The 72,089-nt window shown below is 48.2% G+C and overlaps 1 long non-coding RNA gene across 1 annotated transcript; it reads left to right on the top strand.

The window, feature by feature from the left end:
• Nucleotides 1-14,179: 14,179 nt before the first annotated feature.
• Nucleotides 14,180-17,561, top strand: LOC129386046 (uncharacterized). The gene is made up of 2 exons (XR_008613532.2): nucleotides 14,180-14,346; nucleotides 17,395-17,561. It is a non-coding gene; the product is annotated as an uncharacterized lncRNA (long non-coding RNA).
• The last annotated feature ends 54,528 nt before the right edge of the window (nucleotides 17,562-72,089 follow it).

Genomic DNA, 72,089 nt, shown 5'->3' on the forward strand with positions numbered 1-72,089 from the left:
AGGCTGTGCTGTTTCTTCATGAATGAATGAATGTTTATTTTGACAGAAATAAAATACAAAGAATCTCTGTCAAAGAGGCTGACAAAAAGGCACGAATACCTGACTAAGTTTCAGTCCCCTTTCCCGACCCAGTCCCGGTGCACAAAACACTCAAGCACACAGGGCAAGCATGGTACTCAAAGTGGATACATACACAAAAAATGAAAAGTAGATGAAATACGTAACAGAAATACTGAATTTGATTTGTGTACAATAGAATGAACAGTCATACCTGAAGCGACAGCAAATACATGTTCACTTTTTGGACGGTGATTCATTTATTGTAGTGAGTAAGCCAGGGTGATGATTCAAAATATCTGCAACTATGAATGCCTGCTTTTGCATGCCGTAATTGGTACGGATCTTGCCCTTGTTGTAGGTTAACTGCCTTGTGTTGTATTTATGTTCATTCGGGAGGTATGTTTTAAAAAAGGCGCTTTCATTGAGTCTTATCTCTTTAAATATTGCAATGGCTGTTTTTTGGTTATAAGGTTTTCTAATGTTAAAATACAATTCTTCTTGAAAAGCGGAGCGGAGTGGCTTCTATAGGGCGCATTCTCAATTACCCGAGTCATGCGTTTCTGTAAGGTTAGTAAACTATGGATGTTGGTTTTCGTCGTGGTACACCACACAGATAAATATTATTGGAGGCGCGAATGCACTAGGCTATAGTATAATTGTTTTTTTTAATCTAGAAGGTAATAGACGTTTTAATTTATTAATAACACCGATGGATCTTGCAATGCTGGTTTAAATGTTGCCGACATGACTGGGCCAGTTTAAATTTTCTTCAAACGTAACACCAAGGAACCTATGGCACGTAGAACGTATAATGACTTCATCACGGAATTGTAATACTAAGCTCTCATCAATACCTTTGTTACGAGGGCGAAAAATAATGTATTTTGTCTTTTTAGTGTTCCATTCCAATTTATTTGCTCTAAGCCAGTTTGAAAGATTACCGAGCCAATTATTTGCTTCTTCCTCGAGAGTAAGCAAGTTTCCACCAGAAAAGAAGATATTAGTGTCATCAGCATACATGATTATGTCAGGTGTTAGAGGCACGTTTGTGATGTCATTAATGTATAATAAAAAAAGAAGTGGCCCTAGGATGGACCCCTGCGGAACACCGTATTTGATTTCACCCATTGCCGATTTGGAATGACAAATGTTTCTGTACTGTAGTCGGTTGGTTAAGTAATTTTTAATTAGGTTAAGAGCAGTTCCCCTAATGCCGTACTCACTTAACTTTTGTAACAAGATATCGTGTTTAATGGAATCGAATGCCTTTTTAAAGTCAAGAAATATTTCTCTTGCGTACAGCTTGTCCTCAAAGTTACTTGTTATTTTTTCTTTGATCTTTAGCAGCGCCATTTCAGTGCATTAGTGTTTTCGGAAACCGTATTGCTTTTCTGTTATAATATTATTTTGAGTACAGAAATTTAAAATTCGTTCGTTAATGACCTACTCTACTATATTGGAAAAGATTGGGAGGACTGAAATCGGTCTGTAGTGGTTCACGTCATTCCTGTCTCCCCCTTTAAAAACTACCGATACCCGTGCAATCTTTAATTCATCGGGGAATGCGCCAGTGCACAAAATGAAATTGCATATGTGTGACATCACTTTACAAATATGCAGCGCCACAGCTTTTATTGGTTCTGCCTAAATGTAATACACACCACATGCGGTGGAATTCTTTAACTTTAGAAATAAGCATCTTATTTCAGCCTCATCTGTTGGTGCAAGAAATAGCGATCTGCTCATACTACATGGAATATAAGACCTGTAACTTGGGCTATCAGCATCAAACGCGCCACATTGTAAGAAATGCTGATTAAACTTATCGGCCAGCGCAGTCCCTGCGAAAGATACGCCTTTATCCATAACTTCAAAAACAGGATTACGGTGACTGTTCGGAAGCAGACCATTCAATGTTTTCCAAACTTTTTTTGGATTATTAAGAATATGAGTGAACTTATTCTCATAGTACCTCTCTCTTGCCAGCTTTATATCACGGCCCAATTTATTCCTGATTTTTTTGTAGTTCATTAAGTACTCTGGGGCCGAATCTTATAACAGTTCGGTTGGGGAACCGTTCCTTTGGCCTCACCTGATTGGCCAAAATTTTGATTACGTCACAGGTCGTCAGAGGCAGCGGGGCGGTATCGCAATTTTTGAATACGTCACGCATCTGTCAATCATCTTCAAAGCGAACCGGTCGTAGGAACCGGCGAAGGGGTAGTCCGCTTTGGGTTCCGTTGCTGTGGCTTGGCTTTGGCTTGTGACCGTGGCCGCGCGCGCCGGTCGCGCGACCCCGGAGACACGCGGACGTCGCGCGCGCGTGCGTTGGTTGCTTCGGAGGCTATTACTTGCCTTCGTCGTCTGCTTGGCGTTCCTCTTTCGGTGTCGACCACGGCTGGAAGCGCGATACGCGTTCGAAGAAGTGACGGATAATGAGTTGCACCGCCCTTGCTGACTTTCTAAGTAAACCTTTTGCAGGCTACGCTATCAAATGGAGGGGACTCAGGTGCAAGCGTACGAGTGGCCATTCCACGCAGAGGAAGGAATATTGCGCGCTGCGGTTCATCGCCACCGGCCTGCAGCTCCCAGAGGTCGGTCGGACGTGAAGCATTCGTCGGAATGACCTAGATCTCTGCTGCCGACACTGTCCACAAAGTTGCTCTCGCAGTTACTGTGTTGGCCGGTTGAAGGGCTGGGTCAGCTTTCCCGTGACCTCAGCTTCAAAGCCAATGCCAAGGAGATATTTGCATGGTGACATCGAATTCTCAGTGCTATCGCCAGCGTGAATAGCTCGCATATCGCCGTTCAGCAGTCAGAAGGGTTCAACCTAGGCTCGTTCAGCACTTCCTTCGTTCGGCTGATAAAACTATACAGTCAGGACGGGAAGATATTGTGGAGATCTCTTATTTGGCTGCCCTTTCTTTTCTCTGGTTCGGGAGTGCCGCACTTTGTTACTAAATTTTACGGCACAGAGCGCATCGTCAGAACCACACTCTTCGATTTGACTTCGCGCAGGCAATGCAGGGCCCGTGTATCGTAATGTTCGATTTCAAGTCCCATTGCTTTTATCACGCGTCGCGCCGTGGGGCTTATCGCAGGGACAGCGGCAGCGCGGCGGCGAGCGAGTCATGTCCGAGCCGATGACGAAGGGCCAAAAAAAATGGAAAATTGATATAGTCGGCTAGTAAAGGTGTCCCTAAGAACCAGTTCACGGTTTTGTCGCACTCGCTACTTGAGAAGTGCCGGCAGTGCGTTCCTGTTGCGTGCATCGTGCGAGCTCCTGGTAGCAGACGACATAGCGCTGCGCTCTGCCAACTCATTTACGCTTGCGATACCGCCTGTCGGCTGAGAATAAAAAAGAATGACATTAATAAATTACTTCTGCATTGCGTAAACGCCCGGCACCACACGTTTATACTTCAGAACTTGGCGTATAATATTTAATTTATATTTTACATTTATTTAGCAAGCAGAAACATTCTGCAATTCCTCGATTACCTCGTCATATAATGATGTACACTTCAGAGGTGGCACCCTCTCATCTATTGGTCGCGTCCTCCCCTTCTTCCACCGCCGGCTTGGGAGTGGCACATCTAGTGACGTAAGCGGCGAAGCGAACGGTTCGTATTCCGAACCGTTATAAGATTCGGCCCCTGGTCGCTTTGTCTTTATAAAAGTAGCGAATAGTCTATCACGTTCCTTTATGCGTTTTAGAAGGGCGGTGTCAACCCACGGTTTCCTGCATTTCTTGCTTCTTGTAGCTTCTCTTAGAGGGAAAGCTTTGTGATAAAGGTCTTTGATTACGCCAAGAAAGCGAGTGAATGCCTTGACAGGATCCGTCAATGCGTATATTTCGGACCATTCCACTTTGCTGACTGACGCTTAAAAATCAGCAATCGTGTTTTTGGTTATCAATCTGTACTGTGAGCGTGTGTCATTTGTGCGCTGTCGGTACACTTTCGTCTCACGTGTAGAAAACAGGAAAATAGGCATGTTCTCGCTTACATCAGAGATGAGGACACCCGACACTAATCCAATTAATCGCGTTGTAAAACACAAGTCAAGTAGGCTTTCAGAATTGTTCGTCACCCTGGTTGGAACATTAATAACATTTTCGTAGCCAAACGAAAAAAAAAACATCCAGAAACGCTTGTTTGGATCGGTCCATTGAAAGCAGGTTAATATTAAAATCACCCGTTACAATGAGGGGAGTGCCAAGCTGTGTACAAAAATCCAGCATACGTTCAATGAAAGCTAATAACATGGATACAACACCGGATTGAGGCCTGTAAATAACCAGAAATATAGTATTCGCACGCTTGATCACGAGGGATTCATAGTGCTCGTGTATTACAGAAAACCCAGAAATTACATCAAAGCATAGATCGTGTTTTACATGAATAGCGACACCACCCCCTTTCTTATGTTTTCGGGACAGCGAAGAACACTTATAGCCTGAGAAGTGTACAGCGTCGTATTCGTCGCGGAACCAAGTCTCAGAGAACGCTAAAATATCGAATTCATGCTGTATTTCATGTAGAAGCATGCAGACAGATTCGTGTTTGCTTTTTAAACTTCGTGCGTTCAAATGAAACAAAGACATCTGATTTCTATTACGTAACTCTCTGCTCTGTCTGAAGGAAAGCTTGTCGTAGTACTTGCTTTCCTGAAAAGGGATTGCCATATTGAAGAATGCGCATAAAAAGCCATACTTCTAGATTATCTTATTCTGTCAAGGTCATCCATTGTGATAACCCTAATGACTCGATCACGAGGACCACGACGCACGAAGAATTTTCCATTCTTGTGCCAGGCGAACTTGTACTCTTTTTCAGCCGCCCGCGTCTTCATATGCCAGAAAAGCTTTTTGTTCTGTGCTGTGAGATTTTCATCAGGTAAATTTTTTATTTTGATTTTCTCAGTTGCGTTTTTTTCCCGAGCCAAGCATCTCTGGTCGCGCGAGATGTGAAGCGAACCAGGATAGGTGGGACTTTTTCTGATTTTTCTGTACCGATTGTTTCATTTTCATCGTCAATTGAGTCAGCCCTGACTTTCAACGGAATGCGGTGGACGGCTTCAATGTCCTGTTTCGAAAGTTTTGGAAGCTCGAGATCATCCGCTAAGCAGTTCAACTTTTCTAGCAAGTTTTCATTGACATGATGCGGCAGACCATGCACTTCCAAATTCAGGCGTCTGCCGTACTGATCGATGTCATTGAAGTCTTTCCTAAGTTTGTTGATTTCTTGTTCTTTTACCGTGATCTCAAGTTTTGCCACACGCTTTCGAAGGCCTGCAATGTCTGAACTTTGCTGCTTCATCTCAAGGATGACATCATATTTTGTAGCCATTTCCTGTATTGCCTGTTCAACGCTTGTCACCGTTTCTTTTATTTCTTCCAGAGCGTCTATCTTGACTTTCATTTCAAGCAGCACAGCAAGCTTGCGGTTTATTTCTGATATTTCGTCTTTTAGGTTCAATTCTGGTCCTTCGTCGGCATTTGCTGTGCTCGGACTGCTTCTGGTCCTGCCTGTTTTGCATGTAACGCACTTCCAAGATTTCAAGGTGGTTTCGGATTTTTTTCGGTACGTGCTTAATGTTACTCCCGAGCAAGTGCCCGCATGATAACTAAAATCCCATTCACAGCATGATAAGTATGGCCAGAGGACTCTGGTATGGCTCATCGTCGTGAAGCGGTTTGTGGCAAACAAGACAGTCCGACATGATTTAGTCGTCACGTCGAAAAACAGGATCACTCGGCAGCAGTGGTAGCACTAGACCGTGCGAGTACAAGTTGAAAAACAACCAACCTGTGCAGAAAGATGATGCCTGCGCAGAATCAGAGCGGCAAGACCGAGTGAAGCCACTGCTGCCGCGCGTGTGCCTGTCTTACCTGGCAGCTCGTGAAAAGGCACCATGGAAACTCAACTCAACCATCGCGCCGCGCATCACAGTCGGAGCAGAAGATACGGCAGCACACTACCCGTGTAATCACGGGCTACCTTCTTGGCTACCCTTGCGTGTGACGTCACCAAGCCCGGCTATAAAGACGGCGGCCGATCGTCACCTGGTCAGAGGGAACGGTGGCAATCGCGCAAGCATGTCAACTAGCTTCGCTTGGTTGATGGTGCAGGCTCTGCTGTTTCTTCATCGCGTGGAGGGCCTGTCTTACCTGGCAGCTCGTGAAAAGGCACCATGGAAATTCAACTCGACCATCGCGCCGCTCATCACAATCGGAGCAGAAGATGCGGCAGCACACTACCCGTGTAATCACGGGCTACCTTCTTGGCTACCCTTGCGTGTGACGTCACCAAGCCCGGCTATAAAGACGGCGGCCGATCGTCACCTGGTCACAGGGAACGGGGGCATTCGCGCAAGCATGTCAGCTAACTTCGCTTGGTTGATGGTGCAGGCTCTGCTGTTTCTTCATCGCGTGGAGGTCCTGTCTTACCTGGCAGCTCGTGAAAAGGCACCGTGGAAATTGAACTCGGCCATAGCGCCGCGCATCACAATCCGAGCAGAAGATACGGCAGCACACTACCCGTGTAATCACGGGCTATCTTCTTGGCTACCCTTGCTTGTAACGTCACCAAACCCGGCTATAAAGACGGCGGCCGATCGTCACCTGGTCACAGGGAACGGTGGCATTCGCGCAAGCATGTCAGCTAACTTCGCCCGGTTGATGGTGCGAGCTCTGCTGTTTATTCGTCCCGTGGAGGTCCTGTCTTACCTGGCAGCTCGTGAAAAGGCACCGTGGAAATTGAACTCGGCCATCGCGCCGCGCATCACAATCCGAGCAGAAGATACGGCAGCACACTACCCGTGTAATCACGGGCTATGTTCTTGGCTACCCTTGCTTGTAACGTCACCAAACCCGGCTATAAAGACGGCGGCCGATCGTCACCTGGTCACAGGGAACGGTGGCATTCGCGCAAGCATGTCAGCTAACTTCGCCCGGTTGATGGTGCGAGCTCTGCTGTTTATTCGTCCCGTGGAGGTCCTGTCTTACCTGGCAGCTCGTGAAAAGGCACCGTGGAAATTGAACTCGGCCATCGCGCCGCGCATCACAATCCGAGCAGAAGATACGGCAGCACACTACCCGTGTAATCACGGGCTATCTTCTTGGCTACCCTTGCTTGTAACGTCACCAAACCCGGCTATAAAGACGGCGGCCGATCGTCACCTGGTCACAGGGAACGGTGGCATTCGCGCAAGCATGTCAGCTAACTTCGCCCGGTTGATGGTGCGAGCTCTGCTGTTTATTCGTCCCGTGGAGGTCCTGTCTTACCTGGCAGCTCGTGAAAAGGCACCGTGGAAATTGAACTCGGCCATCGCGCCGCGCATCACAATCCGAGCAGAAGATACGGCAGCACACTACCCGTGTAATCACGGGCTATCTTCTTGGCTACCCTTGCTTGTAACGTCACCAAACCCGGCTATAAAGACGGCGGCCGATCGTCACCTGGTCACAGGGAACGGTGGCATTCGCGCAAGCATGTCAGCTAACTTCGCCCGGTTGATGGTGCGAGCTCTGCTGTTTATTCGTCCCGTGGAGGTCCTGTCTTACCTGGCAGCTCGTGAAAAGGCACCGTGGAAATTGAACTCGGCCATCGCGCCGCGCATCACAATCCGAGCAGAAGATACGGCAGCACACTACCCGTGTAATCACGGGCTATCTTCTTGGCTACCCTTGCTTGTAACGTCACCAAACCCGGCTATAAAGACGGCGGCCGATCGTCACCTGGTCACAGGGAACGGTGGCATTCGCGCAAGCATGTCAGCTAACTTCGCTTGGTTGATGGTGCAGGCTCTGCTGTTTCTTCATCGCGTGGAGGTCCTGTCTTACCTGGCAGCTCGTGAAAAGGCACCGTGGAAATTGAACTCGGCCATAGCGCCGCGCATCACAATCCGAGCAGAAGATACGGCAGCACACTACCCGTGTAATCACGGGCTATCTTCTTGGCTACCCTTGCTTGTAACGTCACCAAACCCGGCTATAAAGACGGCGGCCGATCGTCACCTGGTCACAGGGAACGGTGGCATTCGCGCAAGCATGTCAGCTAACTTCGCCCGGTTGATGGTGCGAGCTCTGCTGTTTATTCGTCCCGTGGAGGTCCTGTCTTACCTGGCAGCTCGTGAAAAGGCACCGTGGAAATTGAACTCGGCCATCGCGCCGCGCATCACAATCCGAGCAGAAGATACGGCAGCACACTACCCGTGTAATCACGGGCTATCTTCTTGGCTACCCTTGCTTGTAACGTCACCAAACCCGGCTATAAAGACGGCGGCCGATCGTCACCTGGTCACAGGGAACGGTGGCATTCGCGCAAGCATGTCAGCTAACTTCGCCCGGTTGATGGTGCGAGCTCTGCTGTTTATTCGTCCCGTGGAGGGCCTGTCTTACCTGGCAGCTCGTGAAAAGGCACCGTGGAAATTCAACTCGACCATCGCGCCGCGTATCGCGATCGGAGCAGGAGATAAGGCAGTGCACAACTCTGTGCTGACGGAGGAGCAGCGAAAGCTTGGGCACTACAAATTTTTTATTTGTAACTACTACAGTTACAGCCAAACTTACTTCACGTCTTTTGCGTCTAGGAAAAGATCTTTTCACAGAACAATTAAAGGCTCAGGTTTACGGGCTCGTAAAAAATCACTTATTCGTCTATGCACTATAACAGAGAGTTTTAGAATAGGGGCCTGAAACGTTTTCGGGCCCCAAAGAAATAGCGTTGAAGCCAGTTCGCATGCGCGAGACGCAAACTGCGTTTGGGTTTTGCGCTGGGAACGCTATTTCACGGATGTTTTGGGAGCCCAAATAGCGGCCCCAAAAGCTTTGCGTCAACAAGCATGGCGGCACCCATCGAAGCGACCGCTCAAAGCTAGCACCAAACTGGGTTTGATCCGTGGTAACGCGTGAAGTTCGCAATCTAGGAGAAGTGACTGCGGTTATCACTTTCTCTCAACTAGCGTGTGTTATGAAGATTGATTCATTAGACGCCGCTGATTCCGAATTCGATTGTGGATTTTGTGGCTCGTAGGCCTAACACGGCTAAGCTTGGCTGGTGAAGGCACGTAAAGTTGGTTTTGTTGCTCAAAACTAGGTGCAACTAATTGTTTGCTGCTCACGGAATAACCTCTGAATTGTAATTAAACGCGAATGCACGCAAGTCAAGATTACTATTCCTATTATAAAATGGTATGTTTTATTCAATAATTTCTAATAGTTTTTCTTTGACGCCGTAGTGGCACTGTCAGCGCAAGACGCTATCCGCAAATGTAAAGCCCTATTCTAAACCTCTTCACTCCTGCGTGCCCCAACGCTAACACCCACAAAGCTCTTTGGGGCCCTAAAGTATTCCGGCCCCTATTCTAAATCTAATAGTTGCAAAAATAGTCAATTATCGTACATACCGCTTTTGGGTGCGAAGTTCCTGGATGTTGCGCAGGTACTGTCGCCGCCGCAAGATGATGTCATTTATCTCGAGGACAACAGAGCTTCTCTTCCGTTTGCGAAAACTTAATGTCATTGAATAGCCTCTGCATTGTACGTACACAAATTTTAAGCCTGTCTATGTCCCAATCACTGGTCACATCTCGAGCGGGTTTTGCGGCGGTCGGAATTTCATTTCGCTGGAAATACTGGTGCACTTTCTTCGTGGAGCTGCGAGGGAGAAACTGTCGTGAATTTGCAGCCTCGTTCTCCCGATTCTGGCATTGATGTGTGCAGCTGGGAGACACGGCCGTTTGCACTTCGGTGACTTCAAGGTGCCACACTGTACGTTGCGCTTAATCCAACACACACTGCGTTCGCTAACCCCAGTCAGCTCGCTCACCTTCCGACATGCGTCTGTGATTGCCCGGTGTGGGTCCCGTTTGCATACTTGGGCGTAAAAGCTGTACACGACTTTCTTGGCCTGGCGCAGACAGCTTTTCCTTCGACAAATCTTGCACAGATGCACGGTGGCTGGGTCACGGAACGCTGTAGACGCGCGTCGGCAGCCGACGTTGACATGCTGCATCCGGGGGGTGCCATATTCGTTTAAAGGTGATGGACGCCAGAAAAATGCGAAAGATGGAATGGCGTGAAACGAAATTCCTTCGACGCGGCAACGTTTTTCTTGATTATCAAAATTATTATCTTGGATTAAAAAAATGGCTGTGGCTTAGCCACGGAGCAAGAAATATTTAGGAGTGGAAACTCCGCTGCTTGCGGCGACCAGAAAAGGTCACAAGCCCGCGGATATATTTTCATGCTGGCGGCACCTGGCGGCATGGGAAGAAATTACCGCCGTTTCGGTTGCCAGGGCAACCGGTCGAGCGTGTTGCTCCCGTCGGCCGCGCGCGCCTGACTTCTGCTGAGGGCACTCTCGCGCGCTTCCTTACCGCTTGTAGCCCGAAGAGCAACTGCTGCTACGCTTCAGACATTTGAGCACAGTAAACAAACGCGTTTTCCATGACAGCTATAAGATGACACGTAGCTTCTGGTTGTAGCCAGGGCTATCTTGCTCCGTGGCGGGCGGTTTTCGGCTTTTTGCGCTTGCGAAACTGATGGCTATCTCGTTCCTAATCGCTCAAAGGGCGACCGCTTGTTTCTCGCTCTAGTGCTCACAGGGGTGCGCGTAGGAAGGATGCCGCCGTGCATGTGTTTCCGTTCCTTTTCTTTTTTTTAAGACTCGCGAAAACTAGTTGCCCTAGCTGCTTGGGGATAAGAGGAAGATTAGCGGAAGTTTGCCACACGTGTTGCTTTTTTTGATGGGCACACAACAAAACAGTTTTCTTGAGTGCGCGCACCTACGCAGTTCGATTACGGCGTGCCCGCTGAAGCAAACACCCGTGTCGTCTGCTTGTCGTCTGCTTTGAGCGGGCGCCGCCGGAGTGAGCGCCGGAGCTGCCGGAGCCGCCTGCCGGGCGCTGCTTTTTTTTTTTTTTTTCCCGCTGCGGCTTCTACGACGCGCCGCATGGTGCCGCCACTGCATAGGGTAGCGTCGGCGCATGCAACAATTGTGACTTTATCTGGTCGCCCGCGCTCGCTCGCGCTGACGGGAGTTTCACCTCCTATATGTCTTACTCCGTGCCCTGCGGTAATCGGTACGGTGCTGTTTCGTCCCTCGGCACCCGGCGGAGCCTTCCAGGGAGCACCGCGCCTCGCGCTCGCTGCGGCCCTCTCTTAGCGGCCCGGGGTAGCAGCGGTTCGCGTCAACCACAGGTGCAACATCGTGGCCGCTGATACCACCACCCACGAGTGCCTAGAGGGGCTGCTCAAGCTTACCGAGCTGCACGCGATCCCCGTGACTGCTCGACTACCGGCTGAGCGGGGCAAGAGCACCGGTTTTCTACACGGGGTGAGCGGGCTGCCTGCAAACACGGACCTGCTGGGAGCAATCGAATCCAGCGTTCCTGTGCTGTCGGCGACGCTGGACGGGAGCACCGCCACCCTCCGTTTCGCGGGACCGGTCCCCCCTGAGCATGTACGCTTGCTCAAACTCGGCTTCAAGGTGCGGCCAGCCAGGCCCCGTCCGGTACAGTGTCGGCAGTGCGGCCGCTTCGGACACGTCCTAGAGTCCTGCCGATGGCCGTGTGACTGCATCTCATGCGGCAAAAACCACGCGGCGAGCGTCTCCTGCCAGACCATCCGATGCAGGAACTGCGGGGGCTCCCACAGAGCAGACACTCCCGCTTGCCCCAAATGGCAGGAAGAACGGAGGGTGGCCACGATCATGGCTTCCTCCACCTCGGCACTGTCAAGGCGCGCCGTCGGGGCAGCAGTTCGCGAGGAGCAGCGGTCCCCCTCACCCCTGGCGCGGTCATACGCCAGCGCACTGAAGGGCCCCAGCCCTGCACCGAGGCGCCCAGTACCAGCGCCGCGTGCTTCCCAACGCCAGCACACACAGGAAGCCGCCGCCCCACCTGCCCAGACCACTGTGGATCAGCTGGTAGCAAATCTGCTACTCACCATGCAAGCAGTCAGTACTATGCTACCAGCTGACCACCCGCTCCGGACCATCTGCCTGCAGGCAGTGGCTAGCCAACAGCCACCCAACCAGCATGGCTAGTCGCAACACCAAACGTCGGCCGCGCATCCTGCAGTGGAACGTGCGTTCGCTGCGGCGTCGTCACGCGGAATGAGCCGCGCACCTACTCCTGCACGAGTACGACGTACTCGCGTTGCAGGAAACATACACGCGCGACGGGGACTGCAGCCTACCGGGTTTCGTGGGCTACCACAGCGCGACCACCTGCGAGCTACGGACTTGCGCGAATGTGCCGTGTTGTGACCCGCTCCACCCGCCCGGTCGCTCCCGCGCGGCTGTTAACATCCGTGCGAGCCTTGCTCAAGCTGTCGTTCGCGTGGCCGACATCGTCCCTGCCTCCGTGGAGTGCGTGGCTGTGACTGTGCGCGTTGGGGGGGCCGACACTTGTGTCGCCAGCGTGTATGTGCAGCCCGTACGACGGTGGGATACAGCCTTTATCTCGAGCCTCACCGCGCGCATCGGTGGCGACTGTGTTGTGTGTGGGGATTTTAACTCTCACCACACGGTATGGGGCAGCGCCCACAGCGATCCGAGTGGCAGGGACCTGCTGAGCTGCATCAATTCAACGGGCCTGCTCATCCTAAACACCGGCAGTCCCACGTTTGTTCGTCGGAGGGTACACAGGAGTGCAATAGACCTGTCGCTCGTGAGCGAGCGCTGCCACTACGAGTGGGTCCGCAGCACTGACACGCAGGGCTCGGATCATTACCCGATCTCCCTCGACCCGCTCGGCTTCAACCGCACAAGAACGTGTACGTATCGCGTCACGGACTGGTCCAAGTTCCGATCACTCTGCGCCACACCCCCTCCGGCGAACACAGATTTCGTCACGCATATTTCGAGGTGCGTGAACGCCGCCACCAAATCGTGCGTGGTGCCTGCTGGAACGCCGGTCCCCGATATGAAGCTCCTCAACTTGCGCGCTGTCCGTCGTCGCGCCGAACGCCGTGCCATCAGAAGCGACAAGGTGGAACATTGGTCGATATATAACCGCCTTGACGCTGTATGCCGCCGTCACGCAAGGCAGCGCCGCAACCAGAGCTGGCAGAGCCTTTGTGTGTCGTTGGAGGACAGTCGCGACAAGTCGCGCCCTTGGCGCATCCTCGCTGCCCTCCTTCACCCGAAGATCCCCCGCCACCCTGCACTCTCCATCGCAGTAGCTCAGGGCTTGAGCAGCGAGCAACTGGCAGAACTATTCGCGGATTCCTTCGCCCCGCCGTTACCCGCTGCGCGCCCCGTGAGTGCAGCCTGCGCGCTCCCGCCGTACAACAAGGCTCAACTCCTCGCTCCTCTGCGCTATTTTCCAACGCGCGCAATTTTGGAGCATGTCGAGGTGCTGTGTTCGGCGGACTTTACACTCAGTGAGTTGCGGAGGGTGTTGAACACGCGTAAACGACGTTCCGCGCCTGGCGCCGACGGACTGACACATCAGGTCCCGAGGAACGTCGATGCAGCGCAGCTCCCTTCACTGCTCGAGGCATTCAACGGTGTCTGGCGCAGCGGCATCATCCCTGCTGACTGGAAGGAAGCGATCGTCGTGCCCATACTCAAGCGCGGCAAAGCGGCCACGAACACCAGCTCGTATCGTCCAGTGTCGCTTACCTCGGTAGCCGGCAAAACACTGGAGGCCATGGCTTTGCACCGCCTTGAGTGGATTGCTTCCGCCCTCGACGCTTTCGCCCCCGAACAGAGTGGATTCCGGCGACTGCGCTCAACAGCGGACTCGCTCGCGGACGTCGTGGCTACGCTCGAGGACGCGGCAAGTCGCCGTGAGGCTGGATATCTCGTGCTGCTTGACGTGCAAGGCGCATTCGATGGTCTGCCCCATACGACCATCACTCAAGCACTGCGTGAGCTACATGTCACCGGCCGCCTCTTCGACTACGTGACGGCCTTCCTCAGTGACCGCACGCTCAGAGTCCGAGTTGGCAACGCGCTGAGCTCCACCCGAAGCGTGACTTCCGGCGTTCCACAGGGTAGCGTTATCAGCCCGTTTCTTTTCAACTTGGCACTGGCAAAGCTCCCTGATTACATACCGAAGATCACAGCCCACGAAGTCCGTGTGGCGATTTACGCCGGGCCGTGTCTGCTGTGCCCGGGGCACAGCAGACGAAAGGTGCCCGAAATGTCTACGTTCACCCATGACGTCACGTCCGCTATAACCCATGATGTCACATCCGCTCATTTCCATGGCGGCCGTCTTACGGAGCCGGCTGCGCTGCGAAACGGTCCGTATTCCGTGCCCACTTAGAGCGTGAGTAATTCATCTTTCCACGCTATATGCGTGTAATAAAGGATTGGGGCTGTGAGCAGTTTGATGCGTTACCATTAGGTACCTTGTGCGCATATTTTGCCTCCTGGCCGCGTCAAATTACAGCCGGCATGTGGAATGGGCCGTGGCATCTTATATGGAGCTGCTCATGTGAGTGGTATTGCCTCCGTCAGGATCGTCAGTGCGTGCACAGAACCATTCAGTAGTCTGGTTCAGGGGAGGATGCGCGAAAGAACGAGGGCGTAAGAAAACGCGGGTATGACGAGCTGTTCCGTCAGATCGCGTTACATCGCGCTTTTTTTCTAAGACCATCTCGCTCGAGCGAGAGGATCTTAGAACAGCATTACTACTGCTTTTTTACAGCTTTGCTGCGGCTCATTTAATCATCACATGCATTCTTTTAATAATACAAATGACATCGCTGCGCGGAAGAGCGTCTCTTGAAGTTTCCAAACAAGAGCCAATGCCGCCGTGCCTGCTGCATGCACGCTTGCCTTTCCTAACGCAGTTAAGACGCGGCACTAGCTCTGCTACTGCGTGATACAGGGTCACTGTGATAAGAAAATTAAAAAGAACAAACGAAATTAAGGCAGAAAATGTCAAACGTTGCCAAACGTGATAAACGGACCTGCCTCGCTGGATGAGTTGAAGAAATCGGCGTCCTGAGGTCAGCTTCGCCGCAGTAGACTATTGTTACGCGGTGAAGCATATCAGAACTGAAGAGTGACCGCTTTCACGGACATAAATAATATGTGTTCCTTAATGATGTACGCGTGCACCAGCCGTCTCCTGTTACATTACGCGCGCCGAGGCGCCTAAGTGTACTGGCCGGCCTTCAGCGCTATTTCGGACGTGGCTGTGATGCTTTGAAACGTTGGTTTGTCGACCTCGTAATTAAGCCAATTAATGTTTACACGGCCATTTTTTTTTTCTGAGCTGTTGATTTCTTCCATAATAGCTACGTAATTTCGTAGTTTCCTGTTCAACTGCTTTGGTCATATGCGAGTCAAGGTGTTCTCTTTAGCCGAGCGCAGTTTTCGAAAGCGAAACGACGCTTTTGCATCAGCATATAGTGCCGTCGCCCATTTACAACACAGTCAATCAATGTAATTTTGTATGTCACTGGGAAACCGCCGGGCGCAGGGAACTCACACGCATGCGGGGAACTGCATAACTAGCCACGCGATTACCGTGCCTCTTGGGAAGCTGCTTTGCATCAAAGGCCAGGTACCTTTGCTATGATTCACCGCAACATATTTTGTATGTCTAACCGCATAACATATTTGTATTGCGGTGAAGCTAACCTTACGGAACCGAATTTCGCAACGCTTTTTAGACTCCTGCATCTCTGCCAGCCACTACCAAACGCTTGTCGGTACGTCTCTTGGCAAAGGTCCAGGTAAATCTCCCCTGTTGGGAGTTGGGGGGACTCACGTATATGAAAACTGCCAAGGAAAGCAGTTGCCCTGATGAAGGCACGCTCCCCTGTCGAAATATTTGCACCAGCCTGTTCGACCACCGTTATCACCGCAACATATTTCTGTGTTGCGGTGAAGCATGCCGATATTGGGAAAGATTTACGGGAATCTGGAATGTATGGTTTCTGTCAGCGACTAACCTAATGTTCTACTCTCATCAAAGCAGATTTTCGTGGCAGGATGCATGATGTCTTGAGAACTTTTGTTGGCTAAAGCCATACATGCCAGGTTAGCTCTTGTCACAATAATACGCTTTACCGCAATACACAAGAGGCCCCGCTGCAGGGCACGCCCGCCGTAGTTAGCCAAAACTTTATGTGATGGTGCACTGCAAAATACCTCCTGTATTGCGGTTAATCGTAATAAAGCGCATTTGTCAGTTTAGAATGTAAAGACCCTTGCCCTTCGCTTTTGTAATATGACTCAGTTTAATGAGAACATGTATTCACTGCTAAAAACATCCACATTGAAATGGAGATATGAACACTGATGGCAGCCTGTGTGATGTTTTATCCCTTTACTTTTTTGTGTACCTGTCACGCTGCCATTATTAAATTTTCCTGTACTTTGTTAGGTGCTGACGTACATAACATTACATCACAAAGAGCCACTGTGTAATTAGTGTTCAAGGACCAGCGTGATGGCTTTACTCAAGAAAGGTTTTGGTTATGTTGTTGTGAAGGTTTTTTTTAGAGGTAGCTTTCTGAGAAGAAATCAGATGTCAGGAAATAGATCTCAATGGCACAGTAATCTTGGCTGCCTTTTGCTCAAACGTGCCCTAGACATAACTGAGTGATTTGCACTTGCAACTGGACAGCAGCCGTAGCTTGGGAGACCAGTGATATGGCATATTTTATCAAACTAGGTGACACATAGCATTACCAGTCCGAATAGAGACCTGTTTAAATGTTTGTCACCTTTAACACCTAGATTTTCGACCATGAATTCAGAAAAATCTGTAGCACATTTAGAACCTAGATTTTAAATGCTGTATAAGTTGGCTTCTTGTTCACTGCAGCTGTGCTCGGCTTCTGTCCAAACGGGAGAGCACTTCTGCACAGCTTATTAGGGAATATTCTTATTTACATACCTTCTTTTTATTTATCTCGCCTACAATCACAATCAAATGTTTATGGCACATGAATGTGCTGTGCATGAATCTAACTTACAATGCCATGTTCAACAGCACAGTGCATGTAGCTTGTGTTGGTTCATTCAAGCTAAGCATTGCTACAGCCTTTAACTGTAGGTATCATGGTATGAGAGCAGAGAAATGGATATGCAAAGACAGTTGGGCACATTGAGACAACATCTTTGTTGTGTGTGAAAAGGTGACAGATACGCAATATGGGGAGAACGCATGCACTTTCATATTTTCTCGCGCACAAAAAAAGCCGGAGGAATAAGGTTTCTTCACTGTGCCATAGAAACTATATGTTTGCTCTCAAAGGTAATTCTGATTCATTGAATATGTTCCTGTGCTGTGTCTATTTTCTGGAGTGTGCTTTAGTTTTTGCACGTTAATGTTTCAAACTCGTTTTTATTTTCACAGACTGAACATCCCACGTCTTGGTTTGACTTCCTGGTACTGGATTTCTTGCACTTAGCATGGAGTGATGAAGCAGAGCAGTGTACTTTTATTAAATGTGCAGATTTTAGCAGTATAACAGCAGTTCACTAAAAAACATGTGTGCTGAAAATAAAGTGTTCTTACCCACATTCCTCGTTGTCTATTTATTTATTTATTAATACTGTCAACCCTCATAGAGGGTCATAACACAGAGGACAATACAATTACATAAATCAAATATGGACAATGTCGATGTACGTAAAGTTACTTAACACTTGTCAATTCACAGTTAATAAGATGTTCACTTGAATGCTGTTCAGCACACTTCTGACATTTATCAAAATACGTACAATGAATATCAAGTCGCACATATCACTTGGCACTTCAAAACAATCGAAAACTCCCATAAATATGCCTCAGCAGCATTTTCAAAGTCGGTGACATCTTTTAGGCTAACAATAGCGTTTGGCAATTGGTTTCACATTTCTATCGCATCCAGGAAAAATGAGTATCGATATGTATCACTGTTGGTATGGTCCGGCTTTATGACGTAGTCGTGGTTAGTTCGCGGGTATCTTTTGCCTGGAGCATGTAGATATTTGAGCTTATCAATCTTAAGTTGATCCTGCATTATTTGATAGAGCACCTTCAGCCTATATTTTTTCCTACGTACCTCAAGAAGATCGAAGTTGCAACGCTGTAACATAAGCGTGACCGATTCCTTCCTTTGGTATGTCGAACAAATGAAACGCGCCGCCAGACTCTGTATTCTTTCCAACTTCCTCTTAAGCGTCACTTGATGGGGACTCCAAACAACGCTGAATATTCTAGTATCATCCTAATGAAGGCGGTGTATGCAATAAGTTTTACATTACGCGATGCACGTTCCAGTTTTTTTTTCTAAGAAAATATAACTTTTGATAGGCAGTCATGCAGACGTTATCTATATGTTGGTTCCATGTCAATTTTGCTCATATTCCTGCATTCTCTTCAGCAAAACCACTTATATGGGGAACTGATCATGATACGTGCTCATGAGCATTTTAAAGAACAGCCTTGAACCCTACTCATGCACTGGTAAAATGTATAGATGCAGTGAAATTGAAACAGAAGGCAAAATAGCAAACATGATGCAGTATTTGTCAGACAATTATGTCAGCAATTTTTGCATAAAACGATTTACTTAGAGCATACTAGCACTACAAAGCACCCATCTTTCTTGTTAGGCATACATTACTACAAGGTCTTTAAAGGTGGCCACAAGAGAGATGCTGGCTTTAATGAGGAACTATAGAGGTTAAAGGCAGCCATGAAAATGTATTAAGAAATTATGCAATGCATAGCATTTACTCAGTTCAGAGAGCTTCCAAAGTTGTCATAAGGCATTGATAGCTGTGAATGAGGGAACAGTTGTAGCCCTATTTGGAGCATGAGAAATGAACATTAAGATCGAAACATAAGTAACAACTCGTAATGCAATTAAAAAATCTTTCTATACTTTTAAAAAGACAGTGAAATGAAATTAGTGACACAATTTTCTTGTCTTTTTACTTTATTGAGGTTCAATATACTTATTTTAGTAACACAAAAAAGCAGAGTGGTGAAGCACATAAGAAAAATGCTAGTCTGTTTTTATATTCTGCTTTCTCTAAATTCAAAGTTCAGTAAAGTTAACTTAGAAAGCTATGGTGAAGCCATTGCTTCAGCCTGTATGGTGCATAACAGCAGCAATCGCCAGCCTAACTGCTTGGGTTTACAGTGCCTTATTTGTATTGTACACCTTTTAAGTGCTGAGCTACTGGAAGATTGATTAAGGTGACCAACATGCTGAACCAGTAGTTTACGGAGTAAAATACATGGACAAGGGTGGAAAGATAGGACAGAGAACAGGGGATGTATTCTGTGTCCATCTAGTGGAAATGTCCATTTCATCCGCTCCTGAAGTTCTGATTGGCTGGGCTGGCGTATGTATGAGAAGGAGACATGCTCCCCCAGCTAATTTGCACTTCAGCAGAAGAGGATATGGACATGTCCACTAGATGAATACTTACAAAGCTATTTAATAAAGTACTTCTGTAACCAACATGCCTGCTATGCCATCCTTGCTTTCAATGTCTGTCTTAATAAAAGTGTGAAAGAACCAGGTTTGGTGCATGAAAAGTTTTCCTGAGGGTGTGTGCCTTGAAGCCCGTAGTGGTAATCACAGGAAACGGGGGTGGATCCACAGTAGCACCAAAGGGCAAGCCTTCATCGAAACAAATATGGAGGGAAGTGACTGCATGCTCAAACTTGTCAGCTCACAAGTTTGCCAAGACCAAGTGATATCAGAAGTTGATGAAGCCTACATGGTTAATGTATAACCGTTTAGGCCAAAATTATTTATATACTTTCTATGAGGACTACATATTTACTGGAAATCTCAAAATAATTATGTTAGTGCAGAATACCTTCCACTAGTTGTGACGTCTTTGTAAGAATGAAAATGTTTGAGTTGTACTTGTGTGGTGCATGAAGTTAACTTTAAAAAAAAAAAACTCAGCAATGGAAACAAAATGCAAAGAGTAGTATTCCAAATAAATTGCCACCTCTTTAGGGCTAGATGAATTCAAATAATAATAATAAGCAAATGAAGATCGGGCAAACAAGATAGATGTTTCGGCTCCCACTTGAAAGCCTTGTTCACAAAGATTGTGAACAAAGCTCCAGTTGAACCAGTTCTTATTTTTCATTTTTATGGTTGGCATCTAATTTTAAACTACTTACCGTGCCTCTTTTGACCAAACCAGACAGGCTGCCGTCAAACTCTTCACTACTTCAATTCAAATAATTGGAGGTTGGCAAATACATTTTTCTAATAGGAATAGTAGGTAACGAATAGTCAAACACTGATGCATACAGTTACAGCAGGCATATTTATCTTGGAATTAAGCACCATGCTTATATTGTCTAGTAAAAAAAGGACAGCTATCAAGGAAGATTAGGATTATTTTAAGCAAAAGTAATTATACCTCATATACTTGAAGCAGATGTAGTGCTTCTGAAGAATCACGTCCAAACTGCACACACTAAAACATTAAGCTGGGATATTCAAAAAGACAAGTACATGTTTTGCTCGCCAAGTGACTTTTAGTGTGCTCAATTATGTAAAGTGTGCTATTTTATGATTAATGTAATTTGCTAATGTAAAGAAAGAACAAGCCAGGATCTCTTGCTTTATATATATGCGCTGAATCAAGAAGGTAATTAAGGAAGAAGAACACCAGAAATAAACAAGAATATTTGTGTGCTTTCTGGCATAAAATAATTCTCATGTAAGCCACATAACATGCTTTCCAAAGCATCCCCTACCTTACAGCTGCATCACATGAAGGCACTTTCTAAGAACACACATGCTTCATGATCATTCACTGTGTTAGTGACTCCCACTGAAGTAGACTGAGAACATATCTGGGCATTGCATTCAATAGCTGATGTAAAGTGAAAAGACTGCTGCTTGTAGGTATGAATGAACCAAGTGAATAAGAAATATAGGTTCTCACACTTCTAGTAGTAAGTGTGGCAGCACTTAAGAAAAACATATTGCAACTAAAAATTGCAACACATGATGAAATAACTGAAATAGCTAGGGAGAGTTTAATAGACCAATAAACAGGAAACTGCAAATTCCCAACATTTCTGAATGCTTTTCTTCACATGTACTCACCTCATAAGTATGACTTCCCTTAATGCTCGAACCTCTGCCTTAATTTCATAATTCCCCATTCTCACTGCTTCGCTCATGCTGATTGACATCTAGCACAAAGGTTGGTGAAAGTAGCTGAGCATGTACATGTGTTGTGAGGCAAGCTGCCCACATCTGGTAGCCGCATGCCAATTTCTCAGAGTAGATGAAAGGGAAGCCTTGAGGGTAAACCATAGAGAAGACGGATACCTTGGTTCAATGATAAGTGAAAACACCAACATGTAAAATTTGGACAGCCCACAGAATCAGCAGAATTGACATAGTTTGGAAAAACTGAAAAGATGCATTATGATATTTATGTTACACAGGTTCCAGTCAAGTTGAAGATTTTCACTGTCTAATAAACTTATAAGACAATACATGACCAGCAATACTGTATGGAACCTAAACAAGTTTAATAAAGTCACCTAGAAGTCAGGATGGAGAAGTGACTGAATTGAGGATGCTAAAATGGATGAGGTGGAGGCAGATTGTGAAGACAGGTTTTAAAAAATTAACATTCAACACACACTTAAGTGTGCAAAGATTGGACTCAAAGTTCAAGAAGAAATTGACTAAGATAATTTATTGGTATACGTACATGAGAACGCAGCAACAATACAGCAGAGATAACTGTCATGCAAGAGGAAAGGACGTCAGTGTAAAAATTAACATTTGATCAGAAGAATGGTTATGCATGGGCTCAGGCTCATGTACAATTCTGTATGGTACGCATGATGTCAGAGCTGCATAGCATAAGGAAATGTGGCCTTACATGCCTCGATTATGAAATCATGTGGGCCAAGAGTGGAACAAGGATAGCATCAAGAGGGGGCCTCCTCCAAAAGGAGAACCGTAGGGAAATGGGGTGAGAGAGGTTTCCTACGTAACAGATACAGAGTCATATGAGTCATAGTCATAGAAACCATGACCCAAGGAGCTGCACAACAAGGTATATAAATTCAAATCTCTATACAGTTAAACCTCAGTATAACGAAATTCTCGATATAACGAAGAATTTAACTTTTCATAACCTCTTCTCCATAGAACACCATGCATTTAGAGCCTCAATATAAAGAAGTGTGTTTGTGTGCAATTTCAATATAACGAAATTTCGCTTCTGCCGCAGAGGAGTGCCAATTGAGACAATCAATGGTAACTTCCGCGGACGCAGATAGTCAAATGACTGAATTACAAGCGGCTCCTTGCAAACGCACCTCTCAAACTGCGTGCAGCGCGACAAGAACAACGGCTTGGAGCCGCATCATGTTCCGTATAAATTAAGTCCAAGTGCGATCAGATCCTATCGCGCCCCGCGCACTTGTGCTTTAGGTGCGAGTGAAAGTGTGCGAGGGTGAGACAAGAAAGATGGTGGCTTCATAAGTGCGGCCTTCCCACGCGAGCAATGGCAAAGTTGGGAAGGAAAGCGAGCTCGCGGTAACGCGATCAAGCGCGCGCGAGGGGGCGGAGTAGGGGGGGGGGGGGAGGTGACGCGGCTGAGCGCGGCTGTAAGCGCGGCTGAGCGCATATGCAGCCGCTCACCCTGCTCTAGAGGTAATCTGCTGCGTGTCGAAAAGAGCGGGCATGCCAAGACGGCGTGGCATCATGTAAGCTGTTTTCCCGCACGTTTAGTATTGAAGGTTGCGCAATCTCGAGTTTTGATGACCCGTTGGAACGAGAAGCAGACGAAGCATTCGCTCCCGGCTGCCGGCGCTTTTCATGATAGCGTCGTCGCAGTGCGACCGGGCGACGCTTTGGGGGCGGAGTGCACGCGAAAGCATGGCGTCACTCAATTCGTACCGCTGATGTAAAGATATCAACGTGGCATGAAACCGTATCATTCATCGCTGACTCCTATATTCGTCAAAATAAAATGTTTTCTCATTCAAACTTGCTTTTTTTTATTGCCCAATAATTCGGAAAATTGCATGGCCCCTTTCCGTGCAACAAAAACGATCGGCGACTGTACTCATTTGCATAACAGATCGAATTTCAATACAAGGAAATTTCTATATAACGAACCGAATTGCCGATTTTACCTACTTTGTTATATCAAGGTTTAAGTGTATAAAGAAATTTCCTGTTCTCTACACGGGGGTGGCAATGTGGGCTTGTTCGTTGATCATCATGGAACGGCATGTAGTGTAGCGCAGCAAAAACAAGAACACAAGAAGAAATGAAACACAGACACAATCGCCTAATTATGTCTGTGTTTTCCTTTTTCTTGTGTCCTTGTTTTCGTTGCATTACACTACATGACATTCAATACTTTCACTGTCACATTCATGAGCACTGAAAACCTAGAATCAACTAATATCTTGCCTGATTTGCCATAATTAAAAAGAAAAATGTGGGTATAGTAGGTCTGATTGAGTTCTAGGGATTTTAGTATCACTGACATATAGCTTTTAAGAATGTTTAATCATTTCTTCCGTTAAGGCAGAGTACATGCTCAACTGCTACAATAAGTGTGAACGTAGGCAAAAATGACATTTTTGGCTCTTGCATCAATTTTATGGCATGTTGCGTGATCTAATCAAGTGGTTTCAATTTGACGAAGTTCTCGATTTAACAAAATAAAACCTCACATCCCAATAAAATTAATAACTAGACTTACTGTACTTTATAACCAAAGTACTGTATAACTCTAAGCAGCTACATCCGCCATGAGTGGCAAGCAGAATTGAAATTGCTTTAGTCGAAACACGCCGAGCGCTGCTGCTAAAGTATGCGCCACGTGCATTGGGCGACTGCGGGAACCGCGGTACCACACACAGTTATTCAAAGCAGCACATAAAAGTGCCGTGGACTCAAATTGGTTAGTAAATGCATTCGGAACCAGTCTTTCGATTACTCAATTAATATATCAGCCACACACTCGCATAGCATGGCCACGTGGCAAACGCGGCCATGCGGACGCTTCACTATGCGCGGATCGGCTGGTTGCAATATTGGGGCACTCTATGGGTGCATGTTTAAAGCACAGCGTTTTTTGCCTATCGCATCATCGTTGCGGGTGCTCCATGGCTGAGTGTATTGCATGGTACAGAATTGGCCCCAGTACGAAAAGTACACGGGTAGGGCGGTCCGTGCAGATGAACCGTGAACGCGAGCTCAACATAACCACGTCGTCATTATTCTGTAGCGATTATTTATGCGAAAGCGTCAAATGGCCCATTGAGCAAAAAAGCCGGCGTCTGTCGTCTCAGCGAAACAGCGCCTCAAATCCCATTGGCTGCGACCACGTCACAAGCGCGCCTCGACGAAACAGAGCGGGTGAAAGGGTACACTTGCTGTCGCTATAGTGCACCAGGTGTTGCGTGAGGGGAGAGGGCATCGCCGCAATGCCATGTCATCCTTGCTCTCGCAAGCCGCCGCCCGGTCCGTATCTCCCCCCTCCACTGGGCTTAGCTGCTGCGCGTGCCTGCCGGCCTTGGTGGCCACTGCTGTTTCCTGGTCTCTGGTCACGCAGCACGTCGGTGGCATGCGGTGTTGGCACCGCAGGCTGCTGCTGCTTGCTAGCTCGGGCCCAATGTAGCTCTAGGGTGCATCACTTGCAGCGTAAAACTCGAAGGACTGCTCAGTGGCGTTCAATTGGGCATTAATGCTTTCGCAATCACAACTCAGATAAGACATGCTTAGCTGTCCTCATATGTTTTTCTTTAGTTGCCAAGTGGACGCATCATTGTTCACCATTCACAGTCTTCAATCTGTCATCATCATTGCATTGTCATTTCAAATTAGTTGTAATATCACGCCGTCGGATGCTGCCGCCTTCACGCTGTGTAGTAGATACGCAGTCATTGCCATGCATGCACTCATCATCCCAAAGTCGTTATGCCTCAATCGTGATGACTCTAGAATTGTCATCCCATTGTCGATCATGCCATCGTTGTCACCGCATCAGCATCATACTGTTGTCGGCATTCGACAGATGCATTACACAGATTAGCATTACCTTTTCAGCTTCTAGAACAGAATGCACGTGGTGATCTGCCGCAGTAATATTATGAGAGACACTTGGGCGGAACAATTGCTGGCCTCAATCACCAAGCCTACCTAACGTCATTTATTTCAATCTCTATAATAATCCTAAATTGTGTCACAAAACTTCTACAACAAATGTCAACATGGTTGCCATAAGACCTTGTCTCTCATGAAAAACATAGCTATATTGTCATGTTCACTAACTTGATCTCCTCCATTGAACTTAGTTCTTGCGTTGAATGGATGCTTCTAGCGTTTTAAATTCTGCTACTTTGTGCCACTGCCTCCTTCTCCTGAATAAGCTAACTTATTGATCCACATGCAATTACTAAAATTCACTGAATGCTTTCTCCATGACTAAACACAATTTGTATGTTAACAACTCCAATTCACAAATCTGTCTTGTCACTTCTGGCATGCCACAATGCTGAGTGTTTAGGCCCTTGATTTTTCACATTTTAGATCTCGCAAAGACCTTAACGTAGAAAACTAAACTTTCTGTTGATGACTGTGTGTTTTGTCGTGAAACAACCAAACTCTGGCAGGTCCGTTTCTGTTCAAACAGACTAAACAAATGGCCCACTGAGTAAAAAAGCCAGCGTCTGTCGTCTCAGCTAAATGGAACCTCAAATCCCATTGGTTGTGACCACATTGCGAGCGTGCCTCTACGGAGCAGAGCGGGTGAAAGGGTACATCTGCCATCACTCTAGCGCGCCAGGTGTTGCGTGAGGGGAGAGGGCGCCGCCGCAATGCCACGTCATCCTTGCTCTCGCAAGCCGGCGCCCATTCCATATCCCCCCCCCCACTGGGCTTAGCTGCTGCACGTGCCCAGTGGGGCAATGTCTCCACTAATGTCTCTTCGGAGTGCCACCACTAGTTTAAAACCTAGTATCAGTACCCTAGCAAAAAAAAACTGATAGAAATTTCTACAAGTCTCTTAGGAATATGTATAGGTTGTACGGGTCCTTCTAAGAGTGATATATATTCCTACCTGACCCATAGAACTCTTTACCAGACTGGCAGGCAGCAGATAGATCTCACTGTGCTGCCTACAAGACAAAATAGCATGATGTATCAGTCTATTAAACCCAGATAGAGATCATCATATGACATACAGGAATCTGATTGAGGCACTGATAAAGCATGTTAGAAATAGCACACATGCCGGTGCCCACACGCCTGAAGAGACGTTTTTAAAATGAACTGTATATACAACCCTGAATGCATTGCCTGCCACGTGAACAGATTAACAAACACAGTTGGGATATTAGAGTATCAAATAAAATTGAAGTCTGTAAACTGTGCAATTATCATAACTATTTACACCTTGTATGCAGATATATTATCCTAAACATGTTTCAACATACATTAAAGCACACGTTTTCAAAGCACAGCAGCATTACTTAGCCTGTGAAACTAGATTGGGGAAGTTGCATGAGAAAAGTATCAGTCCATCTTTGTAGCAGGTGTGCTTCAGTTATTTTAATACAAAATTACATTTACAAATTTTGCAAGACGGATGTGCAACATTTAATGCATATCCAAAACATGATTACTGTCATGATCATCATCATCATCATTATATTTATGTCCACTGCAGGATGAAAGCCTCTCCCTTCGATCTATAATTACCTTTGTCCTGCGCCAACCGATTCCAACTAGCACCCGCAAATTTCCTAATTTTGGCGCACCACCTAGACTTCTGCCATCCTCTACTGCACTTCCCTTCTCTTGGTACCCATTCTGTCACCCTAATGGTCCAACTGTTACCTAATCTGCGTATTACATGACCTGCCCAGCGCCATTTTTTTCTCTTAATGTCTATTAGAATATCATCTATACCTGTTTGCTCTCTTGTCCAAATTGCTCTCTTTCTGTCTCCTAAAGTTATACTTAGGATTCTTCGTTCCATCACTCTTTGCATGGTCCTTAACTTGTTCTCAAGCTTCTTTGTCAGTCTCCAAATCTCTGCACCATATGTCAGCACCCGTAAAATGCACTGATTGTATACTTTCCTTTTGAATGATAATGGTAAGCTCCCAGTCAGGAGCTCACAATGTCTGCCGTATGCGATCCAGCCCATTTTTATTCTTCTGTGAATTTCCTTCTCATGGTCAGGGTTTCCTGTGATTAGTTGACCTGGGTAGACGTACACCTTCACAGACTCTAGAGGCTGACTAGCGATCTTGAACTCTTGTTCCTTTGCCGGGTTATTTATCATTATCTTTGTCTTTTGCATATTAATCTTCAGCCCCACTCTTACACTCTCCCTGTTAAGGTCCTCAATCATTTGTTGTAACTCGTCCGCAGTGTTGCTGAATAGAACAATGTCATCGGCAAATCGAATGTTGCTGAGGTGTTCGCCGTCGATCCCTACTCCTAAACCTTCCCAGTTTAATAGCTTGAATACTTCTTCCAAGCACGCAGTGAATAGCATTGCAGAAATTGTGTCTACTTGTCTGGCTCCTTTCTTCATAGGTATCTTCCTACTGTTGTAATAAAGTTTATTTACAAAAGCAAAACAAAGCACTTTCAAGACTGTGGATACTAACTGTAGCTCTAACATGTCAGGCTGAGTTTGTGAATGCCATAAATTACACACTACCAACGTGATTTCATTAAAGCTACTTTCTGGGCTAGTTGGTGCATACTTGATTTGAAAATTATAACAACGCTAATGCATCCATACACAAAGGAACAAGGACAAGACACAAGCAACATGACTACAAACATGAGTAGGGTTTATTTTACACTCCATTATCTAAAGAATAAGCAAGCAACTTTAGCCACATTTAAACAAACACATAAGAGGAACAACACAGACTGAAGTACCATTTTCATCATGCCCATTTGTGCTCACAGATGCTGTATAGAACACCAGGTCTAATTGGCACATGCTTTTATAATATTACAACTTCATATGAAGCTATTTTCTCTAGACTATGCACTTTTGCATTCATCCCAAAAGTGTTGTGATATGTGACAGAACACAAGTGAGCTTGAGCAAAAAGAACAAACTGGCATGGCACACTGACAGGAAGCAAGGAAACAGGACAAGCATCGCTATTGGTACAAGATCTACAGCAATATATCAGAACATGACAATACAGCAATATTATTTAAGCAAAAGTGAGTACAGATCTGAGAACTTATTCAAGTAAGAACATGGATTTACCATTTTTAAAACCACACATTCATGAACAAAAACAGCTAAACATCAGTGAACATATTGCAAAATCAGAAGACACAATTCTTCACTGGGTGCTAGTTCAACCACCGCACGTTGAAATGTGTAAAAGTAGCTTATCCTGTGTAGCCTTCAGCACGCGACAGCAAAGAAGACTATCAGAACAGGCTTCATATATAGTGTTTGGAGTCTTTGATTCAAACCGTAATACACTGTTAAAATAAAATTTCAGAGTTTGCTTGTTTCATTCAGAAAAAAGATAGTGTCTTAGTCATGCCGCCACAGTTAACGGATAAACTTGCACCAGCTACATTGAGTCAAAGGAGAAAAGTGAGGAAGACAGATGCATGGTGTGAAAATGATGCTGTTGTATCAAGTAGCATAACTGCTCACTTAACATTCAGCTGCTTTCCATGGCTCTGCATACAGAGTGAGAAGCTTTACCTCTTCACCATCTGCTAGTGAAGCACTGTTTGTTCACTGTGATCACCCACTCAAGGCAGTCACGTGGTTAAGTAGGGCCCTTCGCTACATGTAAGGACACCGACCTGAAACTGTGCATAAGTCCTGTAAAATATTGTCATGTTTTGGCTACTGCAACTGTTCATCAGCAGCTGCATCACTACTGCCAACATGCAGACCATGCAATTCCCCAAGCACTTAATCAACAAGAGTACAATAATGAAGAGTGGCAAATTGGGCTAGCTGGTTCATTAGGAAAACAAGAAGCTATAGCAACAAAAAATAAACACTCTAGAATTTTGGTGGCTCTTGCTTGTTTAATATATTCAAACACCAAAAAGCTGATTCTTACAGAACGCCATAAAGCGTGGTGCACTGTTACCAACTGTTGTTTTATAAAGCTATAACCTGTTATTACCAGACATTTATGTACCATGGCTGAAGACATACTGCTCATCGTTGCCATGTCTTGAGCACGGGAATTAGTCTCTTTCATAAAGGTTTCGTATTGTCCATTCAAAAATAGTGTTGTCTATTTCTATAAACACATAAAGGCGCATAACTTCGCTGGGTGTTACGTAAACTAGTGGCTCCCCTCTCCTGACGCAGACTGAAAGGTGCTTTGCATGGAGAATTTCAACAGGAAATAGTTTCTTGCATTTCAGAATTATACAAGAATTCACTCCAGTAAGAATTCTACAAATTAGAGAAAACGCACCTGAGAAGCTGACAAATGCACTGTTTTTAGTCTATATAGTTCAAGTGTACTGGAGAGAGTGGAATGTTTGTTGGTTGACGACCATTCGGTAATATTCAGTGACACTTGTTGAGTCACAGCCACGGTTGTGGACTACAGCCTGTTTTTCACTTTCATCCAAGTTCAGGCACAGCTTTCCAGTGCCTAACAAAACTGCCTGCTGATCAGCTCCCCTCTCCAGTGCACCAAAAAAACTCACTGCTTCTGGTGAAAGATTTAAACTAGCTTTAGCTGCCTGTAACTTACAAGCAAGTACATAACATTCCAATATTTGTAAAGGAACATCATTAGCTCCACTGACCAATTTCACAAGAAGTTCATTTCCGCCTTCAAATACAAATGAAGAATGCGACCAATGAGGTCCTAGTTTAGCCGCACTTTTAGGAAGATGCAGGATTTGGGGTACATTGTATGCCATTGCACCCAATCCATACAAAGACTGTGCTCTCACAACAAACTCCGAGAGAAGATCAGATGATCTCATTATGGTCATCTGAAGTGACGGTGTCTAGTAGAAGTATATAGACACCCTCCACAAGCAAACTGGAATGTCTGACATTCTTATCCGGCAAAAAGCTATGAAGGCATGGTAATGAATAATGAAGAACCCACCACTTCCATTCACTGTTTCATTTTTTCTGATTATTCACCCTATACTAGCATTTCAGCACTAAAAGCTCGCGCTCAGCTTGACGACTTATCTCATCGCCGCAGAATTGCCCGCCTCTCACTGCTGCACAAACTTTATCATCATCCGCACCTTCACCGTATCTTCGAACCAGCGACCGCCTTCTTTCCGCGCACAGACCATATATTCAAGATAAAACGCATCAGTTGTCGCTCAGCTAACTATGCTAACTCCTTCGTTCCCCGAACAATTGTTGCATGGAATAACCTACCATCACACATTGCTACTCAAACCGATTTCGCAACCTTTCAGGAACTTTTACGAAATAGTTACGTGTAAATATCCATCATGTACCGTTTCTTCATATGTTGTTCAGTGTATATATTATTTTGATCATTTGTCTTACCATTCTGCGCGCACATTGTACAAATGGATTCATGTCTCAATAATTTGTTAACGTGGCAACTGACGCAGTTTCGAGCAACACCCCGTTTTACTTCTTTTGCATTGTACCTATTTAATTCCCTTAATTTATTTTCTCAGACAGTTTTGTATTTTCTATCCGAGTTTCACTTGCCTAATGTATTTCGTATATTGTTTTACTTGTGTATTTTGCTAAATATTGTACTTTTGTATAACTTTTGTGTTTTCTTTTGTATAACTTTTGTGTACTTCAGTTGTTTTTTCCGCAACGCGCAAAGCTCACATTTTTTTCATGTATCGGTACCCCCTATGTAATACCCCTTCGGGGGCTTTTAGGGGTATTATAAAATAAAATAAAAAACTAGCTTTCCAGATTGTGAAGTCTGATAATCTTCGTGGTGTACGTGTGAACCAATTCGGTGGCTTGATTGCCAATAACCTCCTGTTTAAAGAGGGTAAACTTTATTGTGAACCAATGTAAACATCTTTTCTCTTTTAAATGTGATCACATTTTTATTCTTTTTAAGCTGTTGTATGGTGTATATTTGTTCCAACAATCTTTCCTTTCTGAATCCTAGGCTTCATATTTGATTTATATGTATTGCCTTTTGTGATAATATAAATGCATTATTTCTGACTCATTTTTTGGGCAAATGAGGAAGCTTGCTTCTCCTTGAGGCACATTACACCTATACAACACACATAGATACTGATAGACTATAGATCTGGCAAACTAATATGAATACGCTATTACACTGATAAAAAGAATACACTAGTAGACTTGTACAAGCAGAATAGCACAGATACGTCCAGAATAGAACTAAAAGTAATTTTATCAGTGTATCAGTTGTATTGTTTCATAATGCAATAGAAAAAAACTGATATAATTTTTATTACGTTGCCCTATCAGATTTTTTGCTAGTGATCTTTCAGTGTAAATGCATATCAACTTTTTGACTAACGCTAATAACTGAACACATGGCTTTTTGTGCTGCAATTTTTCTTGGACTCCTGCTTCCCTTAAACTTATACTGTATAATATGCTTGCAAGATCAAAAAACTGGAGTATGCTTCATCAATCCGGGATATACCTACAAAAAACACAACTCTCATATTTAGTTGAAGCCATACAAAACCAACCTGTAAATTTTATTGTAGCTGCTTATTCCCATACCGCAAGCATATCAACAATTAAAGCTTGCCTTGATTGGCCAGGCTTGTCAACAAAAAAACTTACCCATTTAATTCACAAATTCTCAATTGAAACATCTGTTATTACCTCCTTGTATCTCATTGAGAATGAACTACAACCTCAAGGTACAGGTGCCAACTTGCCAAACCAATCTTTACTATTCCTGTAAAAGGCAGCCTCAGAACACACACATGCACACACATATATATCAATGAGCTACAAGGAGGTAATAAAAACATGTTTCAATTGAGAATTTGTGAAATAAACAGGTAAGCTTTCTTGTTGCCTAGCCAATCAAGGCAACCTTTAATTGTTGATATGCTTGCGGTATGGGAATAAGCAGCTACAATAAAATGTACAGGTTGGTTTTGTATGGCTTCAACTAAATATGAGAGTTGTGTTTTTTGTAGGTATATCCCGGATTGATGAAGCATACTCCAGTTTTGATCTTACAAGCATATTATACAGTATAAGTTTAAGGGAAGCAGGAGTCCAAGAAAACTTGCAGCACAAAAAGCCATGTGTTCAGTTATTAGCATTACTCAAAAAATTGATATGCATTTGCATTGAAAGATTATTAGTAATATGAATACTTATGTACAAGGTGCTTAATAAGAACAGAGTGTTTAATTTTGTAGGTAAATGTGTTAAAAAGACTAGTCATGATGTGAAAATCTTTTCATTTAATTTTACCACCCCACCTTACCACCATTCTACCTTTACACACACACACGCACACACACACACACACACACACACACACACATACACACACACATACACACACACACACACACACACACACATATATATATACTATGGCACCCATTCCATAACTCTAATGCTCCATATGATAGAAAACACGATAGAAAATTGGGCAAGTTGTTGAAGCTTCATGGCAGCTACTGCATGACAGATGCCGACAAAAGTAATAGAACGGTACAGGATACAGCACTATCAAATGAAGTTTATTGAAAGAAAACAACCAATATATAACACACATCACGTGACCAACACCCGGCCCTCTAGCATATGCAGATACATACCAAAACAACCTTCACATCACCGAATGCACATGTTTTGACAGCAACACACATGTCACGGCTGATTAATCAATGTAAAAAAAACAATTACTAAAGCACAATGCAACTCAGTGGCTTTACTTAAGATCTAACACGGCAACCTCGCTATCTTGCAGCGAGATGGATGGCTGGCTAACACTTAGTGAGCTTTTCTTTCTAATGTGATAAGCCTCCATTAATTCATGTGAGAGCTTTTCACACGTGTGTGAACAGCAGAATAGTACTTTCAAAAACTGGATGACGCCCAATGCTGCAACAATGCACAGAAAGGTGTGGATGCGCAAAAACCCTTTAAGAAACTATGGTACTTCCTTAGTCAAATGTTTAAGCACCTTCCAGTCTGACTGATATATATTTTGTAGGCTTCAAGAAAAAGGAATCGAATAAACAACATTTCGTGTGCAAGAGACAAACTGTATGCTATATTTCACTTTGCAGTCCTCCCTGCTCAGACACCCGTTGTGAAGAATGTGCTTGTTTATTGCTTCACATATTCCATTCAGCTTATATTTAAATGAAAACCCAATCCTCTCCTGGAACTTACAAGCCACCTTTTTCTGCCTGTGCAACAATTAATAGAGGGGATAATGGCAACTTTGTTCCGCTCTTGCTCCTTAAGCTTCTTCCACCCTGGTTGACCTTAAGTTCCTTAGTTAATGTGTTTCAAGATAAAAAAGCCACTGAAACTGAATAACCTGCCTCATTAAGCCTTGTCACCAGATTCCTTACACTTTCAAGGATAAGGTGAGGATAGCTCTTGGTTGGGGCATCTCTAATTGCGTGAGTGGCAATACTGTACTTAATAAGTTTTGAATGGCTAGACCTATAATCAAGAAGGGGCTTCGAAGTTCTCGACTGATATCCCCAGCATACGTGATCCCACATAAAAGTAAGCCTGATATAAGAAGTTGCAGCACATATTTTTTCTGGAACTTCTAAAGTGAAGTTGAAACCTTGCTATTGTTCTCTAAATAGCTTCAGTACTTCGATGACAGCTCTGCGAAAGTTATCATTTGCTCATGAAAAACAAATAATCATCAAATAAGCATCCACATATCTGAAAATTTTAAGAGCAAGCCCACTCAGGTTTTGATTATTTTCTGGTCAACATAACTTAAGATATTACTGAGCACTGGTGCAACACCAGAACCTATGCAGATGCCAGCATTCTGGACACATATTTTACCTTCCCACTAGACCAAAATTAACCTTAAATAGAAATCAAGAAGCTCCAGAAAGTTTGCAACAAGAATTTTGCACCTTTCAGCAAATTCCCTAACCTGTTTGATTGTGTATGCAGTCCTTAACAAACTGCAAGAGACGCACCTGCGGCAAAGAATTGTAGATCTTCTGCATCTATACTAAGGCCTGCCCATTTTCCCTGATTATGCTCCTGCAGGAAGTGTACAACAGTCTGAGAGCTGGCAGCAAGGAATTGGTCGTTGATTCCCAGCCTGTCAAGGTGTGTCTGCAGAAATTCTGAAACATGAAGCCATGATTTATATTCCGACACAATGGTTCTGAAATGGATTCCCTAAGCTTGTGTGTTTTGCACTGGAGAAGGCGCATAAAAGAAGACCTTTTTCCACCTTAACATCATTTGAGACTGTTGTCAAACTAAACTGATTCAACTTCGTGACAGCTCAACATTTTATGTCAGCTATATTGGTATAAATTTCATTAAAATTTATGTCAGTGGCTGACACACCCTCCTCCGGAAAAGTGCTTTCCAACATGACAACACAATGTCCTTTTTTGTCTCCAAGAAACCTCCAAGTTTCTGCCCCATACGTTAGCACAGGTAGAAGGCAATGATTCTATGCTTGATTGTACACAAATATATATATATATATATATATATATATATATATATATATATATATATATATATACTTTGTATTCACCATCCAGGGCCAGGGAACAAGAGAATCCAGACACCACTGACCAATTTCTGACTAAAAGAATTAATTTTTGACCTTATACATCTTGTTTTTACTGTGCATGTCCCTCACCTCCATCCAGGTTCCCAACATTTATATCTAAAAAGGGTCTGTCCTGAAAGTAATGTCAGTAAGTTTATTGTGATGTGACTGTATGTCAGAGTGGTCGAACTGGTTGAAACTAGTAGTGACGGAATTCAGCTAAGCGGCGGTCCGTCACTCAGTGTGCTCCGAACATCGGAGAGTGTTGGACGGGCCTGTCCGTGAGAGCTGTTTTTTATTCTTGTGCAAGTGAAAATGCAGCGCTCATTAGAACAAAGATTTGCGATCAAGTTTTGTGTGAAACTTGGCAATACCGCTGCGGAAACTGTTACTATGCTCGAGACTGCTTATAAAGAACATGCCCTGTCAGATTGGCAAGTGTTTCGGTGGCACAAGGCCTTTTGGAAGGCCGGGAAGAGGGCGACGACAAGGACTGCGCTGGATGGCCATCCACGACCACTACGACTCACAATGTGACACGAGCGAGGGAACTGTTGAACTCAGACCAACGATTAAGTGTTCGTTTAATGGCCGATATGTTAAACATTCCGAAAACTCAAGTTCATGAAATTGTTACAAACGATATCGGCATGCGGAAGGCGTGCACAAAAATGGTTCCAAAAGTGCTCACTGACAACGAAAAGTCACGCCGCGGGGAAGCGTGCCAAGTAAATCTCAACATGTGCAAACGTGAGCGAAAATTTTTGGACAACGTCATTACAGAAGACGAGACTTGGGTATTTGAATATGACCCGGAGACCAAAAGGCAATCATCTGAGTGGCACACACACTCGTCCCCTCCCCAGAAGAAAGCCAGGATGAGCAAATCAAAGATGGAGATCATGCTCATCGTCTTTTTTTTTACATCCACGGACTGGTTCATCATGAGTTTGAAGAACCTGGAACCACTGTGAACTCCAAATTTTATGTGGACGTCCTCGAAAGACTGAAACGCAGGGTTCAACATATCCGGCCGGACATTTCACACAACTGGAAGTTGCACCACGATAATGTGCTGCCTTCATCGTCACCGACCACCTGGTTAAAGCAGGGGTGCCAACGATCCCCCAGCCGCCGTACAGCCCAGGCTTGGCTCCCCCCCCCCCCCCCGACTTTTTTATGTTTCCATGCCTCAAAACACCCCTGAAAGGCAATCATTTTGGGACAGTGGACGTGATCAAAGCAGCTAGCACCACAGCATTAAAGGCCATTCCGGAGGAGTACTACCACAACGCATTTGAGAAGTCTCACTGGAGCCGATGTATTGACGCAAAAGGAGAGTATTTTGAAGATTTTTAAACTTTTTGTAACAACAAATTTAATAAATGATTTTTAATCGCCTTACTGACATTACTCTCAGGACAGACCCTGTACATGCACCTTGAAGGTATGTATGTGGAAACCATTTCAACCTCTGCTTGCTTTTCTGGCATGGAATAAAATGGCCTTTTGTCTCTAAACCACTTACTTTTAAACTATTCCATTTGGTTCATTTTTCTAACTTCTCCAGATTTGCATTCACAACTTTCATAGTTAACCGGCTCCGTTTTCATTCTTGCTTCCTAAATTATGCCCTCCTGTCATGCATAATTTGGAAGGCCTTCTGTTAGCAATGGGTATTGTATTTCAAGACTATCAGTGCAATGTTGCATGAAGAAACCTATTCTTGGAGTGAATTATTGTTCAGCTTGATATCATGATACTGCTGCATGGTTGTTATTTAACTCTGCAAGAGAATGGTCCTGCCATCCTACTAAGAGTGCATTTCATGGGTATAACTCTTTCTTTGACATTAGTTTATGAGGCTCACAGATATGTATCGGTGTCAACAATAACACCTGACATCTAATTTAGTGCAACATGCACTACATTTAATCAGATAAAAGTTGCATGTTTTGTCTCTTGGACCAGTCTGCTCAATGGTAGAAAGTCGAGACCACAAATGAGAATGGCTGGCCAAGATCTGTGGTGTATGTCCCGTGTTATGCATCTGACAAGATTTCATGGTGGCAAGAAGACATATCAGACATGATGTGATCTTTCTAATTATTGTGCACAGAGTTATCAGCATGATAATATCCTTAATGCTATAAAGAGTACCTCCAGCAAGCAGTCTATATGCTTATGCCTTTTTGCTGCTTATGGCAACAAAATCCAACATCCTTTGAAACATGCTCACTTGCTGTCTGATGCACAAAATGAAGAACGCTGCCTTCTCTAAATTTATTAGCAACAAGAAAGCCACTCTGGAAGCAATTATATACATACACATCAACACACACTAAAACCTACAAATGGGAGAAAAAACACAAACTAGGCTAACAATAAAAGAAACCTGACACCAAACAAGTGTTACACGTTACTCAAGTATGCACATTCAACCTGAGTTAACATGGTCGTTCAACATGGTCGACTCCCGCACTCCTGTGCATGCATGTGGATATGTTAAACCTCAGCTACTCTTTCTATATCATAACTATCCCCATGTTTGCGAATTTTGGTGTACAACCGCAAGAACAATGAAGGCTTGACAGGTGGTTCACCTTTCACTGAGTTCTATAAGGAGGATGCATCAACTCTTCCAGCCAATGTACACATTACCACATGAAAGCAGCAGCTTATAAACAGCACAACACCATACAGCACAAATTATATATTTGCCACGTGTTATTAAACTTACATCATTAAAGTACATTATAATTGGTGCTAAGGCTGGTGCACAATATATGAACATACTTTAAGCAATCATAAATAATGCAGGAGCTTGGAATATGATTGACTATTCTCGGAACTGCTTTGATAATACAAAAGTCAAGGCTTTGTTTTTGGCATCACCCACTCCAATTCGTCTTCTTTTTTTTTCAATTGAAGCATTGACAAGGTTTGTGCCATGCGCATCGACCGTGATTTTTTGTTGTTCGTGCACGGCCATGACCATAATACAAGAAAATCGCCCCAGTAACGCAGTGGTTCCTGCCTACTTTTTTTATGTACTTTACCGCAATACATTACGTATGCTTCACCGCATATTATGACTGTATTGCGGCAAAGCTGATTTTATGGAACTGACATTATGTAACGGACCTTTTGTTCTTCTGCTGCTCGCATGAGCATAAGCTCGAAAAACCACAAAATAGACTTGGCTTGCTGCTGGTTGATTTCTAGCTAACATTTCGAGACGTCCACGTTGTTTACAAAAAAATCGGTGAAGTTTCTCGCGCTCGGACGCGCTTCAAAAGGCAGCGTGACCACCTATAATTAAGGCAGTCATAAGCGGCAACGAAATCCACACAAGGTACATCAACTTCCACAAAGCTACTGGGCAACGCCATCAATAACTGGCACAGGGGCCACCCAGGAGCTGGCAAACGCTGCGATGACATCCACACAAACCACGTCGCTTTCCACAAAGCTATTGGGCAACACGATCAGTCACAGGCACAGGTGAAGTCCGCAAAACACTACATGGGCAGAACCACTACGGCCATACTCAATCACTTCGCCACAAGCTCTCACATTTAATGACATCACACAGCTACAATCACTTCTCTGCAGCCACGGACACAGGCGAAGACCGCACGGGCAGAACGGAAGCACCGATTCAGGGCTCTCGTAGCGTTCATCGCTTTAGCGCCACCTATTTAAAAATAATATACGGAGCCAAGCCAAACCATTATTTAGCGTCTATTTGGGTGAACCTAACGCTTTCGGGCCCTAAGCGTTCGGACGACCAGGGCACTATAACGCTTACCCCCCCTTTCCACTCCGTCGACCGGGTCGCAGGAACGGCGGCCTTTACGCCGACGACATTGCGCTGTTTGCGTGTGGGCCCACGGACCCCGGCTATACAGTACGAGAATCACTGCAGTCGGCGATCAACGCCGTGGACGAACACCTCGCCAGCATAGGGCTACAGCTCTCGGCATCAAAAACTGAGGCGCTGTTGGTGCATCCCCGGTCTCGTGCGCGCTTCGAAGTGCCTCCTCTCACGCTGCGTGGAAGCCCCCTCCCGTGGCAGAGAAAAGTACGTTATCTCGGCCTCAATATAGACTGCCGGCTCAACTTCGACGCCGCCGTCTCCCAGCTATGCAAGGATTCGAAGAAGGTGGCCGGCGCCGCACGCTCCCTACTCTCCCGTGGTCGTGGTTGTACACCGCAACTTGCGCTCCGAGCCTACAACTCGGTCGCAACGTCGCGCGCGCTCTATGCACTGCCCATTACCAACGTCAGAGCCGCCAACTGGAAGGCGATCGATATGGAGCACCGCACCGTAATCCGCCAACTCGCAAGTAGGAGCAACTCTCGCCGAAGCGGGAGACTGGCCGCCCTCACTTCGCGCACGGAAGCAAGCGATGAACCACATCGAACGCCTTCAACGTTCGCCACAGGGACAACGCCTCGTGTGTCGCCTCCATACCCTCGAGGGCTCGGGCATGGGCAAGCGCGCCACCGAGTTCAGCGTACTTGTGGCGTCGACTCCGCAACTCCTACCCCTGCCGGTCTCGCCGCACGCCTCCGCGCTACTCGATGTCAACACCACGGTGCCAGGCGTTAAGTGCAAGCATCGAACAACTGTTTGTGCGATGCAGCAGGAAACGGCCGCACTTCTACACGAGCGCTTAGGGGGCCGGCTGCTTGTTTATACCGACGGCTCAGTGGCGGGTGATGGTTCCGGTGCTGCAGCGTGCACGGCGCCGGATATTTGTGCTACACGCCAGTGCCGCCTTCGTGTTGTGTCGTCGTAAACGGTGGCCGAGCTTGCTGCGATCGACCTAGCAGCTGATCTCCTGCTTCAGCAGAGCAGTGTTGTTTCTGCCGCGATCCTTTCGGACTCGCGCGCAGCACTGTGTATGCTGGCGAAGGATTACCTTGGACCTCCGTTGGTGCAGCGCGTCGGCTCAAAGCTCCGCCATCTCGTTAGCCAGGGCTGCGATTTGGCGTTGCAATGGGTTCCGGCGCATATTGGCCTACAAGGGAACGAGGCCGCCGACGCTCTCGCAAAGCGGGCTCACTCCCTTCGCTTCCCCCTCGCCACCTCGGTCAGCGGTTTCGATGTGGCGAAAACAACCGTTCTGCGCGCGCTCCGCGCGCAGCACCCGGACCAGCGCGTCGCCGCAGGTACTACGTCACTTCGACTCCTCCCCCGCGTGGGCTTCTCCCGGGCGGACCGCTCCTTCCTGCTTCGCCTGCGCGTCGGCTGCTACAAGACGGCTGCTTGAACGCACAGGCTGCAGGGAACTGGCCGCCCCGCGTGCAGCAACTGCGGCGATTTGGAGACGCTCGACCACTTGCTACTACACTGCCCTGTCTTCGGTGTGGAGCGCACGGACTTGTGTACAGTCTATCGACGACTGGGACTGACTTGCGATACGGCGACCGCGCTGCTATTCCCTGTAGCCCACTCGTCCATCGTGAAGCACGCTCTTTCGGCACTGCTAGAATACTGCAATGCGACGCACTTGAGAGCGCGGCTCTGAGCGCCGCACTCGCATTTTCTTTTTTTTTTTGCCCTTGCCACGTTCGTCCTGTCTTTCTCTCCTTCACCTTTTTCACCCCATTCCCCTTCCCCGTGCAGTGCTGTTGAGGTGTCCTCATGTGAGAGACAGTTACGGCGCTGCACTCATCTCTTCTGTTTCCTTTTCAAAAATCACTTCACACACACACACCGAGGCGAGCACGAACACGGCCGTGAGGGACGCTCCCGAGTGCAGCCCCACAGCGCATGCGCCGACAAAGACGTCACGGCGCATACGCGAGGCGACGCCCCGCCCCCACCCGCGGAGCCTCTTCTCCCCGGCGCGAAGCAGCCGGGCAAGATAAAAAAACAGCAGGCGCAAGCGCCGCAACATGCGCTCGGTGACGATCACCACCGTCGCTAATGCCCCAACCACTGGCACGCGCTGGAAAGCTTCGGCGCGCGCCGAAGGGTCAAATGCGTCAAAGCGTCGGTCGGGAACTCGCTGAAGCGGAACGTCGCGCAGCGATTATGTCTACTGCCGATGCTAGAAGTTTGCCGGCGCGCGGCGAAGCTGCGCCGGCGTGCACCAATGGAAGGCTGCGACGCCTCGCAGGCGTCAACCAATCGGAGGCTGCGGAGCCTCTGGCTGCTAGGCCTGTAATGGCCGACCGTGCGGAGACGCCGGCACCAATGATCGTCCGAGTTTTTTGGACGCACGACGCGCGCGACAGTGTTCCTGAAAGACAGTGTTGTAATAGTAGGCCGACAACGACACGATCAACCGACCGACGACCGTGGGTTGTGGCAGTGCGACGTGGATCCGAAGCGACTTCGAACGACGCCGACTAATCCAACCTGCCCACTGGGTCCCGCCGGGCTCGGTACGATCGTCTGCTAAAACAGCCAACCGAATCACGATTGCCGCAACGTCTGTGCTTGTTGTATGTGCATATTGTCGTGCTCAAAACGAATGGAAACACGTTTACGAGCTCCGAAGTCTGGATAATCAACACTCGCCTATTGCCGATGTTGTTTACGTTACGCGTAGGCCTAGCGCGTCCATCGAGTTCGTAACTGGCGAGTGAACGAACTCATCTGAGAAACTCTGTCGAAGGAAATGAATTTTCAGGTCCGTTTGGTGCTGCAGTGATTTAAAATATGGCACTCTTGACTTCGTGTGACCTGTGATGTGGTGAATGAACCGTGTGGAAGTTGGGTTGGTCAACCGCGGCGTGTTTCGTGTGGTGTCGGTTGACTCAAGTTTAACGGGCAAGCTCTGCGCTGTTTCCAGTGGTAAAGATAACTTCCGAAAGCGAAATACACTAGTAGCCGAACTATTGGAAGTACATAATCAGCCGTGCCGCCTGTTTCAGCTGACACTGCGCTCTTCTATTCGGCATGTGAATCCAGTTCAGTACAAGTTCACTGTACTCATTCACTCTCTTTCTTCTAGTGCGTCCGTCTTTTGGGCTAGTTGGGCATAAATCGCTCGTGATGCAATCAAGAACACTGACGCACTGAAGCATACGTGACAACGCAGTCATGTTTGAGTCAGTGTGTAGTTATAGTTGAGCACTGCAAAAAGAAATTATCTGTTTGCAACGTGTGCCCTGTGTGCAGTGCATAGCAGGACCTGCATCATGCAAGACCTATGCATGTAACAGCGTATACCACGATTTGATGCCCGCTTCAGAAGCAGCAAGTACTGAGTCAATGAAACTGTAATTGATTTTTTATCTCACTTTTTGCTTATGGAAAGTGTAGATGGTGTGAGTGCATTGTGGGGAAGGTGAAAAGGTGTCATCAGTGTTTTCTGCAGTCAGTACGCTTAAACTGCTGGAATCCCTTCAGCCTCTACTAAAATGTTTCTTGCTGCGATACTATAAATTGTAGTCAGGACAAAGATCTACTCAAAACCAAGTTACTAATGCATCTGCGGAGAATGTGTTTGATTAACAAGTTAACGCTTCCACAACAACAATATGCCGATGCACAGCATATGTGCTTACAATAAATACATTCCGTAAAGGCGAACGACTGGGCCTACAATATCAAACTTTGTAGTAGCACCGTAAAAAGTGCTGCCATGCGTATCAGCTACAACGAAACTGCTGCACGTCCAACCTTCTTCCTTGGAGGCACTTCTATAAAGACTGTTCGGGCCCTTCCCATTCTGGGTGTAGCATTTAGCTGTTCTCTCAACTTTTCCGCATATGTCACCAGCACTGTATGTAAGCACCGGCCCTTTCTTGGGTTTGTGTCCCGTGTCTCCCTTCCCTGATGACCTAAGGTTTTCCGAGCACTCTGCACTTCTATCATTCTGTCATGACTTGAGTACTGCTCATCAGTATAGTTCCCGTACCAAACTCGCGACGCTAACAAGCTTAAGCTTGTTCAGCGCCGGACAATACACACCCTTTACTCCCGTCTTTTCGGTTGTCACAAGCTCATGCCAGCCTTCGACGATTGCCTCAAACCCCTCAAGTAGCACACCCTGCAATACCAACGCAACATTGCACTAGTCTATACTGCAGGGTGTTTGACGTCTCTCTGGACAGCACTAATCTTTCTTCAGTTCGTCTGAACAAGTGGTCAGCACAGCCTGAGCCCTCATCACGCCTCTATGGCCCGACACCACAACTCCATGATTATATCTGGCATGCAGAGCTTTCTCTCCACCCCCCTGGCGATTTGGATTCTCCTTCCTTGGAACCAGACTTCATTGGCACTCCTGTGTGTTGTGCACCTGTTGAATGTGTGCGTGTGTGCCGTGCTGTGTTATCGAGCAAGTGTGTGTGCACGTGGAGGGGAAGGAAGTGTCTTCTGCATCCTGCAAATTCCTGCTTTGGATGTCTGGTTATCAGATGCTCTAACATACAGGCATCAGCCTTCTTTTTAGTCTAGTGTGCCAATTTAGAACTAAGATTATTATTATTATTATTATTATTATTATTATTATTATTAGAATCATCACTTTGACCACATTGATTGTGTTGAAGCCAGCGTGACACATAATTCAAAATATTTCTGGAGCTTTGTGGGCTCTCTCTTCTAAAAGGAGTGCCAAAGATGTACGTCTTCTTCATGAACATAGTGGTGTTGTCTCGAACACTGCTGATGCCTTTGTGAAACATTTCTGTTTGCTATATGGTGTGAAATATGCTTCAAGTAACCTTCCTTCTCAGTCTGGCGCAGTGTATGCTAACAGTCAATGACAAGCTCGTTTCCAAGTATATGAAGTGCCTTAAACTTTCCCTTTCTTGTGGTGTTGATGGTATTTCCTCCACAGAGCTTAACCCTTTGAGACGCTGTCTACACAAGTGGGCACAGCAGGAGCGTGCATCAATAGCAAAAGCACTGATGAAAGTAATGGTATTTAAAATGTGTTTCATACATCTTGAAACACTTATTATTGGAACTGTGCTGCAATTTTGAATAATGGGCAGAATGTTTTAACAAAATGAGTGGGAAGGTAGACGGCTGGGTGTTGTTACTCTGTGTCAGTATGTTGTATGTAGCGGGTTCACTTCTTTCATTGTTTTTTACAATGTCGTGCACCAGGCATAATTGTCAAGTGGCTGGATAAGTGCTTTTCAAGCTTTTCAAAACACGAAGTAGTACATGTTTTCATATTTTGTGTTCCTGTAGTGAGTTTTCGCATGGAGTCGAAATTTTGTAAACTTGACAAAACTCGCTAAACAATTGAAAATTCTTAATATTTGCTGCAGCTGTACACTTTCTACGATTCTGAGGATGCAAGAGATGTGGTGAAAGCAACTTTCAATCAACGGGATAAAGTGGTGTCTGAAAGGGTTAAGACGTATGGAAGCATACTTGTTCCTCGTTCTCACAAGCATCTTCAATAGTTCCCTAAAGTCTAGTACCTTTTCTAGCATTCGGAAGGTAGCATGGACATTGCCCATGCACAAATCAGGTGCTAGATGTGCAGTTATTAACTGCCGACCTATATCTATCCTCTTCAGTGCGTCAGGTGTTCGAATCGATATGGGATTCCTCGCTTTCTGTTAGTGCTAAGAGCATTTTAATAAATGAACAGCATGACTTTGTGTGCCGACATTTCAGACTTTCAGACTATTTCAGACTGTCAACAGTGTTCACCACTGCATCGACTTCCAAAAAGAAATTTTTTCACTCTCAAACTGGTGCAGAAGCAATAAGTACTCTTAAATGCTTCCAACACTATGGCATTAAGTTATATGCACAAAACTCACCATGTGAAATTTTGATACACCCTACATGATGCTCCACTCCTTAGGGTCGATGAAATGAAAGATCTTGGTGTGTACTTCGACAAAATGCTATGCTAAGCTTCTCTTCACATAGATAATTACACAAGATGCCCTTCACGCTCTTGGAATTGCATGCCGTATATTGCATGATTTCCACTCACCTGTTGTGTTTCTGAAATTCTGCTGTGTGCTTCCAACTACTAGAGTATGCCTCTGTAGGAGGGGGGTGCAATGAGCAAATCTAATTCTGACCTCATTGAACGCATCCAGAATAAATTGATGTCTATCTTCAAGCACCACTTTTGCCATTCTGGCGACCACAGTTGAGCCTTCTCAAGTATACTTCAACTCGCACCTCTAGATTCAAGTCTTAATTAATCGCACCTTTTGTTCCTGTATAAGGTGGTCCATGATTTATACATTCCTTAAAGCTTCTTGATCATATGCATTTCTTTGTGCCGCAACAGTATACCAGGTAGCATTCCACATTCGTTGCCTGGGCTTGTTACAAGATTGTGCTAATAAGACTCGACTCCAAAACATACTTCAGAGCTCATTTCCTGTGTATTGTGTATCTGTAGATAATCACGTAGGATTAACTTCCTTTTACTTTTCTGCATTTCCGTTTTTCCCCATTTGTTTCTCTATCTACCATTTTTTTGTCTACTACATTCATGTTTTCTCTACAGTTTGTCTCACATAGTGCTCGTTAAGTGCACCAGTACAAAGGCTCTCTAGCTGTTCCTGGGCACTACAATAAAAATTTGAATGATTGATTATTATCGTAGTATAAAATTGTGCTTTTTAAGTATGTACTAGTATACTATTTTAGTGCAGTAGCTTTCGTGCAATTAAAAAAAGGGCATGAATTAAGAGGAGAGTGAGAAAATGATAGATGAAAGGTAGGGAGGTTAACCAGGACTGAGCCCAGTTGGCTGCCCTACACTGGCGAAAGGGAAAGGGGGACGGAAAGATTAAAAGAAGAGAAAGTCCACGATGGATGCTGACCTTGTTGGAGAAGGACGCCTGTGGTCGTCGTTCTGGCATGAATTAAGAAAGTGCAATAATATGCTATGTGCCTGATCATATGCATTGTGCCATTGATTTCTTCTGAGTTTTAATAATGGCTGGCTACTGTATGCAGTGTTGTGCAATAAAATAATATGCCACAGCAATTATTCCGTGCCTCGCAGAAAAAATTGAATATATCTTTCTCAGTCAAAACATCATAGCAGGCTGAAAACAATAAACTGCAATTTTTCTTTTTGTGGTGACGAAGTGTGTAAATTGTGAAAATAACCTGTTTATATATTTCTTATACTATGCAAATGAGCTGCTCCCATACATTCGAATAAGTGCTTCAATAGTACGACTTGGCAAAGGGCAACGAAAGACTCCTATTAAAACCCTCTAATTCTCAAGCTTGTATTATCTGACGGTATGTCATTTCAATAATGTAAAGAAAGGCAAACTTGATATGTGGAAACCAGTTACAATAGAACATGGCCCTTACACTGTGGAAATGTTTTGTAGCAATACACTCAATGTGAAGGCCTCCGGATGCGGTGTTGATGCATCAAAACAACCTAGAATAAGAGAGGTGCTCCATGGGCTAGATTTGACAGAATCAAGAATTGGGGGGAGACAAGATACGAATTACATACATTTTAGCTATTCTAGTTTTTTTTTTCTGCGAGTGCTGCAGGTGTTTCAATTCGTTTGTGCTGATTTTCTCAGAACCCACTTTTTCACGTTTCTTTCATGTACCAACAAGCATAATTATATTGACACGGATGCTTTATCTGTGTCCGGTTACCGTATTTCACCGGCTAAAAAATGTTAAACGTTATCGCTCGCTGCACGATGCGCCTGAACGTATCGGAAGTTTCGCGAATGCTATCGATGGTTCTGTCTGTTGTCGACGAACCTTGCTAATCTGATTGCATACGCGACACGAATTGTGTTGTAGTTTCTGGAAGGCGCGCGGGCACCAGCGAATAGGCTGTAACTTTCGACGACTGCCGTATGCAAACCGACGCGCTTGACCCGCAGATGAGATTTTCTACGATTGCCGACAATGCTCGCCGCTATCGTTGCGATTGAGCCGGCACTATTTATTTACCGTCACTACTACGTGGCAATATTTCCAACACAGATTTTTTTCAGTTATACATTGCACGCCTAATTCTTACATAATTGGCTGTGCAATAAGCTACCAAAAAATGAAATGGTGCAACAGTTTTTGATATATGGCATCGTCGTGCAGGTGTTTGCAAAGCGATCTTGCAGACAGACGACGCGCGAGCGCTGATGTCGATATTTTGTACACTATTGTTACTTCAGAAATAAAAAACTGTTGCGGCAGGTGTATATTCATTATTCAAGCGTGTTTTTTATATCTAAAAGCACATACAGATCACTAACTTATTGTTTCAAGCTTAGTTTACAGCAAGCTGTTTTAGGGCGGACTTTGACGGATGAAGACGGAATAGTCCAGCAACAGTGCGCCGCAGCCGAGGAGCGTGCTTCGGCGCGCGTCGGAGCTTGTCTCCAGTGGTTGCGCGCCCTTTCCCTCCAGCCGAAGCGAAGCGACGCATTCGCTTGCCAGCGCGCGCCGAAGCTTTCGGCGCGTGCCATTGGTTGGGGCATAACACTGGCGTACGCTCAAGCGCCCCTGCTGCCGCACCGGCCGCGGAAGGACGGGAGACTGTCCTTTACAGACCACTGGCAAGAAAGGCCCACTTCCTTGTGGCATCGCGCGACGCGATTGCCGCTTTCCTTGCCGGAGTTCCAGGGACCCACCGAGTGCGGCCGAACCTCCGACGGAACGTCGTGGCCGTCGACGCGCTGCCCGGCACGGACCTCTCTGCACTACTCGCCGTCCGGGTGATATGCAACGTGCCCGTCAGGGCGAAGGCACTTTTCGGCGACTCCTGCACGGGCACGCTCTTCAACGTGGACCCGGCGATGGATGGGCCTTCCATCCTAGAGGGGCTCGAGTCCCGGGTGCCCGTTCTCGCCGTCACCAGGAGCGGCGATGTGGCGACCCTCCCCTTCGCTGGCAGAGACGTGCCGGAGGAGGTCCACCTATTCAGACAGCGCCGCGTCGTACGCCCGCAGCTGCCACGGCCGTTACAGTGCGGTCGATGTGGTCTCATCGGCCACGCCACAGCGACCTGCTCCCGCGACCCACGCTGTCTCCAGTGTGCGGGGTGCCACCTGACGAGCGCGTGCACGTCAAAGCGGACCCGCTGCATTAATTGCCGGGGCCCGCACGCGTCAGCAGAGCCACGCTGCCCCAACTGGCAGCTCGAGCGGCGAGTGGCAAGCATACTCGCGAGAACCGTCCCGCGCATCACGCGCCGACAAGCTTTGGTTCTCGCGAGGAGCAGTGCCCCTGCAGCGCGGAACCAGCAACTGGTCACTACCGGACAGCGCGCCCCCGAGCCATGACCATCGCAGACGGTTCAGCCGGGCCGATCATACCGCGACGTGCTGGCCGGCAACACAGCGCCGCAGGCAGTCGCCGAGAGCTGCCCTGCACAGCCCCGCAGCGCGACAACACCCGATGCACGTGACCTCGTTATAAAGACGCTCGCGTCAGCATTGCGTGCACTCTTGGAATCGGTACCTGCTGACTCGCCAGCGCGTCACATGTGTGTGGCAGCTCTGGAAATGCATTACGCCCTGATCCAGCATGGCTAGCACACCGGTGGAGCAACGGCCGCGCATCGTTCAATGGAACGTTCGTTCGATGCGCCGCCGTCATCCAGAGCTGGTGGATGGGGCTCTTTCGGACGGATGCGACGTGCTTGCTTTGCAAGAAACCCACGTCCGCCCGGGAGAGCTCAACCTCGTCAGCTACCACAGTGCTGCTGGCTGCGAGCAGGCGTCATGCACGGCCATTCCGTGTACCGATTCCGCTCATCCGGCTGGGCGATCTCGCGCGTCACTTTACGTACGCGCTGGGCTCCCTCAAGCCGTGGTGAGTGTGGACGATTTGCCGTGCACGGGCGTCGAGTGCGTGGCGGTGACCGTTGCGAATCGGAACAGCCGACACGTGCGTCGCGAGTGTTTACGCGTACTGCGGCGGCCGCTGGGACAAGGAGATGATCGTCCGGCTGTCACAGCGTGTGCGCGGCAACCTTGTGATGTGCGGGGATTTCAATTCCCACAACACGGCGTGGGGTTCGAGCCACACCGACAGTAGTGGCCGGGACCTGCTGACGCCATCCAGCGGGCGGGTCTGCTTACAGCCAACACAGGCTGTATTACTTTCGCCCGTCGTGGCTGCGGGGGCAGTGTGTTGGACCTCTCGCTAGTGTCGGAGCGCTGTCATTACGTCTGGCGCCGCAGCGCCGACATGCGGGGGTCCGACCACTACCCAATCCACCTCGAACCCCGCCGTGCCGCCCACCTGCCGACGCGTGCGTACAGTGTTGTGAATTGGCCGCGATTCCGGGAACTGTTTGCTACAGTGCCAGTCTCGGAGAGCGGCCTGTTTTTCGAACACATCGCACGATGCGCGCGTGCCGCGTCAACTCGATGTGTTGTGCCGGCCGGGACGCCCGTTCCGACACAAAACTGTTGAACGTCCGCGCTGAGCGTTGCAGAGCTGAGCGTGTAGCACTGCGCTCGGGCAAACGCGAGCATTGGACGGTATCACGGAGTAAGACATATGGACGACCGCACGCCAAGTTTCATCCTAGACGCCAGCGCTCGTTTCTCCCCTGGCGGAACGATTTCATCTCCAACGGGTGTAGGTTTCAGCCGCCGCTTCCCTTAGCGGTCGCGCCCGCGTTCAGTTCGCGCTGCGCGCGAAACGTCTCTTGTTTGCGACGGTGCCTCTTCGGATGACCGGAAATTATTATTGTGTTGTTAACTGTCACGACAGCAATGTAAACACAAAGGGTTGATGCCACCAGTGTAATTCTGCCGATTCACAAGAAAATGGTACGAAAAAAGCAGACGACACGCATGGATTACTGCGGTGCGCCGAGCGAAGTAAACAACTGACAAACGAAGCGAGCTCGTTCATTGATCACTCCTGAGTGTACGACGGTTTTTATATGTAACCCACATGAATTTAATAATTACTCGGTAGATAATCCTATCATTCATATAAAAACTTTAAGTTGTTCGACGAGTGCTTGTCCTGTCTTCTTTCTCGTGTTTCGTTTATGTGTGCGCTGCCCAAGAATGGAAACCACTTCTGTTGTATGCACTAGTAGTGGCCAAAGTTCACGCGTGCCGAGAAATTGAATATGTGCACGATGCATTGAACATGACCGGAGTTCATTCCCGCTTCACCACTGCACCGATCGATCGAGTTACTGGACGATACACGCCCGCGTCTTGGTCGCGCCGGCATTGCTGAAGCAGAAATGATTACTAATACTTTCAACTTCGGTCTCTTGAGCACTGTTAAAAAATGGCCAAGCTGTCTACATTGCTGCTTCTATTCCATATTGTACGGGACGCACTAGTTAAAGTTGTGTGCGCATATCGTACTTGTGCTATGCAGCGATATATCTTGTTTATTTCCGCACAGTGTCGATGGAAGTCCGTTGTCGCCATCAGAGACAACACGGATTTGTAGCAAACATATTGTGAGAAACTGCAAAATGACTTTAGCTCGTATGTGCCGCATCGTATGTGCTGACGATTTTTCCGGCGGTACATACGATGTCGTTTCCAATCACCTGCTCAGCGTCACTTACATGGTTAAGCAGACGCTGCCCTTTCGCCGCATTGCAGCCATAAAAATAATCGTCAAGCGTACCGAACTTCTTAAAGGCAAATAGAAGCGTGTACAGTCTGTTTCACACTTAGGGAAAAACTCGGAACGTATTGCATCGCGATGCGGCAAGCAATGGAGTCGTGCGGTGGCAGCAGCTCGAGCAGGCGCAGACGCTCGAGGGGCGGAGTCGTGATCTGCGTCGTCTGCTACGGCGGCGCGCGCTGGCCGCATTGTTGCGAAGCGTGTTACTGTCAGGGGCAGTGCACGTATATTTCTTCACTGTGTGTGCTACCGTAATAAGCAGCGACAAGACGCACCAAGATGTGCGCGCAACGTGTTCAGTCTTTGTTTGACTCGAAAGGAAAACAAAGCACTCAACAATGATAACTATGGGAGTCGAACACGATGAAACAAACGAATACGATTAAATGAATGTTTTTGGTTCAGACAATGAGCTGGAAATAATTTTTCTCGACAATCATTTGCTACACCAGACAGACTCTGCCCGCCGGCGGGGACATGGACACGTCACGCTCGGAACTTCAGTTAGCGTCTCGTCATGTCCCCAGCGGCAGCGATGACAGCGCTCATCCTGGAAGGCAGTGAAGTGCGGAATGACTTGATCAGGTATGAGTTCATTCGCAGCGCGTCTCAGTCGCTGACAATGGTGGATCGAAGCCTATCCTCGGGCGACTGATAGAGGGGGTGGTGCGCCAGCGATACTTTCAACGAGCCCCAGACGTTTTAAATGATGTTGGCGCCCGGGGATTGAGGCGGCCACTCCAAGAGAGTAACTGCGCGCTCTTCTAGCAGTTGTTGCACAACACGAGCAGTGTGGATCGGCGACCTATCGCGTTAGAATATATAGTCGCCTTCCAGAAACGGGCCGTCAAGAATGTATGGAATCAATAAGTCGTCTATGACTGCCCTGCAGCGATGAACTTACCTTCGAGGCGTATCAGTTGGCGTCGGACAACGCATATTAAAGAATACCGGCTCATTTCACGCCGTAACGATGAGATCGGCGCCCTGCAACTGACAGTAGAACGTTTCCCGACAATGCGGCCAGCGCGCGCCGCCGTAGCAGACAACGCCGTTCAAGATCCCGCCCCTCGAGCACCTGCGCGAGCTGCTGCCGCCGCCTGACTTAAGCGCTCGCCGCATCGCGATGCAATGCGCTCCGAGTTTTCCCCTAAATGTGAAACAGACTGTACGCCGCCCTTCGAAGGAAATCTCCAACGCGCACACGCGTAGGCACACACCGCACGCGGCGCGAAACGTGCCCAAACACGCGCAGTGCAGGAGGCAATCAAGGCGGCGCGAACGAGAGATGGGAGAGGGGTACCACCCGCTAATAGAATTTTGCTTCGGGTGCGGCGCTCTCAACGCCGGTGCAGCAGCGCCGCTCTCGGTGCCGTTCTTGTCCTCGTCAGCGCGAGCGAGCGCGGGCGACCAGATGAAGTCACAATTGTTGCATGCGCCGACGCTTCCCTATGCAGTGGCGGCACCATGCGGCGCGTCGTAGAAGCCGCAGCGGGAAAAAAAAAAAGCAGCGCCCGGCAGGCGGCTCGGCGGCTCCGGCAGCTCCGGCGCTAAAGCGCAAGATATACTCCGGCGTAACGCGCGCGCGCGGCCACGCGCGTCGCGGTTAAGCGACGTCGGTGAAAAACGCGCAGTCTACAGTCCGGCGTCACGGCGTAGCCGGCGTGCCCAGGCGCGCTTGGCGAACTCAACGCCGCCGGCGTGGAGATAGAGCATGTTCTATTTCACGCGGCTGACGCTAGACCAGAATGCACTGCGCGCTGTAGCGGCAGCGAGCAGGAGGCAGAATGGCGGCCTGCGGTGCGCGTACTGGCAGTGTGGCTGTGGTTTTTTCAACATCCGTGTGTGATGACAGCGCGAGTGAGGACGCCTGCTTGAAGCGATTCGCAATCATCCATGTGTATACGATGTGAAACGCATGAACTACCGCGACACAGAGCGCAAGAACAACGCGTGGGAAGCTATACGAAAGAAGTGTGGCCTCGCCACAGGTAAGCTGCATTTCGCAGCTCCTGTACTATAGCTGGTGGTAGTCGCCGAGTTGAGGGCGCTTGTCGAATACCTTTCGTATGTACATGGTCCGCTTCCGTTTTTGACGTAGCCGACGTACTAGCAATATGAGTGCGGTGTTGTGGCTGTCAGGACAAGTTAACGCCATGCCGCAAAAATTTTTGTTTTATGCGCACGGGAGGAGAAAAAGCGCGCGCGCTACCCGAACGGCGCGCTATTCGCCGCAGCCGTGAAGTTGCGCTCCCGGACGCAGAGATGGCGCCAGCCTCGCGTTGCGCGCGCACGCCGAACTGTAGAGGAAGCAAATTTCTTGCACCCCTGGCGTCGCTAGCGCAGCGTATCCGACTTCGCCTGCCGCGGCCTGGCGCGCCGAGCACGTCGGACTATATCTTGGCCTTAACTCCGGCGGCGCCCGCTCAAAGCAGACGACACGGGTGTTTGCTTCAGCGGGCACGCCGTAATCGAACTGCGTAGGTGCGCGCACTCAAGAAAACTGTTTTGTTGTGTGCCCATCAAAAAAAGCAACACGTGTGGCAAACTTCCGCTAACCCCAAGCAGCTAGGGCAACTAGTTTTCGCGAGTCTTAAAAAAAAGAAAAGGAACGGAAACACATGCACGGCGGCATCCTTCCTACGCGCACCCCTGTGAGCACTAGAGCGAGAAACAAGCGGTCGCCCTTTGAGCGATTAGGAACGAGATAGCCATCAGTTTCGCAAGCGCAAAAAGCCGAAAACCGCCCGCCACGGAGCAAGATAGCCCTGGCTACAACCAGAAGCTACGTATCATATTATAGCTGTTGTACTGAAGGCACTGGGCAGTGGGCATGGTGCTGGTGTGCTGATGCAAGAGAAGACGACGAGAAGTGCTTGCTTCCCCGTTACGATATAGCGCCGACCTGTTTACGCCTAGCGCTACAACCTATATCTAGTTACCCTTCTGCTAGGCGAACACCCCCATTGCATTTGGTGGAGCTGCTGGGTTTCTCTTCGACATCCTGGAACTCCGCAGCCGAACGCTACCACCAGCTGTTGCAATGGATGAACCGGGACCGTCCCAGGCTGCTGCTCCCGTGCCCCCCGCCATCGTCTGTTCTGGCGTCATCCGGCAGCGCGATCCGGCTATATTTAGCGGCACAGACGACCACGACGTGGAAGACTGGCTCGCCGAATATGACCGTGTAAGCGCCTATAATAAGTGGGACGACCGCGCCAAGCTCACAAATGTCATCTTTTACTTGACTGACGTGGCAAACCTATGGTTCCGCAATCATGAAGCCGATTTTACCACCTGGTCGGCTTTCACGGCAACTTTGGCAGAGGTCTTCGGCCGTCCCGCCGTTCGCCGGCTTCGCGCTGAGCAGCGCTTGCGTGGTCGAGTTCAACGCCAGGAGGAGACCTTCACTAGTTATATTGAAGACGTGCTCTCGCTATGCAAGCGCGTCCACTCATCTATGGACGAAGCTGACAAGATTAAGCACGTCATGAAAGGCATCGATGACCAAGCCTTCCAGATGCTCGTCGCGAAGAGTCCGCGGACGATTGCCGAGGTCGTACAGCTCTGTCAGCACTACGACGAGCTGCGCAAGCAGCGTGCATCAACGCGCGCTGCTCAGCAGGACACCACGGATCTATCTCCGTTGGATTTCGGCCGCGACGCTGCCGATATCTCTGCCTTAATGCCGGAGATAAAGCAGTTCATCCGTCAGGAAGTGGCACGCCAACTCTCTCTGGCGAACAGCACACCCGAGCCGTCGACAACCTTGGCTCCCTCGCTTCGCCACGTCATTCAGACCCAAGTTGCCGCGGCGCTGCCATCTGCCCCTCCTCCGCAGCCTGCAGCTGGACCGCTCACTTACGCTGACGTTGTTGCCCGGCCTTACGCTCCTCCGGCTCCTGATGCCTACCGGGCCACTGGAACCTTCCATGTGCCGCCGCCACCTTCACGCCCGATGGTCGTCCCTTACTCGGCCGCTGGAGCCCCTGTCGTCAACCCGTGGCGTACATCTGACAACCGGCCAATATGCTATTTCTGCCATTTTCCGGGCCACGTAGCACGATTTTGCCGCCGTCGCAGCCCCCGTTTACCTGCCAGTGGGGGCGCCTCAAGCTACAGGCCTGCTCGACTTCCGCGTCAGGACCCATCTAGCCTTCCTCCGGACTCATCTTACAGTCGCCTCCCTTTCGATGCACGCCGGTCACCTTCCCCACGTCGCCGATCCATTTCCCCGATGGTTCGCCGACCCAGCCCAGCCCGTGAGGAAAACTAACAGTCGCAGTTCCAGAGGCAAGAACTGCGTTTACGTCGAACATTTCAAGGCCTCATTCTAACCCGGTGAACGAAATTGAACTGTCCGTAGACGGCGTCACCGTACACGCACTTATCGACACCGGAGCCGCCGTTTCTATTATTAGTGAGAAGCTTTGCCGCAATTTGAACAAAGTGACCATTCCCCTTACCTCTCTTTCTCTGCGTACGGCAACCTCGCATCGCATTCAGCCTTCAGCTTCGTGCACAGCCCGGGTTGTCATTCAAAGCGTTATGTATGTTATAGAATTTGTCGTCCTACCTCGTTCCTCACACGACGTTATTCTTGGATGGAATTTCTTATCTGTCAATCAAGCTCTTATCGACTGCGCTCGTGCCGAACTTACGTTATCCGTGCCGTGCTGCGACCATGACGACCATTCTTCTCCTAAAGTTGTTGCCGCCTCTGACATCGATATCGCACCTTTCTCCGCCGCTCTGGTTCCTGTGTCATGTAACTCTGCTGCGCACTCATCTGTTCTGTTTACACCGTCGGCCACTTGTGCGCGCCGCCGGAACTTTCTACTTCCGTTTGCTGTCGTCACTTTTTGCGACGGTTCTGCTGCCCTTTACGTGTGCAATCCGTCCGCCTGCCCATCATCCCTACTCCGCGGCGAGTGCCTGGGTACCGCTGAAGCTTTCGATAGCGTTCTCCCGGCCACCATGTTTGGCGACACGGCATCACTTCCGATTTGTTCCGTCACTAATCCTGCCGCGACTGATGCCCCTGTAGACGTCTTCGCTCGCGCCGTCGACGCAGAACTTACACCTGCGCAGCAAACAGAAACCATCAAACTCCTCCAACGTTTTCGTTCCTCATTTGACATTGACCAACCATCCTTGGGTAGAGCGTCCGCAGTCGTTCACCGTATCGACACCGGTCAGCAAACACCATTGCGCCAGCGTCCCTATCGTGTGTCAGCTGCTGAACGCCGTATCATCGACCAGCACGTTGACGACATGCTGGAGCGTGGCATCATCCAGCCCTCTAACAGCCCCTGGGCATCTCCGGTTGTCCTCGTTAAAAAAAAAGATGGCTCCATTCGGTTCTGCGTCGACTATCGCCGCCTTAACCGAATAACGCGCAAAGATGTCTATCCTCTGCCGCGCATCGACGATGCCTTGGACTGTCTGCAGGGAGCGGAATTCTTTTCGTCGCTCGATTTGCGCTCCGGGTACTGGCAAGTGCCAATGGCAGAGGCCGATCGTCAAAAGACAGCCTTCGTAACGCCTGATGGGCTATATGAATTCACTGTCATGCCGTTCGGCCTCTGCAACGCGCCTGCCACTTTCGAGCGAATGATGGACACCATTCTTCGAGGGCTGAAGTGGAAAACGTGCCTCTGTTATTTAGATGATATTGTGGTTTTTTCCACCGACTTTGCGTCGCACCTCACCCGCCTCGAGCAGGTACTTGCGTGCCTCTCCACTGCAGGACTGCAACTAAATTTGAAGAAATGCCACTTCGGCGCTCGTACACTTACTATTCTCGGCCATGTAGTTTCAAAAGACGGTATCCTTCCGGACCCCACAAAACTTAGCGCCGTATCCGACTTCCCTAAACCAACCACCATGAAAGAGCTTCGCAGCTTCATCGGCCTGTGCTCCTATTTCCGACGCTTTGTCCGTAACTTTGCCTCTGTCATTGCCCCCTTGACGCAGCTTCTCACCGGCCGTTCTGACCTATCAGCCTGGTCGTCGGCGTGCGACGACGCATTCCAAGAACTACGACGCGTTCTCACCTCGCCTCCAGTACTGCGACACTTCGATCCCTCTGCTCCAACTGAGATCCATACGGACGCTAGTGGTGTCGGGCTCGGCGCTGTTCTTGCACAACGCAAGGATGGCTTCGAAGAGTACGTCGTCGCATATGCCAGCCGCACCCTTACCAAAGCCGAGGCGAACTACTCAGTTACTGAGAAGGAATGTCTGGCCATCATTTGGGCTATCGGCAAATTTCGTCCTTATGTGTACGGGCGTCCATTTGACATCGTGACCGACCATCATGCCCTATGCTGGTTATCTTCACTAAAAGATCCAACTGGTCGGCTTGCCCGTTGGGCATTGCGCCTACAAGAGTACGACATCCGCGTTGTTTATCGCTCAGGCCGAAAGCATTCAGACGCAGACGCTCTATCCCGGTCACCCCTGCCCTCTGGCCCTGTCCACTCGTCTATTTCTACCTGCGGTGCCTTCGCCCTCAACATTTCCGACATGCCATCAGAGCAGCGCAAAGACCCATGGATTTCTTCGCTTATTGACTTCCTGTCCAGCCAGTCGCCAGCACCGATCTCTCGGACGCTTCGTCGCCAAGCCACGCACTTCATCATTCGGGATAACCTGCTGTACCGCCGCAACTACAATTCCAGCGGCCGTAAGTGGTTGCTTGTCATACCCCGACACCTCCGCTCCGACATCTGCGCCACGTTCCACGACGACCCACAATACGGCCACGCTGGTGTATTAAAGACATACTCTCGCCTCCAGCTTCGATACTACTGGCGCGGTATGTATCGTTTCGTTCGCCAGTATGTCCGGTCATGCCACATATGCCAACGACGCAAGACGCCACCTCAACACGCCGCCGGCCCCTTGCAACCTTTACCATGCCCCGCGCGCGCGTTCGACCGCGTCGGCATTGACCTGTACGGTCCGCTACCCAACACTCCAAGCGGCAACCGCTGGGTTATTGTTGCTATCGACCACCTCACGCGGTACGCTGAAACTTCAGCCCTAGCATCTGCCACAGCAAAAGACGTCGCCAGTTTTATCCTTCAAAATCTGATTTTACGCCATGGAGCACCTCGAGAATTACTGAGCGACCGCGGTCGCGTTTTCCTCTCTGACGTCCTTTCAGCATTGCTAAAGGAGTGTCGCATCATTCACCGCACTACCACAGCATATCATCCTCAAACTAATGGGATGACCGAACGTTTCAACCGCACCCTTGGTGACATGATGGCCATGTATGCTTCATCTGACCATTCGAATTGGGATCGCATTCTACCTTTCGTCACCTACGCTTACAATACCGCCACGCAAAGCACCACTGGGTTCTCCCCTTTCTTTCTCCTTTACGGACACGAACCTTCATGCACTATGGACACGATTCTACCTTACCGGCCAGATGCTTCGGAGTGTACGACTGTTTCTAGAGCGGCTGCTTACGCCGAAGAATGTCGCCAGCTCGCTCGTTCGTTCACATCCCAGGACCAGTGGCGCCAAAAGCTTCGCCACGATTCCTCCACTACGGCTCCGTGCTTTGCGCCTGGCTCGCTGGTCTGGTTGTGGGTGCCCTCTACTCCTCCAGGCCTTTCCTCCAAGCTGCTCTCCAAGTACCACGGTCCTTATCGGGTACTGAAACAAACATCCGCGGTCAACTACCTCATCGAGCCACTCGAAACGCCTTCCGACCAGCGTCGTCGGGGCCAGGAAATTGTCCACGTCTCCCGGCTCAAGCAGTGCCATGACCCCCCTGTGTTCTCCTGTCCTTAAGTCGCCAGGATGGCTACTCTTTCGGTGGGGAGTGATTGTACTGAAGGCACTGGGCAGTGGGCATGGTGCTGGTGTGCTGATGCAAGAGAAGACGACGAGAAGTGCTTGCTTCCCCGTTACGATATAGCGCCGACCTGTTTACGCCTAGCGCTACAACCTATATCTAGTTACCCTTCTGCTAGGCGAACACCCCCATTGCACTGTCATGGAAAACGCGTTTTATTTTTCACTGTGCTCAAATGTCTGAAGCGTAGCAGCAGTTGCTCTTCGGGCTACAAGCGGTAAAGAAGCGCGCGAGAGTGCCCTCAGCAGAAGTCAGGCGCGCGCGGCCGAACGGGAGCAACACGCTCGACCGGTTGCCCTGGCAACCGAAACGGCGGTAATTTCTTCCCATGCCGCCAGGTGCCGTCAGCATGAAAATATATCCGCGAGCTTGTGACCTTTTCTGGTCACCGCAAGCAGCGGAGTTTCCACTCCTAAATATTTCTTGCTCCGTGGACGGTGTACAACCGGCTCGACGCGGTATGCCGTCGCCACGCGAAGCAGCGCCGCAACGCCAGCTGGTCCAGCCTCTGCTCGTCGTTGGAACGGGCGAGCGTCCGATCGAGCCCGTGGCGAATCCTGGGGGCGATCCTGCGGCCCCGTGTGCCGCGCTGCCCCGCCCTCTCCATCGCCGTGGCACGCGGCATCACCAACGGAAAGCTGGCCGAGCTGATCGCAGAGACCTGCCCGCCGCCCACCATCCATGCACCAGCGCCGTACGTGCTGCAGCCGCAGCCACATCCGAGGCGCGAGCTGCTTGCCCCGGAGCAGTACTTCCCAACGGCCGGAATCCTCGAGGACATCAGGGCGCTGTGCGAAGCTGACTTCACTCTCGGTGAGCTTCGCACAGTGCTCGCTTCGCGGAAGCGCCGTTCAGCTCCGGGTTCCGATGGCGTCACGTATCAGATGCTTCGGCACCTGGACGGCGACCAGCTCCTGCTGCTGCTCGACGCCTTCAATGGGGTATGGCGGACCGGCAGCATCCCGGACGAGTGAAACGAGGCGGTGGTCATCCCGCTGCTCAAGGCTGGCAAGGCAGCCAGCAATCCTGCTTCGGACCGGCCCGTTTCGCTCACCTCCGCTGCTGGCAAGGTGCTCGAGGCCATGGCGCTGCGGCGGCTCGAGTGGATTACGGCGGCGCTCGACACCTTTGCGGCGGAGCAGAGTGGCTTCCGGCGACTCCGGGCCACTGCGGACTGCCTGGCCGACGTGATCGCCACGCTGGAGACAGCGAAACGCCGGGGCGGGGCAGGCTACTTCGCCCTCCTCGACGTTGAGAGCGCCTTCGACCGTCTCCCACCCGCCACCATCCTGGACGCACTCGATGCACTCGAAGTGTGCGGACGAATGCGGAGCTACGTTGCGGCGTTCCTCGGCGGCCGGACGATGCGGGTGCGCGTGAGGGGAGCGTTCAGTCGGCCGCGTGCGGTTGCGACAGGAGTGCCGCAGGACAGTGTGCTTAGCCCATGCCTGTTCAACCTCGCCCTGGCACGCATCCCCGACTACATTCCCCAGTTCACGGCGCATGAGGTTCGAGTCGCAGTATACGCGGACGACATCGCGTTGTTCGCCATCGGCCCCACCAATGTCGGCTATGCCATGCGTGCGTGCGTGCAGCGCGCGCTGGATGGGGTCGACGCATACATCAGCGGCATCGGCCTCACCCTCTCGGCAGCCAAGACCAAGGCGCTCATCGTACACCCATAGTACGAGGGGCAGTACAACCATACAGTTTCTCACTACATTACCTAGAGGGAAATCTGGCGCTGTTGCGCTGTGGTATGCATGGGAATGCCGGTATATTGTGGATTCGGATTGGCATCGTTCTCGTAGAGACAGGACACCTTGAAGACGCGCTTGGCAAGTACCGTTCCGTCTGTCACAATGACTCATTTTCTACTAGAACCGCGCGTGAAAAGGTGTTTTAGCTTTAATATTACGCGAAAACATGTTTTGTTTAACTATGAGAACTTGTTATTGTGTGTACGACTACATGTTACGTAAAAAGTATCAGCGGGCCGCTAAAGTTGGAGGACAGACAAGGTTCGCGCTCGCTTTGAAACAGTCGGTCGTCTGTTCTTGCTTTTCTTCGCTTGGTCATGCATCGTGGGTGAGTAAAGATGTGATATGCGTGAATGGAAACATTTTATGAAGATTTTACTTGGAGAACGCGTTATTTGCGTAGCCATATCCACGTTTTAGACGAAGCCTCTTACAACACCAGCCAACACGAGCCTCGCAGACACATATCCCGTCATTCCCATGACGGCACGGTGCCCCCTTAAGAAACTCCCATAGACGGTGGCGCCAGATTACCCTCTAGGTGTTATAGTGAGAAACTCTATGAGTACAACACACCGGGCTTCACCCTCCATGGAGTGCTACTTCCGTGGGAGAAGCGTGTTCGCTACCTTGGTCTTGTCGTCGACCGGCGGCTGAACTGGTGTGCTGCGGTAGCTGCCCTGCGGAAAGGTGCCGCGCGCTCTCTGCTCGCTCGTGGCCAAGGCTGCTCGCCGACCCTCGCGATGTGCCTGTACAACTCCGTGGCCTCGGCGCGGATCCTGTACGCGCTGCCCCTGGCGGACCTGCAGCCGACGCAATGGAAGGTGATGGACGTGGATCACCGAGCCGTCGTCCGCCAGTTCCTGTGCCTCCCGCGGTCTACGGAGAGCGACGCCACTCTCGCCGAGGCGGGGGAGACGCCCATCTCTTTGCGAGCCGAGAGGCGGGCCCTCAACCACGTGGAGCGCCTGCATCGCTCGCGGCACGGCCAGCAGCTGATCAGCCGGCTGCACTCTCTCGCGAGCTCCGGCATGGGCCGCCGCGTGGCCGAGTTCTCCAACCTGGTACGGGGCGGCGCCACGTGTGCGTGATTCCCTCGGCCCGCGCATCGAGAGCGTCGTCTGCTCATCCGCACGACCGTCCCTGGGGTTCGAGGCAAGCGCAACACACCGATTTTCGCCTTGCAACAGGAGGCGGATACAGCCATCAACGAGCAGCTGGCCGGCTGGGTGCTCGTGTTTACCGACGGCTCGGTCTTGCGGGACGGTGCTGCCGCTGCTGCGTGCGTCGCTCCTGACATCCCGGCGCAGAGTCAGTGCCGCGTGTTGAGCGCGGTCTCATCAACGCACGCGGAGCTGGCGGCCATCGACTTGGCGGCCGAGCTGATCTGCCGGCGGCGCATCCCTGCGGCGGCCATCCTGACGGACTCCCGCGCGGCACTGCACATGCTGGCCAGGGCCGACTAGGGATCTCCGCTAATTCAGCGCCTCCTGCGCAAGATGCACGGCGTTTGCGAGCAGGGATGCGACCTCGTTCTGCAGTGGGTGCCTGCCCACATCGGCATACACGGGAACGAGGAAGCGGACCGACTCGCGAGGGCCGCTCACACGGCGTCGGTGCCTCGATCGCTCGTTGTGACTCCCCTCGATGTCGCCCGTCACACCGTGGCTGGCATGTTGCGAGCGCGACACCCGGACGCCCGCGTCGCCAGTGGCAACCCGCCGAAGCTGCTGCCACGCACGGGACTTCACAGACGAGACCGGGCGCTGCTGCTTCGCCTCCACATCGGCTGCTACCGCACCGCGGCAAGGACTCACCGCTTGCAAGGTACGGGGAGCCCCTTTTGCCTCAAGTGCGCCGATGTGGAGGACTTAGAGCACGTGCTTTTACGGTGCCCAGAGTACTCGGCGCAACGTGACATGCTCACGAGCGCTTACCGCCGCCTGGCCTGCCGTGCGACAGCACCGAGGCGCTTCTCTTCCCGGCGGCGCATTCATCGGTGACCGGGCGCGCCTTCGCGGCGCTGCTCGAATTCTTGGATGGCGCGGAACTGTACGAGCGGCTGTAGCCGCCGCGCCTTCCTGGCGTGCCTTACCGCTGGGCTATCTCTCACTTCTATACTCTGTTTTGTTCGCTACCCTTTTTTATCCCTTTCCCCTCACCCGTACAGCGCCGTGGAGGTGCCCTCGCACGAGAGGCAGTAACGGCGCTGTACTTATCTCTTCCTTTTCCCCTTTAAAACCACTCACACACGATGGTTTCCTGGGATTTAGAGCCGGCACACTTGCCGACAGGACGCTAATGCCGCTGTTGCTGGTGCAGGTACCTTTGGTGCTTGTCTCGGCGGTTCGTCTCGAAGCAGCGGAACACGGGGCATGGCCTTTTTCGTCCGAGCCCGGGATAACGTCTGCAATATCTCGGCTATCGTCCACCCGTGTGCATGAATCATCATCTATCGTCGACAGCATGCGTGGTGCGAACGGTGGGTGGATCAGCGAGGACCAACCAATCGACTTCGACCAAGAGGATCCACGTGATGCTGATCAAGGCTATACAGACACTCGGCACGATGGGTTCGTGGGATTTGGAGCCGGCACACTTGCCGACATGACGCTAATGCCGCTGTTGCTGGTGCAGGTTGGTCATTACTATCCATCTGAATCGCAGAAGCTAGTGTGTGCGTTGCCGGCTCCTCCCACGATGCCAAGAGTTTAACAAAAATCGCGGATGCAGCACGCACAGATTGTGCCTGAAGGGATTCCGTTTATTTTTCAACAGAGTGCTCTACTTGATGTTGTTAATACTCGCGGGGGGACGTTGAACTAAATCCAGGGCCTACTAACACACCGGAGATAGAACTGCTGCAATGTTTGCACAGTGGGCAGGAAACTTTAATTTCAAAGTTAAACGGCTTTGAAGCCAGGTTCGAAAGGAATGAGAGCATGCTGATAGAAGTGAAAAATAATCTTAGCCAAACTCAGAACCAGATAAAGGACATCAGTATGATTGCTTCAGAACAGGCAGCTATAATAGGGCATCTCATGCAACAAGTAAAAGATTTGCAGAAGAAAACAAACGATTTAGAGAACAGAAGTCGCACGAAAAATCTTGTTTTTTTGGTGCTGAGGATAAATCTTCAGAATCACGGGATGAACCCGAAGCTATGGTAAGGAATATTTGCAAAACGAGCTTTGGAATTGAGCTCGGATCTCTGGAAAGGGCACACCGCTTAGGACGCTATAAAGAAAATAGAAAAAGACCGATTATTGTTAAATTTTCCTTGTACAAAGAGCGTCAGTCAGTGCTTCTCAATGTTAAAAATTTTTTCCAGTACAGCGTAGGCGAAGATTACTCACCTGAAACAAGAAGTACTAGGAAGAAGTTATGGGAATACGCTAAGGCAAAAAGAGATAATAAGAACAATAAAGTGACACTAAATTTTGACAAACTGATTATCAACGGGAGGGCTTTCAGGTGGGATGAAGACAAAGAAGAAGTCGTCCCATTGCGTAGGCAGTGACAGGCCAGAAAAAAAGCAGAAGTACGAATGTCGACGACTCGTTGCTGTCATCGTGAACTGCCGAAGCGTAGTTAACAAAACAGCCGGGCTTTCTGGGTTGATAGAAAGTGTTGACGCTGACATAGTCCTTGGCACCGAATCTTGGTTAAAGCCTTCAATTGCTGATAGTGAGGTGTTTCCGGAAAACTACGTCGTCTATTGCAAAGAACGGCCCACTGCAGGTGGGGGTGTCTTTTTGCTTGTTCATTCATCACTGCAGTCTTCAGCAATTGATTACAAGTGCAATGCACTGGAGTCTGTATGGTACAAGATAGTCCTATCTGATAATTTCACGTTTATTGTTGGAGTGGTTTATCGCTCGCCCAGCTCAGACATCAGCACAGTGCAAACATTATATGAAATTCTCACCGAGGCGTCAGCTCAGACGATACTGTTTGGGGGATATTAATCTGCCTGGGTTACCCTGGTGCAATGATACGTGTATAAGTTCTGGCGGGCGCATGAACCTTGCGATGCAAAATATCGTAGACACGTTTGGTCTGACGCAGTACGTTACCGATCCTACACGCAATGACGCTGTGTTAAGGCGCCAATACACTCCGACGTAACGCGCGCGCGCTCGTCATGGCGACGTTACGTTGGCGAAAACACGACCCTCTACAGTCCCGCGGCATCTGGCGCCGACGCGACCGGCGGCATTCGGCGCGCTCGGACGTCGTGCGGCGCCGAATGCAGCCGACTGCATTTCGCGCCGACCGCGCCGAGCAAGTTAGCGCCTAGCGCCCTCTCGTCGAGGTAGAGACTCACTACTCGGCAGGCTGAGCCAGAACGAGATGGCCTCTTCGCAAGAAAGCGTGACCGACCTGTGCGGCTCCAAAATCGAAAGGTTTCTGGACGTCGTCCAGCAACACCCGTGTGTCTACGACACCAAAAGAATGGACTACTGGGATGCGGAGCGGGAAAACAACGCGCGGGAGCAGATAGTTAAGCATGTACTCTGGCCTCTCAAAAGGAGCGTCAATGCTACGCACGTGTGTGCATACATCTCTGGATATGCTATTCATTCAGCGCCTGTTTGTTTGTCTTGTTTTTCCTGTTTCGGTCGAAGAGTGCCTGAAACTATGGAAGCGGCTGAGGGACCGCTATGCTCGTGAACTGAAAGCTGTTGAAGCGACGAAAAGGAGTGGCAGCGGCTACGTGTCTGTGTTATGTAGAGAGACCTGTTCCTCTTTCGACGCAGACCACGCGACACACGGTCCGATTCGGTGTCCGATCCGGCGTCCGACGCACCGGAACGGCAGCCGGAATCGAGGTGTTTTGCCATGCCGAAGCGCCGGATCGGACGTCCGGCGTGCGACAAACCGGGCAGATTTTCATCGTCCGACGCGTCCGACAACCGCACCGTCGTTTGGCCGCAGCCAATGACAGCGTGGCTAGTATGTGACGTTCTCTGAGTTCCCTCCACGGAGGCGGCGCTGGCTGGCCGGTTTCTCGCAGTCTTTTTTTTTTCCTTGCCTGCTGCACTTTGTTTCCGACACGAAATAGTTACCAGTTCAGTAAAATTATCTCGAACGTGTGCCTGTTATGCAAAGCAGCGCCTAATACACTAGCACCAAGCTACTGGCGAGATCGGGAGCCGTGTTGCGAGGGCATTTCGCGGGCAGACTGCACACACCGACCGTCTGAGCGAGGCTGCTCGCTTCGCTTGCACGTTTGCCCTTCGCAACGACTGCGTCGAGTAAACCAATTGTATTTAATTACGGGCGACCTAAATGTCAAGTGTTAATTGTTTTGGCAAAAATAAGCGCTCTTTGACGAGCTCGCGTTGGATCGCCAGCGCCGTCGGCCGCAGCGTCCGCCTAGCTAGGCCTACCGGCCGTATCACTGGTTGTTGGCGGAGCCGTCAGTAGACAACGCGCCGTTGTGAAGTGTTCCGTCACTCACAGGGGCATAATTTTATTGACAGTATTCGCGTAAAGCAAAGCAGTGTTGTGCAGAGTTGTTTGTATTGTTTCTCGATGTGGATATGAAGTGAAGCTGGGGGGCTTTATCTGGGCGGAGCTTACGCGCCGCTCAATCTTTCGGATGCACGCACCGTGTGTCCCGAATCGTTGTATGCCGCATGCCGGAGCATGTGGCGCCGCACGTCGGATCGGACGCCGAATCGTACCGTATGTCTCCTGCTTTATTTCGTCTTGCGGAATGTGTCTGCATCCGTGCCATCGCCGAGCAACAGTCCCGTCCGCAGTCGCAATCGCTACCGACAGAGAAAGCGCGCGAAAGATTTGTTTCGATGTTCCACGACAGGCGCCACGGAGCGGCGCGGTGTTCTGCGCATGCGCTACTCCAGCTGTGGCAGGGGCGGGGCGTTATACGGGACGGATTTACGCCTGACGCGGCGTAGCCGACCGGGCGTGACGTAGCGCAACCACTGCGCGCGCGCGCGCCCGGTCACCTCCAAGTGTATTGGCGCCTTTAGACTTGCTGTTTTGTAACTTGCCGGATTTCGTAAGAAATATCACTGTCATTCCGGGAATTAGCGACCATCTGGCTGTTGTAGCCGGTATCCATAAAGAAAAAAACCGTGCGAAGTTATCTACGAGTAGAAGGGTCTACTTTTATGAGAAGGGTGACTACGATGCAATTTCTGAGAAACTTCGTAATTTCTTTTCTGTTTTCGAGTGCTTATCTGGGGAGCGTAATGTGCATGACATGTGGGACAATTTTAAGAATATGTTACACGAGCGGGTAAGTGTACATATCCCCAATGTTGATTCTTCACTGCTTAAAAAGCACAAACAGCCATGGGTAACAACACATATACTAAAACTTATCAAGGAAAGGATGAGGGCATTTAAGGCATTCAAGAAAAGCAAATCAGCTGCTCATTTTTCAAAACTACATACAATTACACGCGAATATAAACTAAAAATAGGAAAAGCTAAAGATGACTACTTCACCGAGCTCAGCAACAAAATGAAATCAAACCCTAAAATGTTTTGGAAGTACTTAAAACAGTGTGGTTCAGATTCCTTCGGAATACAGGAGTTAAATTATAATGGTAAGATAATTACCCAAGACAGGGATAAAGCTGCGTGCCTATACAACTTTTTTTCATTCGGTATTCTCACCCAACCACACGTGTCATATTCATCCACCTACAACGAATATTTCGCCTATGCTTCCTGTTGAGCTTAGTTTTAATGGAATTGAAAAACTATTAAAGGATATTAATGAGAGTAAATCTAGTGGTCCGGATGAAATTTCCCCACGTGTGCTCAAACGTTGCACGGGGCCAATTTCTATGTACCTTTATTTAATTTTTGAAAAATCTTTATCGACAGGTATTTTACCACATGACTGGAAAATTGCGCACGTTGTTCCGATACATAAAGGTGGGTCCAAAAAAGACGTTGGTAACTACAGGCCAATATCACTTACGTCTATCACGTGCAAAATACTTGAACATATCTTATATAAACAAATACTAAATCATTTACGTAAGCATAAGGTACTAATTAACGAGCAGCATGGCTTTCGTAGGGGACTATCTTGCACAACACAACTAGTTGAGTTTTATCATGACATAATATCCAGCGTAGATGCAGGAGGACAGGTAGACGGTGTGTTCCTGAATTTTCGGAAAGCCTTCGACATGGTATCGCATTCCCTCTTATTGCTTAAGCTTAATACGCTAAACATTGATGCAACTGTTTTCAAATGGATTGAACATTACCTTTCCCAAAGAAGGAAATGTGTAATACTGAATGGAAAATGCTCCGAATATGCAGATGTTGCGTCAGGAGTCCCACAGGGCTCCGTTCTGGGTCCGCTCTTATTTTTGATGTAAATTAATGATATTTCTGCCGGAATTTCATCTTCTATACGGTTGTTTGCGGATGACTGTATTGTGTACAAAACAGTTACCCATCACAATGATACAATTGAACTTCAGGACGAATTATTACTTATTCATGATTGGTGTACTAAATGGAAAATGACTTTGAACATAACAAAGTATGTACATCTCTCATTTACTAAAAAGAAGAAACCACTTCAGTCACGGTATCATCTGAAAAGTGTACTATTGAAGCAAGGCAGTACATATAAGTATTTAGGTGTGCTACTGTCGTCTGAATGTTCGTGGAAACCTCAGGTAGATAGTATCATAGCCAAAGCTGGTAAAGCTTTGAATTTCATGCAGAGAAGCCTGTGATGTTCACATGCGAATTTAGAACGTATGGCATATACAACTTGTGTTCGACCACTCTTAGAATATGGCTGTGTTGTGTGGGATCCCCACGAGGTAACCTTCATTGCCGCTCTAGAAAAATACAAAACCGTGCTGCCAGCTTCGTCTTGGGACAGTACGGAAGGAGGGAGAGCTGCACTGCAATGAAGGCTGAGCTAGGATGGGAATCTCTTTCTGCCCGCCGCAATAAATTGAGATTAAAATTTATATGTTTGATTTACCATAATAAAACTGGAATTAATACGGAAATTTACCTACAGAAACCTCATTACATCTCAAAACGAACTGATCATAATTGCAAAATCCTCGAGTACCCTGCCAAGATGAACATGTATGCCGATTCATTTTTTGTTCGGACAATTAAACAGTGGAATAGGCTGACTGAAAAGCAAGTGCATTGTGTGAACGAAGATCTATTTCATTCCATGTTGTAACCCCCTGTTGTAACGCCTTTGGGTGCTGCGGGGTAATTGATGAATAAAGAATAATAAATAATAAGAGATACTTTCGTCACCGTAGTAGCCTGCTAGCCTTTGGAAGGCTTGTCACTTATTCGTTGTTAAAAAACTTCCAATTTATATATTGACACAAAAGCCTCCTCTGATCACCGAAAAAGAATAGGATTGTCATATAGTATACATAACATTTAGAACATCAGGGTACTATTTTTCACATTACACAAATACTCGTGAAAGACAAAACTGCAAGAAACAGCATAACACTGGCATAATCCGTAACTGATTATGTCAATGAGTTTCCCATTACATGTGGCAAAGTTGCATAGGGCAGATGGGACCTGACATCTGTGATTCTGAGATACGTTATTGTATCTGGGCACAAGTATTATACAATTGATCATTATGGGAATAAAGAAAAAACAGGCATTGATTACCAGTATGTCATCATGCCACTTCTATCTGCAAAGTGACTATCATTTCAAGTCAAAGTTGCATTGAGCATCATGTTTATGTGCCCATATATGTGTATCCCATGAACCGTTGCTTTAAGTTATGACGAGTGTCATGTCATTCCTGTATGTAATTGTGGTTTTACACAATGCACCTATAAAACTTTTGATCAGCATCCTAGTACATTTCCTTGTATTTGCACACAGGCTTTCTGCCGCAACACCCTCTTCGCACCCACGATAAATACTGCAGTCATTAAATGGAGCTTGAGATTGTTTCCTAAACGGCGTTCATTCCAGCAAGTAGAAGCCGAGCAGACGCCATGCCACAAGTGAACATTTATGAGGGTGTTCATCTTTGCTGTTTATTAAGGTGGCTGCAAGCTAAATGGAGGGAAAGTGTACAGGTGAAGCAAAGCTCCGCTGTCGCATGCATTTAAACAATGCTTATGGTTATGACATCGAAACATTTTTTGCGCCAATCATCCCACCATGGAGCATGTACTGACAGGATCGAAAGCACACACCGAGCAGACGGTGCAGCGCGATGAACACAGCTTTAGGGGCATTCAGCCTTCCTATTAGGTAAGGAGCCCAGCAGCTTCTCCAGTGCTGCAAGGAACTACTGAGATGGAGTAAAGCTCACAGAACACATTGTTAGCGCGAAAGGTTGGTGTCGTGTTTCCGGGCTTCCGTGAACGAAGTGGCACCCTGAACTTGAAACATGTTTTATTGCATGGCAGCAACTTAATGTGACAGAATGACAGCCAAGAAATATAAGGACAAAAAGCACACCACAGCTTGGCGGCCAGCGATTATATACACATAGTGGGCGAGGGTGATGCGATTGCAATATCACCGGCGTGACAGAAAGGGAAACGCTATCACACATGTACAGATATGCGACAGTTGGGCAGTGACAGAGAACGTGCTTTGCTGTGTCGTCACACGTGCAAAAATTGCATAAGGAGCATTTGCATAGCTTACATTACAGCAGATGACAGCTAGCACAAAATAAATAATTTCAATACAATGCGTTCTGTGAGCTGTACTCCATCACAGTAGTTCCTTGCAGCACTGAAGAAGCTGCTGGGCTCCTTACCTAATGGGAAGGCTGAATGCCCCTCAAGATGTGTTCATAGCGCTGTTCCATCTGCTCTGTTTCTGCAGTGATACAACTTCTAAGCTGTTCCCTAGCCTCCCCTCTTTCTAAAGTGTAAAATGTGCAGACAGCCCTGGAAACAAATGTGTACAAACCAAGGAATCTGCTTTGATACAATACCTATATTGAGATGCATAAGAGCATAGGCGACCAGTGATGCTTCTGCAATGTTTATTGCTTCAGAGCACGTGCAACTGACAGAAAAAATTCACAGACTATTACGATACTCCCTAATACGAAATTTGAGTGCAGCTCTACACGTGTTGTCATTTCGCTGGTGTGGACAATCAGTCTCGTGTGGCTTGTTGCAAACAGAGCGAAGTGTGGCGCCACTGCCTTGCTAATCTGGAGATCGCATAAGCCAGCGCATGGGTAACGCGTGGGCGTGATTCACAAAAGTTACCGCCAACAAACCTCCCAGACATTGCGTGCTACTCTGGCACCATCTCGTAGCTACCGTCACTGCACTTCGCTTTTATTCGCTCGCTTTTGACATACACTCCTCTGCTTACTGCCTCACGGTTCTGCTGCACCTTCCTCTCTGCTATCCTCCTCGTGCCTCTTCTCACTTGCCACTTTTTTTATCTCCCACTACATGCTGCGTTTGCTCTCATCATTTGCTGAACTCGTTCGCTCGGTTAAATGAACGAAAGAATGGTCCTCACAGAACGATAAAAGCTAAAGGGAAACCAGCGATAGGAATACCCTGAATGCATGCACTATAAACCTCGTTAAAGGATGGATTGAATGCCCAGTAGATGTGGTCTGCAAGATACCTCTGACACATGGGGCGGATTATTGGGTCAAAGAAACAGGTGTGTAAATGATTGACTGTGTGAGCATCGACACAACTGCATTCTAATACAAGCACCCAGAGACCTTGCCATATATTGAGCTTCATGCCATATCTTCCAGAGGATGGGGATCTGATCTTGCTGAAATGTAGTAACTAAAGACAAAGAAGTCATGGAAGTCTACAACATCAAGATGACCCCATGTGTCATCTATATCACTCAGCAAAGAGATTAGCTTAATGGCTGACAATAGATGGCATGGCTCGACTGGGAAGAGCATCCCTGCTGCGAGTAGGCTATATGAAGGTCTAATATTCCAAAAAATAAAACAGTTGTTAATTTGCACTCGGGTGCAGTGCATTGTTTTTCTTAAGTCCTGTCCCTTCGTAACTTTGCGCAACAGTGTTATGTCGAACCAACTAGCCCACTGGGAAATTTCCTTTAATTATATGTAATATGCTCTGCGTGCACATTTATGTGTCTTGTTTGCAATGCACATGTGAAAGACAGCACAAAAAAGATGCAATATTAGAGGTGAGCAAATAGAGATTTTTGGGACCAAATAGAATAGTGCCAGAAGCAAATGAAATAGAACACTGTTCTAAAAGCGAATAGCCATTACCATAATTAATATAAACTTATGTTTACATCCCCGTATTTTTGAAGTTAGAAAGTTTCTATCATATAGTACCTTATTAAGTATTGTATTTGAAAAACACAAATTGAGCATTATGAGCAAACAAGTACTTTATTTGCATGCACAGGGTTGCTCAGAGGATGCAAATGACCACTGTAGAGCCTGTAAAGTTCGACTACCTGAGTGATCTAGCCTGCTCCACTACGCAAGTTCTCATGTTTTACGGCTATAGTATGCCTGTCGTGGCGAAAATTTGCCACACTTTTCTCCAATTTATTGTTTATGTGGGTGCGGTTGGCACTTTGAAATACCTGAAAGGTATGAAAAAAATATTCACAATTACAAAAAGTGACCACCAAATCCAATAGAGCACTATTCGGTGCATAACTACAAAGTTGCAAATATTCGCATATCCCTATGCAATACCAACAGCTTCAAGTAATGGTTTCGACACTTACATAAACAATACATGCTCCAGCAGCCAACAGAACATCATATATATACAAAAGGGTGTTTAACGGGGCTAGTTGGTTCATTCTTCGAGGATTGTAGCAGCAGAACGTAACACGAACACAGAAGGAACGACTAGACGAGGAGACAGCTGCGCTGTCAATTGATTTCTTTATTGAATTTCCCTCTCATTTTTTTCATCACCATATCTCTTCTCTTATTTGTCTGAGGCTGTCTCAAAAAGGTGACTTCCTTTCTTGTCAAGGTGACTGACGGTGTGCTTACACATTGCACTCCTGTTTTACTTACCTCAAATGTCTTAAGAATCTCCCGAGTTAGCCTATTGTTCCTTTTCAGGACTTGCACTTCATGAAATTTGAGGGTGCACGTGCTTACTTAGCTATCTTGTCC

This window comes from Dermacentor andersoni, chromosome 7 (genome assembly GCF_023375885.2).
Source record: "Dermacentor andersoni chromosome 7, qqDerAnde1_hic_scaffold, whole genome shotgun sequence".
NCBI lineage: Eukaryota > Metazoa > Arthropoda > Arachnida > Ixodida > Ixodidae > Dermacentor > Dermacentor andersoni.